The sequence below is a fragment of the Salvia miltiorrhiza genome, chromosome 7, assembly GCF_028751815.1.
Source record: "Salvia miltiorrhiza cultivar Shanhuang (shh) chromosome 7, IMPLAD_Smil_shh, whole genome shotgun sequence".
Classification (NCBI taxonomy): domain Eukaryota; kingdom Viridiplantae; phylum Streptophyta; class Magnoliopsida; order Lamiales; family Lamiaceae; genus Salvia; species Salvia miltiorrhiza.
The window spans coordinates 43,000,002-43,062,975 of record NC_080393.1 but is presented as its reverse complement, the minus strand read 5'-3'; the positions used below and the strand labels follow the sequence as shown (position 1 = coordinate 43,062,975).

The following is a 62,974-nucleotide window of genomic DNA, read 5'->3' as shown; positions in this document are numbered from 1 at the left end:
GTGGCTCAAACGTGTACTCTTAATGCCTAATCACCTAAACGACGTCGTTTAATGGTGGGGGTGTAAATGGCGCTAAGAATATGAAAGGTCACCACCAACCTCTCTGCAAACACACTCGCATAACACAATACCAGAGTTTGAATCGCAAGCAAAGCAAAGTTCATCCGCTGCGTTTCTTGTTCATCGGCGACGACGTGCGAACTGTTAATCGGCGACGAAGTAATGGCAGAAAGGTTAGTGATTACTTTTCTTCTTGAATCTCCTGAAAATATTTCTGAACTTGTTTCCTTGATGCTTGGAGTCGATGAACAAGAAGATGAATAGGGTTAAACTTGTAATGGAAGAATAATTTTGGGATTTTTGATTATTGATTTCGTATTTTACAATTTTAATCATTGCATGTTGAGTTTGAGTGAAATGGAAACTGAGTCCAAGGGTTTGTTTTTGTTCTTGCAGTTTCGATCTATTTATACACCATGGCAGCTTCTTTAGTTGGGTAGGAAACCATCAACTATATGTTGGTGGTAAGACACTACTCAGAGATGGACTAGATGCCGATAGGTTTGGTTATTTTGACCTTGAGGAGGAGGTGCAAAAATTAGGCTATGGTGTTTGGGCTGCCATGATGTTTCGAACTCCACTGACAGAGGATTATTCAATCATACGTGATGACAGTGATGTGATGCGAATGTTATCACATTTGTCCCCAAATCAGAGAACATTATCCGTGTATGTCGATCATGGTGTAGATATCGCCGAAGATGCCCCTGTTTTGGTAATGAGATTGAGCAACATCGTGAGATAATTGTTGGGGGTGAAGAAAGCTCTGAAGATGATGATTACCAACCAAGTAACCAAGATGAAACAGATGATGACTCTGAGGATATAGAGTTAGCATCTGAGGATGAAAATTGCTAACAAAATTGCTAAAGGGAGTGAAAATTGCTAAAGGGAGTGAAAATTGCTAACAAAATCAACCTAATAACTAACCTGATGATGGTACCGACAACAATAATAACGCCGAAACGGATTTGTCGTCGTCCTCGATGTCAAAATCACGGCAGGAACCTTGCACATACACATCTTATCTTGATTTCTCTCAAAATCATATTTTGAGGTCGAGCTGCCGGAAGATCGATTGAGCCCCATGCTAGAGCTGCGGATTCTTCAGTTAAAGCAAACGCCCAAGATATTTTCTTCAATCCTTGCAAGATTTGGAAGGAATTCTGCAGATTGTGTAATGAGGGTTTACGGGTGACAACCCTAATTTTAATTAAAGAAGAACAAGGAAAAAACGACGTCGTTTATGTACTTTAGATACTGCGTCGTTTTGTTAAGAATCCGGCGATTCCACGTCATTTAATTCTGGTTCCACGTGTACTCGAAATTGGCCGGAAAACCCGACATGGGATAATTAGGAAAAATTGAAAGTTGATGATTTTCTGTGGGAAGTTCAAAGATTGAGGGAAAAAACGGAAAATGACTATAGTTTAAGGATTTAGAGAGAATTAACCCTTCTTAAAATGGAAATGTTTATTAATTGATTAGTCCAATTAAGTAATTTAGTTAAAAGTTCTAATTAGAACCCATTTAGAGAGAGAGAGCAGGGGGACGAATTCAGAAAGGGAAAGAGAGAGGAGCAGAGGGCGGTGACCGGCGGCGACGCCGGCGCTGCCGTGACTTCCAGCGGCCCCCGTGAACAGAGCAGAGAGAGGGAATAGATCGAGCAAATGAGAGAGAGTTAGAGGGAGAACAGAGAGGATCGCCTCTCTCGTCGCCTCCACCTCCGCCGCCCTCGTGTCGCACCCGGCCTCCATACTCGCCGCCTCCACCCTCGCCGCTTCCACTGTTGCCCCCTCTCCCCCTTCTTCCTCCATCTGTTTCTCGTCGACAACACACACACATACACAAAATCACACTGCTCATCCTAAATTTGGAGTCGCGCCACCGCCTGGTTTCTGTAACTCCGGCGATGATTGCCGTCTATGCGAGTCACGCCGATCTTCTACCCAGTCTGAATCCGCCGCCGTCTCCAGAGTTCGTCCGCCTCTGTAGGTGTGCGTACAGAGCGAATTTCTTTGTTTTTTTTTCCAATTTTTTTTTCCAAATCCCCTAATTTCTTGTATTCACTCAGAAAATAGAGAATAGAATGGAACAAATGCAGATCCCCTACAATTGTTCTAGAATTTCTTATGTTGGCTTTAATTAGCTTTTGTTGGTTGCACAGATTTGGTTGCACAAATTTCATTTTCAGATTTGCAATTTTTTCCATGTTTACACTAGGTTTATGGTTGAAGAAATAGATGGAAGAAAATAATTATCTCATTAAACTTGGTGGACCACACTCAATTAGCTCATAACAATAAGTTTCTTAATCTCCGTGCCCAAAAAAAGTGGTCACTTTTATTGGGACGGATGGAGTAGAATCTTTCTTACTGATATAAAGTAAAATAATTAACATGAAATATTTTGAATAAAACCAAATTTTTTCGAATAGACTACATAAAAATTCCGAACATCTAAATAAAATCTTTGTTACTAATATAAAGTAAAATAATTAATATGAAACATTTCGAATAAATATACAAAAATAACGAAGTAAATCATTTTTTTAATGAATGTCATTTGAAAGATATGTTAATTTTATGAAATTAATTCCGTAAAAAAATAAATAGAAGAATTATAAATTAAGTCAGAAAATTAATTCATTTAATACTCTTTAATTCAAATTTCAAAAGTGAAGTAGTTTAATGAAAAAAATATTATATTGTGAAAATCATAATATGAAACATATCTTTCAAATACCATAATCAATTTCTGTCGAATAAAAACAAAAATAAATAAATAAACACAATAACAAACCAAATAAAATAAATGAAAACGAGAAAACAGAAACAAACACTACAACTCGTTAAACACATAAAATAAAATCATAAAAAAAAAAATCAGTTCGAAACATACAACGAGTTCAAGTAAAATCAATAAATATATCAAAAACAGAAAAAATTAAAAAATATAGTATATAATTCGAAAAAAGGACAAATGATTAAGAAATAAATAATATAAAATTAATGATGGAGATCTTCACAATTAAATCCAAAAAACAATGAGATTTCGTCAACCTAAAACTATGAGAGACGGTTAATTAAATACAAAACAAAATTACACAAATAGCCTTAATGAAAAAACGGATGATATTAAAAGGAATTGATATTGACCGTAAGATCTAATAAATCTAATGGATCATATTCATTCTTCATTCTCAAATTATTTGTCATTCTCTAGGATCTTCTCCCAATATATATATATATATATATATATATATATATATATATAGAAGGGTTCAACAGAGAAGCTAAATGTTGTGGAGAATAGAGAATTCGTAAAATAAAAACGAACAGATCTATAATTTTAATGAACAGATCAATGTACCGCATGAACAACAATTTGCCCCGGGTTCGAATCCTGCTGGTGGCGAGTTTTTCTATATTTTTACTAAATACGTCTGTTCATTACTTATATTGATTTGTTCGTAAAATATATAGATTTGTTCGTTCTCTCGAAAAAGATAATTCTCTGTTGAACTCAACCCTATATATATATATATATATATATATATATATATATAAAAGGGGTCTGATGTGGTGTATGAAAGAGTGAGGCGTATAGTTAGTTGGAGGATATTATTGTCGGTGCTATTTTATCTTTGATGGTCTGCAATGTTTGATTTATGCTTAAATTACTCTATTTTCAAGGGTTTGTTTGTGCGTGTTTTAAGATAATCTTCTGGAAATTGGTGCGTTTTATGGTGTATTCTATGCTTAGCAGGAGATTTAGGCTTTCGAAATGGAAGAATGCAATTTTGAAGAATTTTGGATGAATTTGGCGTTTTCTAGGTGTTCTGGTATCCAGAGCAGAGAAATCACCATTCCTCTGGAGTCAAAGAAATCAATCTCCAGTGCAACGAAGTCAACTCACCAGAGCAGAGAAACCAATCGCCAGAGAAGTCGATAGTCAGAGCAGAGGGGAGAGAAGCCAGTGCAGCGGAGTCGAGAAGCCAGAGAAATCAAATCCAGAGAAATCACGAAACCAGTGCAGAGGAATCGAAGTTCCAGTACAGCGAAATCAAGAGACCAGAGCAGAGGATTCACCCATTCCTCTGCAGAGAAGCGCCAGCATCAGAGAAGTGAAAATCCAGAGAAATCACCATTTCTCTGGTGATCCCCATTCCGCTGGCGACTCATTTCTCTGGCGAGGTCAGAGAAATCATCCATTCCTCTGGCGCGACCCGTTCCTCTGGCGAGAGCTGCGAATTCGGCAAGAGTGGGAGTATTTTCCGGAGCGCGCATCCAGCTGGAGAGTTGCCTTATTTTACACGATTCTATTACCTTTAGAATTCTACTTTGCATGGCAACTTCCATGGTGATCAAAGGAAATCTGAAATCTATAAATAGGTCCTCTTTTGACCTATCTGGGGGGACCGAAAAACCCTAGCATTCATATTTCAGTTTATAGGTTTAAAATATTTTAGCTTTCTGGTTTTCAAGGCTTGGATCAAGATTGAAGATTCAAGTCGCTACTTCAGTTTTCATTCGGTTTTTATACAATTTGTTTTTACAATTGCGTTCAATTTAATTATGTTTATGTTTGATTTTATTATGTCTGACTAGTTTCCTTTAGCTGGTTCTAGGGTTTGTAAATAGTTGATTGAATTTATGTGATTTATTTATTAATACCTTTGTGCTATTCGGTTTGAGACCTAGCGGAGATAACTGTTTAGCGGATTCAGGAATGTATGATATGATTTTAACCTTGAGACCTAGCGGAGATAGGTGGATCATAGGGAGCTATTCTTAGGAGCTTTTGGGAGTTAGTAGATTTTCTTGAGACCTAACGGAGATAGATCATAATTTACTAATCTACGATCGTTGCTGCTCTAGCGAGAGTAATTGATTAATTAAGTGATCTCTCATCATAACTGGATTAAACTGGTACATAGGATTAATAGATTTATTGCGTAGATTTAGTTAATGAATTTACTACCCTAGGATCAGTTGTCTTTTAATATTTGATTCTTCTACGTGTTTTGATTTATTGTTATTTGCGTTTTAGTTCAAGTAAATCAATCTCTACTTTCGTTTACCTGCATACTGTTAGTGTCTGTTTAGGAAATAGATAGAGTAATTTCGTTTTACAGTCTCTGTGGATACGATACTTGGTTACCAATTTGTGCTACAATTACACCGTGTTAGTTGCGGTAATTTGTTGCTAATAATTTAGTGATCAGTGTTAATAATTAAATTAAAAATAAAAAGTTAAATGAAATAAAATTAAAAATTAATAATATTCATTAACGTAATTATAATGTCATTTAAATTACAAAAAATACATTTCAAATTGACTTTTTAGTTAATAGAAAATAACCTCAAAAAACTAAGAGGAATAAAACTTTGAAAGACGAAATAACTTTCAATATTAATTTCAAAATATAAATCTCTAAGATCCACATATCATGACATGCATAAATTAATCAAAACATCGATGCAACTCTAAAGTTTGCATGTCAATCAGAGTGTAAACGACAACGGTAGAGATAAAATCTTAATATTTTTTTTATAATCTATACTAATAAAAATAGAGCTTAAGGCACAACTTGTGGATTGCCTATTTTACCCCTGTTATATACTCTCTCCGTCCCCAAAATAAGTTCCTCTTTGGGGACTGGCACGGGTTTTGAGGAAAAGTGGTAAAGTGAATTAATAGTGGAGAAAAATATGTTATAATTAGTATTGGGAGTGGTGAAAAGGTGAAAAAGTATTATAATTAGTATTGAGATTGGTGAAAAAGTGAAAAGTAAAAATAAATAAAGTATTATTAGTGGTGGGGTAGTTGTCCAAAAATGAAAAAAAAAGAGTAAATTATTTGCGTGATGTCCCAAAAAGAAAAAAGAATTTATTATTATATTTATAAAATATAAATCTATTTTGATATACATTTATTTGTCACCAAAATCTATATATAAAGAATTATCTATAACTATTGATCAGATTTATAAATAAATATATTCATCCAATAAATTATCGAATAAAAGTAATTAATTAATAGATTTTTTAAAATAATAAATTATCAATTAAAATAATATTAATTACACGTACAACGTAGGTTATTTTTGCTAGTATATTTATAAAATTACGATATTATCTCTACTCCTTTTAAAAATTTCAAGGGGCCAAGTGACACCCCCTGCCCACCCTATCTCCGCCCCTGATGGTATGGGATGGGTTTTTAAGTACAAGATATGGTGGCATTCATTATGATATAAGCATGTTCTATTTATAGTCAAAGAAACGGTATAAGGAGAAATTAATTTGCTCATAAATACAATAACATCCAATACAAAGCATTTACTTAAAAACATCACCATATATAGAGAGTTACCTAATCCATTAATTAAGAAAGCATTTGCAATTTATAGTAAAATCGAGAAACTAAGCTTATTAGAAGAAAGCAAAGCAATTAATAGCAGTAATTAACATGAGAGGAAGTATTGATCATATTAATATTGATATAAATGAATGAGAAAAAGAAGTCAATACCCGAACCAAGCAACCCTTGCTATGTGGTGAGGTCACTAGCTAGTGATAATGAGCCTTAACAAGTAGCAAGGATTTGTATCTCAAATCCATCTGGTGCGCTCTTGACTCCTATTTTCCTACTCACTCTAACCCTAATTTTACTGCAATAATGGTTTCCATCAATCCCACCAACCAAAACAAAACCATAAACAAAAAGAAGCTAATCCAGTGAATTAATATATCCGATTGCAGTTGTTAGTGTCAGTCAGCCGTGGGCTTGGGGGCGGGGGCGTCGGTGAAAGAATTGCTGCTGCCGAGAACGGCGCTGATCTGCTGCACGATGTTGCAGAGATGGTGGTTGATTGCGGTGACGCTTGAGAGATTGAGCTTCGCATTAGGCATGGTGCTTGCCAGAACTTGCAGGCAGACTGTGAGGAGGCATCCCGACTCCGAAGACGTCTCTTTGGTTGATTCGATTGGGACGACGACGAACCCCATGGGTAGGACAGGGATGCACGACGGATCCTCGCCGTTCATCACCATCTGAATCGCATCAACGTCCACCGTCGAGTACACTACTAAGCTCCCCGAATCATCCGAGCAACTCTCTTGCAGCACCAGCTCCACACTCTGTGATGAGTTGCTAGCAACCTATATATAAATATTGTTACAGCATAGCTAATTTGAAGAAATATATATACTATATAAAACCGTATTGGAACCCTACATTGATGCGAAGAAGAGAAATGCAGTTTCCTGGATTCGAGCCATTGGCAATGTGAGCTACTTCATTCAATGAATTCCCGTTGGAGAGGACGTCCAGCTGTGAAATGAAAATTAATTATGTATAGGAAGAAGAAATGAAGTTTGTTGTGGAAATTAAATAAATGCAACTACCTGAGCTCTCAAACGTTCGTCTCTCAAGAAATCGAAGACATGCTTGTGTTGAAAGGGCAGCCAAGTAGTGGACACGGCGCTAAGAATCAAGCCGTTAGGCTGGCCGGGCTCGGTGACTCTCCTCGTCGTGATTCGAACAGTATCATCAGCAGATTCGGAGAGGGCTGTCCAAGATTGCCCATAAGAAGTGCTTATGTTGAGACAGAATGTCCGAATCATCCTCTGCGCAAGATTCATCACACTTTTTCGTGCTTCAGGCGATGGGATCACTGTCAGTGTCATCAACAACATTAGCAATCATCTTCAAATGATGACCTGTGATTGAATCTCCAAGTACAGTAGTTACTTACCTCCAAGATCAGATATGTTTCTGGCCATGAGGCTTGCAAGCCTCTCGCACTGTCGCTGCAAAACAGCAAGCCAGCGTTGCGCGCCAAAGGCCACGCCGCTGCTGACTAGGCTGCTGAAGACCGTGCTGATCGGCCCATCCTCAACCTCGGCATGCTCAACCCACGTTACCTACACAAACGTATATGCTAATTAATTAATGTATGTATAATAGTATTAAATATTAGTAATTGTGTGAATGAATAGGCCTAGGCAACTACCCTTGAATATCCATTAGGCATGTCTTGAATGATGCATCCAGAAGGGCGCCTTTTGTAGTAAGGAAATGAAGGAGAGTAGTCGTTGTGGAAGCCGTCGATTGGGAAATCGACGATGGCCCACGTCCCCTCCTCCGCGTTGTGTTGGCAGTAGCGGAGGAAATGAGCCTCTCGTGTGGGGACTAAGGGAGACAGAACTTGTAGCTCAGCATACATCTGCATTCATGAATTACAATCACAATTCTAATTCTAATTCTAATAATTAAGTCTTTGTCTGTGAAGTGTGAATCAATGCTTACCAAGTGAATAGAACCAGTTGCATGGCCAGGCACGTCTGAGTGCACTACCTGAAGTGTTTTTGCTCTGGAAATTATGGAAGGGAAAAGCTCCATCCATTTATTCTACCACCAAACATAAAAGTATATTATTAATTAATTTGTTAAAGGAAGAAAACAGTGTGTATGACTTACTGCATCAAGGAAGGCATCAACAAGGGTGATGCTGTTGATGATGACAACGGCGGTATCTCTGGTTGCTTCAGTCCTGAGCTGATGAGGATTCTGTTTGAGGCAAGAAAACATCCTAGCATACTCCTCGAGATTGAGGACATGCTTGCCCGTATCAGCTGCGCGAACCCAAAGGGGCTCGCCAGTCTGCCACATCTTGAGCAGCTCGTTCATGGAGGACATGGCCAGCTCCATGGCAAGAGATTTCTCCTCCTCCAATATCAGGGTGTTGCCTGGGAAGTGGGAAGCTTCGGGCATGAACGGCAGAGGTATCATGTCGGAAGGGCAGTTGCTCATATGCTCCTCGTCAAGCTTTCTTGGTGGATAAACCCCCATATCCAGTTCTAATGAATGAGGCTGCTGCTGCTGCTGCTGCTGCATTAGATCGGAGCTTGCACCCATTCCTCGCCCATTGTATTGCGACATCATGCAGCATACACGCTCAAACTGCATTGCATACATTACTTCCTTCAATTTAATTTCTTGTTGAGATCCTTGCTTTCTTGGATATTATCATATACTAACTAATGAATTACTTTATAACAATAACATTATAATAATTTTATCAAAAATAAAAATACAGCATTATAATTATTAATATTATATTATAATAATACCAAAATAATTAATAAATGTTTAAAAGAGAAACACATCTATGTATCAAATAAATATAAGCATTGTGTAGGTAGGTAGGGTACCTCCTCTTTGAGACGTGCATTTTCGATCCGTAGCTGCTGCTCGTCGTAGCCCATCTCGCCGAGCACAGCGGGACCTCCACAGTTGGGGCACACTATATTCCTCAAGGTGGCTTGCAACCGGTAATTCTCCGTTTTCAGGCTCTCATTCTCTGCCCTAAGCACCACATTCTCCTGCCTGTCTTGTTGTGCCTAATCATAATTATTTGGATAAGCAATTTAGGATTTAATTTAATGGGGGGACTGATTTGTCCAACACAAAAACCCTAAACCAGACGCATTAAAGTGTTGTTCCCTCCCGCCATGCAGCAGTTGGGGGTTGACTGAGGGCATTAATGGCGTTGCCAGGCTTTGAAAGTAACCCTAACTTAATGTATTCATGGCGGAGGGATGGTGCTAGCTAACATACGCCACCACCAGAGTTGTTAGGCCTTTCGTTTTGACCTTTTGCAGTAAATTAAACGCAGCAGCCCCCATCATGCCTACTCTGCTACGCTACTGTTATATAATATTTGGTGACTTTTCACAGCTGGCAAAAAAGAAACAAGTTTCTAGGGTTCTTCCCCATGACTATGAAAGCAAAATCTCTCTCTTTCTCTCTCTAGATGCTGGCTCACCTTCATCTGAGTGCGGCGGTTTTGGAACCAGAACTTGACTTGCCTCGGTTTGAGGCCGAGTTCCTGGCTGAGTTTGAGGCGTTGTTTGTCGTCGGGATGCGGGCATTCCTTGAATAATCTGGATCATGTCGAAATTAATAAATCAGTTAATTATTCACAAAGAAAATTGAAAATGTAATTGGATTTGTAGAGAGAGAGAGAGAGAGGCGCACGATTCCATCTCTTGGATCTGGCGGGCAGTGTGGCGGTGGTAGCGTTTGATCTTGGCGGGCGGCTGCTGCTCCGCCTCCTGCTCATTGCCCGACGCTCCTTCGATGTGCTCGCTGCCGGAGCCGCTTTCCACTAATTCCTCTTTGCTCTTCGCCATCCCGGTTTCTTCTTTCTGCTTTCAAAAATCAATCAAATCAACCATCTTCAATTGCCAAAAACCAAAGGATTTTATTGAAAACGCGTCAAGGTCTTTTGAATTTCTTACTGGAAGAATCGGAGAGAAGATGTTGAAAGGGCTGATGTTAGCCATGAAATTGAAGTTGGGGTTTTGGATGGAGGAGTTGTAGAGAGATGAATTATCTGATGAAATAGGGTTTCCTCCCACTGTTGACGACGACAGAACTTGACAATCTCCATACATTCTTCTTCCTTTTTTTCCTCTTTAATGATCTCAATCTTCTCCTAGAATTTGCGTTTTCCACAAACAATGCCTACCTCACTTAGACAAAAATAAAATGAAGCAGAAACGGAAAATGGCAATAAAAGTGAGATAATTCGTCCAAATTAATGCTCTCAATCTCCTCCGGGAATTTGCTTTTTGCACATAAAAAATGGCTATGGCTATGGCTATGGCTATGGCCAACCTAGTTAGAAAAAAGAAACAAAGGAAAATGGCAATCAAAGTGAAATGACAAAACAATTTAAAGCAAACGCCTTAAACAAAAAAACATGCAGAAAAAAGAAGAATTCCTCTCCTTCATATCGGAGTGAAGAAGAAAGAGGGAGTGATGAAGGAGGTTTCAAATATGCATAGGAAAATTTAATAGATGAGAATTAAAGGGAAATTAAATGAGTGAGTTGAAAAAATGAAAGCGAATAAGAAAGGGCGGTAGACAAAGCTAGAAACGAGTGAGAGTAAATACCAAACGAGTCGTGTCGGTTGTGCGCTTTAAAGCTGGCTGCTGCTTCTTCACCTTCTTCGCAATCTTCTTCTATATATGTTTCTTCACCAAACACACATCATTTGTCGTTTCTCTCTCTTTCTTCCTATCTCTCTCAACAGCGTTGCAGAGCAGCTGTTTAATGCGATTCTCTCTCTCTCTATAAGATTAGAGTGTAACAGTAATTGTAAATGGGGGTGATACGATAAGGGATTGGGGTGGCGGGGTAAATGCTAGCTTTAACTGCGAGATATGATGAAAGAAAACCGACGAAACGCCGGTTCATGAACGACACGTGGCCCCTTTCTGATTGGTTGCAAAACGCGTTACATGTGAGACTGAGCCCCCACACGCACAAGTCAAACCTTTTTCGAAATTGTTAGGGTAAATTTTTCTGCTCTACGTAGACATATATGATCCACTCAAGGGGATTCACTATTTCTTGTTTTAGATAAAGTCCGACTCGATCTTGACCTATTTAAATTGTAACTAGTTGAAATTCATTGAGATTTTAAATTATGATTTAAATTATTTATATTATATTTATATAATATAATTATGTTTTAATTAATTTAACTTGATGTAATAGAGTTTACATTTCCCTAAAAAAAAATAGAATTTATATTATATTATTAAAATGAGATTTTATTAAAATAAAATAGAGCTCCGGCCTGACAATTGCCCCGAAGAAATCCACACCTTCCCCGAACCGTGAAAAGACACAACGAGACCCAAGAAAAGAAAAACAATGAAATGCACATCAGCTGCTTGATATAAAACCTGAGCAAACCACCAAAAACTCAAAGCTCGAGCAATAACAGGAAGGAGAAAGCGCCGACTGCCAAACAAGCCCACAGCCTTCGCATCTCGACGCCGACTCGCTAGGGCAGAAAGCTCTCTCCAGCCGCAGAGCCACCATCAAGGGCCAACCTTCTAGATCCCAGCTTCTAGCGTACCAGAGAGCTGAAAAAGAATCCGGGAGACGCCCCAACACCAACCACCTTGATCCAAACCTATCATCCCAAGAAGAAGGTGAAAACCACTCTACCGATGCTCAGCGTACTTTGACCACTAGCAACAAGGACAAAAACCCCCCACTTGTTCGACCAAAGGCAGCAACCGAAGATAATCTGATACCATCACATGCCAACTGCACAACATCGTGCCAATCAGAGTCCAGAGATAGGGGCTCGCCTCGATATTGTTGATCCGGCTAAAATCCTTCGCCACACACTGAAGAGTCCGCTTCTGGCAGATTGAAAGTGATGAGGAGTAAAATATGCATTATCCCAACATGGAAGATTCAGCGCTGACCTTGGAATGGCCGGAATAAGTCAACTCGGGGGTTCTGCGAGTTGACCGCACAATAAAACTTGTAGGAACGTGACCATAATAATTCTACGCTAGCTGAGTGCAGCGCTGCGGTTGGGGATGGGCTGAAATCAAACTGGCAGGGCTGACAGCGGCTGAGCCGAAGAGTAACATCTACTACGAGGAAGGAAGAGCATGAGGCAGGGTTGTCTTTGAGCATTCTTAGGGTCTTTTCTCACTTAGTGTAGGTCAGGGCTGCGATCCCAACTTTACCATTATACCCCTTTGTACATCTCTATAAATAGAACCATTGTACCATAATGTAACTTACGTGATTTCTAATACAATAGTTTTTACTTCTCTCATCGATTGCTCTCAACTTTGCTCAACACACATCAGGTAAACTCTCATCAAAACAACCCACCGAAAGTGAACTCATCAGAAAGAGTCTCTGAAGCTACCGACTCCCAGGTGGAAATGTGAGCACCGCCCCAATAATAGTAGTCGAAACCATAACCTGGGAATAGAACGTCTTTGCCGAATCCGCCGTGAAGTCATGAGTAAAGGCGTGACCGCAAGACCTCCAAGCTCAGCATAGGAGCAGAGCGATCCAACATAACACGCGAACCTATAGATGCAATAAAAGCTGAGATTACTACCCTATCTATTGCAAATCACAGCCACTGCACACACATTCCAGAGTGCAGGAAAAAGGTTGGAATGAGCAACGCCTGAAGAAAACCCACGAAGTCTGTCCCCTCGGAGCCCAGCCTCTAGCGCACTAGAAGGTTGACAAAAGACTCTAGGAGTCACTCCAAAGCCCATCATAAAGATCACCCCAACGGGAAGTGTAATACCCCGAACCTTTTTTAATTTATTTATAATTTAATTACAATATATTAGAGATGTTTATGTTTAAATTAAATATTTTATGACGTTATTAAAACTAACGGATTTGATTTTTTTAAATGTTGTACAGGTTGTCCGACTTAGAGAGAGGCTCCGCCCCTAGCAAAATTTAAATTTACGTATGAATAAATCTTAAAGAATAAGATTAATAAGATAAAATCATGAAAACTCTAGAATATGTTAGATATTAATTAGTAAAAATTTTTAGAAGTATAAGTAAATGGAATATTCTAGAATTTATTAAATATTAAAATATTAAGGATTTTTGTAATAAATAATATAATATTAATGAATAAACTTGAATATTCTAGAATTGCTATTGATAAGAAATATCTAAGATATTTTGTATAAAGTATTAATAAAGATGTAATTATCTAGATGTTTCTAGTGCTAGTTTTGTATATATATATATATATATATATATATATATATATATATATATATATATAGATGAGTCTTATTTTTCCTACACTCATATCTCTCCAATCTCTCATTCTCTCTCATTCCTTGCATATCACCACTCTTCACTCATTCTCTCATTTAATTTCCAACAGCTAATTAAGGTAATTTCTTCTAATCCATTTCTTGTTTTTTTTCAACTAGTGTATTACCCGTCGAAATTCGACGGGTAAATACTTTATCTTGTAATTTATATATTTTACGCTATTTTTATGATAAAATATCAAATATTTTTATATAAATTATTTATATAATTAATTAAATTAGCGATACATTTTAAATTATACTCTCTCCGTCTATGAAAGAACTTTTTAAGAGGGAGTGGCACGGATTTTAAGAAAAAATATTGTTGAATGTATTGAGAGTGAGTGTATTGGGAGTGGTGAAAAGTGTTATGGAGTAATTAATATTGAGAGTTGTGAAAAGTGAAAAGTAAGAGTAATTATAAGTGGTGGGGTATAGTCCAAAAATAGGTAGGAAGTTTTTTTGTGCACGTCCCAAAAAGAAAAGATATGAAGTTATTTCATGAACGGAAGGAGTTTTTTTTTTTTGCTCAGGCAAGGAATTTTTTTTATTGCATCATGGTACCAGAATGATTCCAAAGTTCTACCCCCCGCCCGGTGAGCGCTAAGGTGAAAGAGTCGTGGAAACTCTTCCACCAAAGTTCTACCCCCCGCCCAACAATGATTCCAAAGACTCAGTTGATTACCCTCCCCAATTCTCAAAGCAAGGTTCTCCCTAAGCCATTTGCCCTTCTCCCCCGACTTAACTCCAGGACCCGCTTCCACCACCCCACACCCAAGCCTCTATTACCCCCGACCCAGAAACCTTCTCCATCCCAACTCAACTCCCCTTGGCTTGCCCTAATCACCCTAACCCACAGCAGATTTTTCCCATTTAAAAACCTCCAAATCCATTTAATATATACTCTCTCGTGGACGGAGGGAGTATATATTAATCTCAACAACTTTTAACAATTAAATATCAATTTTTTTGAGATAATAAAAATACTCTTTTATACTCCTATAAGCTTTCATATGAAATTTTATAAAAAGTTGACGGGTAAGAGAAAAAAAGTAGAAAAATATATAAATTTGATATAGGTACGATGAAGGATTTATTTGTTGCCTTTTTTTAGAGGGATTTGTTTCATTTGGTGTTACAAGATTTATTAATTTTATTTAATATTTTTAATTTTCCTTTTGATCATAATTTTATCTGGAGTTTGAAAGACCATAATCGAACTTGTAAGATCATAACTAATTATGAAAATCATCTCGCCTTGATGTTTAAAAGTTCATAACTAAGTTATCGAACATCAAATAAATCATTTGGAGTTTTAAAAGCAACCAAGTTGTGGGCATCATCTCGTCTCAAACTTGACAGATCACCTCTAACTTATGAGCATCATCTTATCCGAAACTTGAAAGAACATCATCTCGTTTGGAGTTTTGAGCATCGCATCATCAAATATGAAATTATATTCAACCATAACTTCAATTGTCAACTCTCTAACAAATAGAACTCTAATCAGTTTAGATATTTCATTTATATATGTAATTTTATTAGTTCAAACCTCTATTAGTAAGTGATTTTACTATCCATTCTCGACTCATATAGTAATATATGCCAATTTGTCGAACTAGTTTAAATTTTATAAAAATCTACACAATCAAATAACTTGTAACAACTATGGTATATTAATAATATGAATAAGAAAATATAAATAATCAAATTCAAAATATATATTTGCGATGAAACTCATTTAGAATTTACAAATTCATACCCGTAATAATTAGAGAATTAATAAAAAATTGTTGTTACTATACATTTTGATTTTATAAAATAGCTAAATAATCAAATATACTTTGTTAGATTAGTTGATTATACATCTCAACTAAAATTCGAACAACACAAAATATATATTAATTATTAATGTATAAAGAACAAAGAATTAAAATAATAAAAGAAAATTCAAATAGAAATATCAACTAACATGATACTCTATGTTGTACAGGTGCGAGGGGCGGGTGCGGGAGCGATACGATTCGGGTGTGGGGATACAAATTTTCAAAACATATAGGATCGATGCGATTCGTGAAGGATACGTATGTCATATTTATATATTTTATTATATATGACCAATCAAATTGAAAAAAAGAAAAGAACATTAATAAATTAAATGTTGCATTGCAAATTATAAGTCAAATATTAAGAAATAAAATACATATAATAGCTTAAATTGCAAGATAAAGCATTTCAATATGCCACTTGTATTCTTATAATTATTTAATTTATTAGTTTACTACTAATTATGATAGAACTTAGAAAATAAAATCTAGTAGGATTATAATTTCTTGAAATTGAATTCTTCTTTGTTGAGGGATCGAAGAGACACATGGGCAATAAATTGAAAAAATTGTAAAAGAGCCTAAAAATAATGAAATTATTCAAAATAACCCTCAATGCACCCTAAATGCATCAAATTCGTGAGGTGGGCGCACCCGATTCGCGAATCCGATTTAAAAAAAATAATAATAAAAAAATTGGGGGGATTCGCCATGTGGTGAAACCCACACGAATCGCAAATTTATCCATGATAAAGTTTAATAGAAGATCAATATAGGAATAACAAATGCCTAATATAGGAATGATGAATGTCATTTTATTTAGGTTATGAATAGTTAAAGTTTAATATGTTTTTCATGTGGGATAGAGGTTTTATAATAGCTAAGAATGGACAATGGAGAAGATGCCACGTAAAATTGAGGATGAATGTAGTGCATTCAATATATTTAATTTTTTTATATAATTAATAAATTTAATATATAGATTAGTTTATTTTTCAAATTAGTTACTTAATCTATTACTATGTTTTAATTATTAAGAAAAAGCATTCATGATATATTTCTTCAACGATAAATGTAAATCCATTAAAGTGAAAATACATATAATTGAAAAATCGGAATGAAGGAAAATATATACTTCATTGGTTGGTTGGAAAGTCTGAAACTCTGAATGAAGAAAATACAACAAATATAATATTGAAAATACTCTTTTAATTGCAAATGTCTGAATGAGTGAGCATAGACAATATGAAATGTTAGTGAAATTGATTGAAGAATTCTAGAAATTAAAGGTAGAAAAACAATATAGAATTAGAAAATTTATTGTTATAATCAATATTTTTTTGCCACAAACTATATTTTGGAACTTCTTATTATTGGTTGATTAATATTAATCAACAATCAATATATACATATTAATCACAATTCAAGATTTATATATTGTACAACATGCCATTAATCTACATCTCTCAAATCTATTTGAAAATGATACATCAAACCAACATTTGGAGACATTATTCTCTTTAGATGGAGTTTTATACTTCTTTTTACAATGTAAGCAATTTGTGATGGTTTCCTTGCTAAGACTAAGATCTAGAGCTTCTGCTTCAATAAGAATCCTTGATCTCTTATTTATGATAATTTTTTCTCTTGAAACTTTCAGAATCATCTTAATTTGCTAACACACAATACAATATATATTATAGTATTCGCAGTTGCTGAATAGAAAAAGAGAATGAAGATGCATAAAGAACTAATATTGTGGATGAAATTGGTTGCAGAATTCTATAATTTATAGGTGAAAAGTAGTATAAAAAAGGAAAATTTATTAATGTAATTAATATTGCCACAAATTATGCTTCGTAACATGCCAATTAATTAGCTGATTGATAAATATTAATGAATAATTAGAATAATATCAATTAAAGAAATATCATTTCCAAAAAGTGAACTAAAAAAACTAAAAGAACACTAATGAATGTTTTGAAAAACGACAATTTGGCCTTACTATTATATTTTATTGTGAAACTTTGAACATGATGCATTTGATTTGCTTTGGTTGAAGCTTAAATAGAGCCAATATTATAGTATAAAATATGAAAAATATAAATGACTTATGTTATTAGAGTATAAATAAATAATATTATAGATCTGTATAAAAAAGCAATAATATATTAAAGCATAAATCCTTGAACATGATGCATTTTAAATTAGAATATAACTAATATCGTATAAAATATGAAAAGTAATTGATGCCATTATATAAGGAAGGTTTTAATTAATGAGCATAAATTTTATCCTTCCAAATGCAAGATGCGTAATAACTAATTGATGTTAATGATGGGAAATTAATGATGAATCAAATAATATATGTATATTTAATTATTATTGAAAATGAGTAAAATGTGGAAATTAGAAAAAAGAGAATGGAGATTATTGAGAGCGCCACGTAGGATAGAGAATGAATGTGGGCTCTCCAAAATGTATCCTATTTAATAATAGATAGATTTTGATAGTTGAATTTGAAAGGGTTTTGCACTTCTCTTCCATTCTTGTTCTTCTTAATCGATGGCTAAAGGTCTTGAGTAGATATTGGTGGGATGGAGTCTGTTGTGTGTGAGTGAGGAAGAGGGATTACCGGAACAGTAGTTCCGGCGGCGTGGTGGCTGCCGGCATGTGTTTTGCTGTGTTTTATTTTTCCCCTGTTTTTGACAGCAGCAGGATCGTACCTTGCAGACCGTTTTTCATCTGTTTTTTTTCATCAAATCCCATCAATATAGGTACCATTAGAAAGCTATCATCATTGGCTTTCCAACGGTACCTTCAGATCGTCAATCCGACACCGGACGAGGGAGTTATGAGCCAATCAAGCAGGGTGTCGGGTCTGTGCGCGAAGGTTTCCGCGCGAGTTTGAGTCGACCTTCCGGCGTCAAATCGATGCTGTGAGGGAGAATAAATTTAGGGGTTTTGTAGCTCATGTCGTAGACGTTCTAATCATAGGTTTTGTTCTTGAGATCTAAGGTCTCATCGGCCGGAATAGACGTCGAGATGTAGTTCCATATGTGTTGAATATGAGTTTTACTATGTTATGCTTATTTTAATTTTTATTTGGGATTTTGAATTAGATTTTTGATGATTGTTTCACCTTGAACACATAAATAGATAATCAAGACATTTGCTTTTAATATTATTAGCCAAGAATTGAAATAAGTTATAAGGATTTATGGTGATCTAAACTTAGTATATTATATAATTAAATTATATGATTATAATGAAGTTAGATTAGTATAATTTATACTAGTAATTGAAACTATGAATTTATAATTTGTAGATTCATAAAATTTTCAAATATGGTCTTCAGCTTCAAGTGTATTGTAGAATTTTCAAGAATATATATATATATATATATATATTCAAGAGAGATTAAAAATATTTTATAAAGAAATGAGAGCTTATTCAAGAATAAGTGCTTGTAATGCAACTAAGTTTAAAGTGTTTCAAGTGCTAGGAGCGGCGCATCCAAGGCTCGAGGAGGACAACCGAAGCAAGCTTGAAGAGGTTTGAATGCAATCACTTAAGGTGGGGTTTACTTTTATCTGTAAGCGTAGTTGTTACATGGTTATAATCATTGTTGTGTTGTGCGTCATTCATATGAACTAATGGGACCCACAAGGGGTCGGATCCACAAGGGATGAAAGAGCTGAACGGCCCACAAGGGGTCAGGTTCACAAGGGACCGAGACTAGTCTCACAAGATGTCAGCTAAGTGAAAAATTATAAGAGTTCAACATGTTATGATTCATTACACAATTGGTTATAACTGCTTGCAGTGTTTACCCCACTGAGTGTGCTTGCACACTCATACCCTATTATTTATGATTCTTTTCAGGTTAAGGAGTTGACGGCAAGACAACAGACATGGAACTCCACATTCTCCCGTTCTATTATATGATGAAGTATTATATGTTACTGTTTTTGGTAAATATATCTTGCTACTAACCAACTTAGCCTCTTCCAATTTTGGTGGGTCGAGACTTTATATATATTGGTTTATGATCATGCATTTTGACGACGGCTGTGACCGAATATATATATTTTGTTTACCGTATGTGTAGTTACGAGCTGTGCCTCGAACATGTTAATTATAGTATTAAACTTGATGGTTATATTTTGTATGTACTCCACCTTTTTATATATATAAATATGATGCTTAAATAAAGTTATTATTGAATGTCGTTTATATAATTTACAGCTTCCGTTGCATATTTTTTTATATTGGAAAAGAGAAATAAAATTTTGATAATTTTTCTATTACACATATAGTATATTTTAATAACTCATTGGTTAAGTATTATTACTTTTAATAGTAATATTTATTAGATTACTATATAATCAAAAAAGGAAATTCTTTTGTTTATTTTTCTTTATAGCCTATACTTAAATTAATATTAGAGAAATGAAATAAATGAATATTTTTGGTAGCATCGCCTATCCGCAAGGGATGGGGGCGTTACAGGAAGAGAGGAACAGAAGCCTCCACCAAAGGAACACAGTCATTAGCGCGCCATACTGAAGAAGCTATGTGTTGCCATATCCAACGCCACAATATGTTTGATCTCATCCACAACATACGACCACCATCCCTCTTGGCGAGCGCCGTTGGCCATAATATCTGCCGGTCGGTTACCTTCTCTATAGATATGAGAGATTCTGAGCTGAAAATCTTTGAGAAGAAAAAGAGTTTGTTTCCAAGACACCATAAAATTCCAAGGAACATCGCAAGATCAAGTGTCCACGAGACCAACCACATAGATTGAGTGAGCTTCAATCCACAGATGCAACCATCCTCGAGCATGCGTAATCTCAACCACAATGATCACCGCTAACAGTTCCACCTCAAAAGCAAAGCTAGTGTCGCCTTTAATACGAAAACATTCGCTGACCCAACACCACATATTAGGGGTGAGCAGCGGGTCGGACCCGGATCGACTCGGACCGACCCACCGAGTTTGTTGGACCGAAATTTTCAAAAAATTGGACCGACCCGGACCGATTTATACGTGTGGACCGATCCAGACCCAGGACCGAACCCGAGCAACGGGTTCGGTTCGGTCCGGGTCAGACCCACCAATAATATAATCAAACCAATTCAAGACTCCCAATTGTCGTCCCAACTCCCAATTAGTTAACCCAATTCACAAAAATTACACATATACAGTACTCTTTCATTATATACATATATACACATAAGAGATTGATATACACAAGATTTTAGGAGATATATATATATTAATATTTCACGCACGCAATATCAGTTTTTGCAAAGTTTGATTTTGAATTTTTAGACTTGACTTAGGGTTAGAAGAAATTTGATTTGAAATTTTATTAATATTGTTATAAATACTAAATATATAAATTTATAAATAATTAATTGATAAATAAATGGGTCGGTCCAGGTTCGGCGGGTTCGAGCGGGTTTCGACCCGGACCGACCCGACGAAATTTCGGTCCTAGAAATTTGACCCGGACCGGACCATACATGTGTCTTGGGTCGGTCAGGTCCGGACCGAACCCGTCGGTCCAGGGCGGGTTCGGCGGGTTCGGGTTGGGTCTGCTCACCCCTACCACTTATCATGAAAAACCGCCCCAGCTAGAATTTTCCCTAGAGCACCAGGGGTAGAGCCATCAGTATTAACTTAGATTTATTGGTTAATAGGAAGCCACCAATGAACATTGATCACAGTCGGCGGAGGGGCAGCGTGGCTGGTGACTCCAATCCCACGCGCGACCACATAATCATTCCAAGTGTTCTGACTCACTCCAAGATTAGCAAAATTGGGATCAATCTCTTTAAGGGCCTCTTTGACAAACACAAGAACAATTGTTGGCGCAAAAACCGCCTTATAAAACAACACCTTGTTGCGGCAGTCCCAAACTTTCCCAATCAACAAGACAATCCCAGCCTTCCAAAGATTCAAATTTAGGAGCTAAAATCAGAATTCCACGCTATCACCAAAAAGTTATAAATGTCGAGACAATCACAATAAATAGACTTGTTAAACCAATGTGATGCCCGGGGACGAAGTGCGGAGTGATCGCCGATGCAAAAGAGGCACGGACTTGGAGCGGCTCCGATTAAGACTTCCAAGCGGACGCAGGGATGAACCGAAACACACCTGAACGAGAGGGATTCCGAGAATATGTTGGAATAGGACAACATATTCGAGGAGAGCTTAAAGGATTTGATTAGGCTACTTATATCAACAAGATGCATCTTCTTTTCTGGTGCTCACGTGGAAGAAACTCCAAGGTTAAGCGTATTTGGCTTGGAACAATTTTAGGATGGGTGACCCCCTGGAAAGTTTCTCAGGGAGCGTGCGAGTGAGGACAAAACACTCTAGAAAAGACTCTGTTGGTCTCTGGGGACAACCGTCAACTATGGAGCTGGGCTGTTACAGGTGGTATCAGAGCCGAACCTCTCCCAGTACGGTGTGGTTCGGGGATGAACCAGGCAGAAGCTGGTGGGCCTGTGACGCTCGGGGACGCAGTGTGGAGTGATTGCCGGTGCAAAAGAGGCACGGACAAGGAGCGGCTCCGATTAAGACTTCCAAGCGGAGGGGCGCAGGGATGAACCGAAACACACCCGAACGAGATGGATTTCGAGAATATGTTGGAATGGGACAACATATTCGAGGAGAGCTTAAAGGATTTGATTCGGCTACTTATATCAACAAGATGCATCTTCTTTTCAGGTGCCCACGTGAAAGAAACTCCAAGGTTAAGCGTGCTTGGCTTGGAGCAATTTCAGGATGGGTGACCCCCTGGGAAGTGTCTTTAGGAGCGTGCGAGTGAGGACAAAATACGCTAGAAAAGACTCTGTTGGTCTGTGGGGACAGCTGTCAACTCTGAAGCCGGGCTGTTACAACCAAGCCAAAAAATCCACCCAGATAGGCTTGACCGTGGGGCAACTCCAAAATATGTGAGATATAGATTTAGCCGAGTGGCAACAAAGATTGCAAAAAATTGGAGTAATCAGACCCTAGCCAATCAAACAATCCATGGTGGGAAAGCGGTCGTGCAGGACCCTCGAGCAGAGTAGATAGCGACGCTCTGGAATGAATTTCTCTCAAAGCCAAGAACCCCAATTGACTTTAGGAAAATGGTGGTAGGAATTAGCGAAAGCAAGCGCAACAGTAACATCACCTTTGACCGAGGGCTTCCAAAAATGCGTGTCACCCTCATTACCAATCGGTAGAAGCAAAATATTACACACAATGTCCAGGTAGTGATGAACAAAATCATTAAAGAAGTGTCTAACCCCGTCAAAGAAATAATCCTTCACCGACTGGCTAAGATAATCATGCATGTAGTGGGGCACTTTAAGTTTATCCACGAGTTTATAGCCAAGCCAATCATCCCTCCAAAGGTAATTGGCATTACCCTGACCAATATAAGCATAAGAATCCTTAACTAGACCATCAATCTTATGCTTAATGCTAAGTCAAACCGGAGAGTTCGCGATTGATCTCTTAACATATCCAAAATTGTTTAGGTATCGAGCCCGCAGAATCTTGACCTTTAATGAATTTCCAAGAAAGCTTCATGAGATAGGATTTATTCATCAGATCAAAAGGTCGAAGCCCCAAGCCCCCTTCATCGCGAAGTGCACAAACCCGACGTGCTAGCTAACAGTGCATGAGGGCTTCTTGTCAATCTGCCCAGTCCAAATGAAATTCTTGCATTTTCTATCCAGATCATGGAGAAGAGATTTTGGCCATCTATACACCATTAAAGAGTGGATGACAGAGCTTTGAATCACCAATTTCACCAAATAGATACGGTACGCCATCGATAATTGAAGGCCTTTCTAACGGGAAAATTTACTAATAATGTAATTATGAATAGGAAGAAAATAACCAGCTCCGGGCTGTCCTACGAAAATAGGGGCCCCCAAATAAGTGACCGGCGTATGGCCAAGAGCAAAGCCGAGAGCACGATTAGTAGCACGACGCATGAGAGTAGACACCCCATCAACAAAGTATATGTTCGACTTCTCATGACTACAAGCCTGCCCCGAGATCGAGCCATAATAGTCGAAAATATCTTTGATTTTATGAGCATTCCTGATAGAAACACGAGAAAAGATGATTATATCATCAGCATAGAGCAAATGAGTAGGATAGTCTAAAGCACGACTATAACTCATGGGTACCAAATGCCGGGAGCGCACACAATTCAAAAAAAGAAGGCTCAAAACATCTTCAGGAATACCAGTAAGCGCCAAGTTCTGCTTATCCGTCATAACATGATCCACAATAGCCTCAATCTCGGCAAGGTCAACGACCGGCACACCATCATCCATAAAAAGATTAGAGAAAAAATCAATAATGTGCCACTCGATCACCCTATGATCATAGATGATTTCGCTCCTAATCTTGATGTATGAAATGGTGTAAGATCAGTTCCTGAATTTGAGCATGCTGTGAAATAAGGAAGTATTACGATCCCCATCCTGAGGCCAGCTGGACCTGCTTTTCTGCTGCAAAAGGCTACTATTTCAAGTCAAAATAACATTAAGATTAGCCAGAATAGACACCTCCTCATCAAAAAGAGCATCTGTATAGCCGGTATCCGTAATGCGGCTTTGGATATTCGAAAGCTTATTATGAAGGTTAGCAATAGCAGAATCAAAATTGCCAAAAACCTCCTTATTCCAAGTGCAAATGACGCTGCGAAGCCGCTTCAGTTTGAATGAGTTTCCACAGGCTCAGACCAGGACGTGGCCACCATATCTTTAAAAGTAGGGTGGAGCACCCACATGTTGAAGAAATTAAACGAACGGCGGCCAGTAGGAGCACTAGTACTGCACTGAAGCACAATATGAGAGTGGTCAGAAGTGACGCAGGGTAGAACCAGAGTGGTGACCGAAGACTTTAAAGAAGAGAACTTCTCCGAAAAATGAGATTGGTCAAGAACCAAATCCACATGATGAGGCAGAAAATGCGTGCCCGACCAAGTATAACGCAGCCCAGATATAGGAGACTCAATGAAATTAGAGTCGTCAATAAAACTACAAAAATCCTGGTAGGAGCCTCTAGGCGGCGACACAGTGCTCAACTTCTCATGGGCATCTTTGATAACATTAAAATCATTAACGAACACGGTACTAGCAGAGGAGAATCTGAGGAGGTCCCTCCAAATGATGCACCTGGTAAAATGATCATTGCGCTGTGAATAACAGCCTCTGTAAACACATAAGACTGCCACTTGCAGTCCTCAATCATCGTCTAATCAGAAGAGAAAATAATCTGAGTAGCAACCGAAGGATGGGCAAACAACCAGATATTAGTGCAACGTCGCATTCTGCAATTTTGATGCCTCAGAGTCAAGCTAAGAGAAGTCCAAAAACTCTGACGAACTCTGTGAAAAGCGGACTTTAGTTCAATAATAGACGAAATGAATGACAATGTTCCCTGAGAATTCGTTTAGATTCGTCCTTCAACGCACAGACGTTCTAAACGAGGATATTCATAAAACATTAGTGTTGTGAAGTGGATTGGCGTCCCCCAATTCCATTTCACCCATCGTTTATGCACGATATTATTCATGACCTGAATACTCTCCTTGTCACTTATATCCACCACATAATCACGGGGAATTTGTGTAACACCCTAAAATCTCATAACTAAAATAATATATTTCTTTAAATCCTCAAGTTAACGGAAAGATAATTGACCAAAAATTCGACTTTGATTTAACTGATCTAAACACCAAATACTTCTACATCAAGTTCATCATTCACCAATAAAGTTAAACCAATCACCAAAGACCTTCATGAAACAAAAGCAAGCTTAACCTTAAAACAACTCAAAGAAATTTAACGAATTTAAAGTCCAACATTTGCAGCGGAACCAAAAGTACGAAAATAACTTCACCACACCCATTCCGCCACGCCGCTCCAAAATCACTGTCCTGAAAATAATTTAAAGAAAGGGGGTGAGCACAAAAACGTACTCAGTGGTGGGAAACAATAAGAGATTATGATTTATCCAAACGTGTATTAAATTGTGGAAAACGATACTCATTCGCAACCTGCCTCACCATCACAACATAAATAACACACCTTACCTCACCTGCAAATAATCCAGCCATACAGGCATGGAACCATTCTCAACATCGCCACATAGGCAAATAATCCAGCCACACAGGCTTGGAACCATTCACAACATTGCCACACAGGCATGGAACCATTCACAACATTGCCACACAGGCAAATAATCCAGCCACCCAGGCATGGAACCATTCACAACATTGCCACACAGGCAAACAATCCAGCCACACAGGCATGGAACCATTCACGACATTGCCACACAGGCAAAAATTCCAGCCACACAGGCATGGAATAATAATAATCGACTGGCTCAACTGTGCACAGGACCCTGTCATACTCGTTGTCCCCAAATCAGTGACTCGTTGTCACGCTGCCATAAGTACCAATGCGCATACTCACCGTATGCAATCAAAATCGTATCTCAACCACAATATACACGTTGGATTTATAGAAGAAAATATTTCATAAACAATTTTAATTCACGTGGCAATTGAAACATATTTATTGAGTTAGAAGAAAATTCACCCACCTCAATATCAAACACAGCAGAAGAAACTCAATTAATTCTTGGACGAGGATCCTAATTGCGCCGCACCTAATTCAACCAATACATTAACACTATAAGAGCCTAAGTTTCAACCTTAAATACACGTTCTTAAAACAAGCTAATAATTTTGAGGCTATAATATATAATCTGACGCCTCAAAATTTAAACTCAAACAGTAAGCATTATTAGTCACCGACTTAGAAATATCAATTTATAAATCATCCGATTTAACTTTTGATATAAATTAAAAACTAACCATTTTATCTAGTTAATCGCCCAATCATTTGTACATAACCTTTTTCAAACATCAAGATGTTTAGTAACACCTACTATAAGTGAACCCTCAAAACCATATTCTCGTATGAATAATGTATATGTTGTTAAATATATAAAAATAATCATCCTAGAATATCAGCTGTAAAGCTTGAGATTTTACAAAATAATAATAATAATAATAATAATAATTAAAGCAAGCAATTTACTCCAATAGTCAATATATTAAAAGAGAACATTAGTCACTGACTATTTATTAAACATACTAATTCTTCCAGATTAGCCTATACGTAAATATCAAATCTAACTAATTAGTTAATAATCTAATAAGTCAACTTATTTCCAAAACTGAAGTACACAAACTTAAAATCAAATTAATTCCATATACCCCAATAGCTATTTTCGAAAAAGATTGAAAATAATTACAATAATTCAATACCCCCACTTTGGCTTAAGATATATATACATTTTAGCAATATTGAAAACGCAGCCATCATTAGGCATAATTCAAGTTTTATACACTCGGGATTGGGTACAATTAATAAAAATTTCATTCTTTTACAACTGATCCAATAACTCAGTTGAAAATAAATGGAATTCAGAATAAGCTTGAAACTTACCTGATCTCTGACTCCTATTGAATTATTCAAGAAACTCTGAATACGTTTTGACGAGGAAGAAAAACTTGTAAACGAATCAAACTTCAACTTCGCTAGGAAACTTGAGAGAACGAGAAAGTATTTGAAATTTTTGTGAATGCCCTAGAGCAGTTCTGAACGTGTTGGTAAATATATATATTTACGTGATTTACGGGTATGCAGTTATAACCCTAATAGAATTTTACATCTTCTCTAATTCTTTAATAAAATAACGCTAATAACATTAATTATTAGAGATACAACATAAAATAAAATACTGCGAATTTAAATTTGAGATTTAACAATTTTATTCTCTTAGCCCAGCTTCTCAATAAACCCAAATTAAAGGAAAATTATTACGTTCTATTTACTACAAAAATTCTAAAACTCAATATATATATATATATATATATATATATATATATATATATATTTGACTTTTAACTAGGGCGCAACTACGGATTTCCTCAAGTCCAAGATTATAAAATAAAGCATGACAAAAATCATATTTTAAATCACCAAAATAAATAATAAAACTCAAGTAAAAAGCGGGGCATTAAAACCCTACCCACTTAACAAAAATTTCGTCCTCGAAATTTGTCTTACCAGGAGCTATAAGGGTCGGATATTTAGCTAGGATTTCATCTTTACGCTCCCAAGTTGCTTCCTCGGGACCATGGCGACTCCATTATATTTTACTAGTGTCACTCGTCGGTTCCTTAGCTCGTGGATTTTTCGCTCTAAAATCGTAACAGGTTCATCCTCGTAGCTCAAATCTTTATGAAGCGATATCCCACCAAATGAACCACATGACTTAGGTCATGCATATATTTCCTTAGCATCGACACGTAAAAGACGTTGTGCACAAATGTAAGCTCGGGTGTTAACACTAAACGATAAGCGACATCTCCAATCCTTTCAAGAATTTCAAAAGGTCCAATGAAACGCGGCTTCAACTTTCCTTTCTTACTAAATCTCAAAACTCCCTTCATTGGTGCTACTTTCAAAAACACATTGTCACTAACCTCAAAATGTAAATCCTTTATTCTCTTGTTAGCATATGACTTTAGTCGATCCTGAGCAACTTTTGATTTTATCTCGAATTTTCTTAACCACTTCCACCGTCCTTTCCACCATCTCGGGACCCAAGATTTTATTCTCTCCAACTTCGTCCCAATAAATGGGCGATCTATACTTTATTCCATAAAGTGCTGTATACGGAGCTATACCAATGCTAGAATGGTAACTATTGTTATAAGCAAATTCTATCAATGGCAGGTGTGACTCCCAACTTCCCCCAATATCTAAGACACAAGTCCTTAACATATCCTCCAAAGTTTGAATCGTTCTCTCGGACTGTCCATCTGTTTGTGGATGATATGCTGTTGAAAATTTCAATTTTGTACCCAAAACATGATGAAGGTTGTGCCAAAATTTTGAGGTGAATCGTGGGTCTCTATCAGATACAATGGATACTGGTGCCCCGTGAAGTCGTACAATCTCCTAAACATATAGCTGAGCAAACTTATCCCTCGACGAGGTCATCCGTACTGGCACGAAATGTGCTGATTTCGTCAAACGATCAACAATCACCCAAACTGCATCATTACCTCTCAAAGTCTTAGGGAGTTTAACCACAAAATCCATAGTGATGTGTTCCCACTTCCACTCTGGTATTTCCAATGGTTTCAACAAACCAGAGGGTCTTTGATGCTCGGCTTTCACCTGTTGACAAGCCAAACACCGTTCCACATACTTGGCTATTGATCTTTTCATTCCATACCACCAAAAAAAAAATTCTTTAAGTCCTGGTACATCTTGGTACTACTGGGATGTGCAGTGTATGCGGTTTTGTGTGCTTCATCCATTATCTCATCTCTCAACTCCTCATTCCCAGGTACACAAATTCTTTTATCCAACACAAGAGTCCCGTCTTGCAAGATTGAAAAACCCTTCGGATCGTCAGACACTTCTCTAGCTCTCATCTTTTGCAAAAACGGATCATCCATCTGTGCTTCCTGGATTCTATCTCGCAGCGTTGGACGCACTACCAAAGCTGAGATAATTGCATCCGCCTCATCAGGGGAAGTCACCACTTCAAGGCTCAACCGCTCGAACTCTTTTACTAACTCTTCTTGTTGAGTCAATCTTCTTGCGGGGTTAGAATTCTTCTTTCTGTTGAGCGCGTCGGCCACCACATTTGCCTTTCTGGGATGGTACATAATCTTGCAATCATAATCATTTACTAACTCCAACCATCTTCGTTGTCTCATATTCAGCTCTTTCTGCGTGAAAAAAAAGTATTTAAGGCTCTTGTGGTCCGTGTAAATCTCACACCTACCTCCATAAAGGTAATTGTTTAGCCCTATTTTGTGATGAATCTCTGGGTGTTTACGTGTTATATTGACTTTTATTTTGGTCTCTTTCACTTAAGAGTTGAATGATTTGAGCTTTTGTGCTAATTTTGTTGTCTCAGGATTTTGTGCTCACATTGATTGATATGTGAACAAAATTAAAGTCAGAATTTAGTTGAATGGTCTGATGAAGAATCAAAGTTCGTCTCGATACGAGTTCGTAGGCGAAAACGGATCTAAAATCCGACTTGAAACGAGGGAGAACGGACCAAAACAAAAACGCCGCGCGCACGGAGCCCGCCTAGCCTCGCCGCTCGCCTACTTTGGATTTACGAAAGGGGTAGTAGGCGGCCGCCTACTTCTCTAGGCCACCGCCTACTTCTAGGCCACCGCCTTCTCTAGGCGGCCGCCTACTGCGTGATCTGGCAGTTACGAATTTTTTAGTTTAAAACCCATCTCTAGGGTTTCACTTTATATTCTCGTCTCCAGCAGCCTCCATAGGCGATTTTCACCTCTTTCTTAAGGTTTTTAGAGTTCCACAACACTTACTTTCAATCTTGGATTCATTGGATTGCTTTGGATGTCAATTAACACTTCATCGGATTGGTTTTCCTTGGATTGCTATGTTTTGTAAGAACTCCCTTTGATTCTCTTTGTTTATGAATCCCTTGGTTATTTAAGTCTTTGTTTCTTGTCTTTAATGAATATGATGATTGAAGATTATTGTTGTTGATTCTATATTCTCTTGGTTTTATGAATCTTTTGGTTAATTGAGTTTTGTGTTTTATGTATTTGATGAATGTGAAGATTGAAGTTCATTGTTGTTGATTCTAGATTCTCTTGGTTTTCTAAATCCTTTGGTTTATTTGAATCTTTATTTTGTGTTTTGATTAATATGATGATTGGAGATAATTGTTGTTGAGTTTAGATAATCTACGTGATTCGTAGTTTGTTGCGATTGTTTACCCTTTTCCTTTCTTGTTGATGAATATTTAGAGATTTCTTTTATGGAGATTAAGATTTTCTTGCATTCGAATCTTATGCTTGATTGAGTTTCTTGCCTAGGTAGTTATTAATCTTAGATGTTTACGAGTTTATGATCGTTTGGTTTAGTGTTTGAGTTTGAAACTCTAGTTGATTTCGTTAATGTTCAAATGCCATGTTCTAATTAGTTTGTCCATGTGTGTTTGCTTAACATTCATTTGATTAAATGTTAATATGTTATTTCGCCTAGATAATCGTTGTTTATGGTGTTGAATTGATGATTGCTTTCTAGATTGCTAGTTTAGAACCCTAGCTTTGTTTGCCTTCTTGCATTCTTATTGGCTTTCTATCTTTTGCCTAGTTAACTTTATATGCTTTATTTTAATTACGCATTAGTTAATCGGAGAGAAAGTGTCAGACCCAAACTTCTGATTAGAGTGTTTAGGTTTATTTCATGTTTTCTGTGCGTAGCATGATCAAAGCCCTGTTTAGCCTTCCTTGAGAGACGACTTGGGTTAGCTTATTACACTAGGACGACCTCGTACGATTGCGAGTCAATCCATTAGGTGTTTTGGGTTGAGTCAAATTTTGGCGCCGTTGCCGGGGAAGGCTTTAGGCATTTGATTGTGTTGCATTGTTTTCCGTGTTTATTTTTGTTTATTTCTTTTGACTCGGTTATTTTCTCCCTCCGGTGCGTTTGATTTGTTTGTTCGTGTTGTGTATGCAAGGACGTAGAAGCTTGAAGAGAAAGCTTGCACCTTACTACGACAACATTCATCGACCTCGGGAGGTTCTTTCAAGCCTGGAGAAGGAGTCCGAGTCCAGTTCGAGAAGTTTTGTAGGAATCACAGTTTCAAGAGAAAAACTGTGAAGAGAGAATTGCTTCCGATCCCATCCTGGAAGCCGTGGAGGAGACGCCTTCAGTGCATTCTGAAGAAGAAAAAGAAGAAGCTCGGCCTAATCCTGACCAAGAAGCAATGGCGGAGCAGAATGTCCAGTACATGGGAGATTTTTCCAGGCCAGTTATTGGGACCACTAGCACTTCTGCGATAGTGCTTCCCACGGCGGTCCGGAATTATAATCTGAAGCCCAATGATTCAAACCTGTTGCCGCTCTTTTATGGGATGCCCAGTGAGGACGCCTTGCAGTTCATCCGTGATTTCTGCACCCAAGTGCAGACCTTCCCACTGCTGGAACTCACCGAGGATCAGTTGAGACTCAAGTGCTTACCCTACGCACTCAAGGACCGGGCGAGAACGTGGTTGTTGTCCCTACCGCCGAACTCCATCACTACATGGGGAGAGGCGTGTGAGAAGTTCATGCTCAAGTACTACCCTAATCACAAGACTCAAGAGATTAGGAGCCAAATAATGAACTTCATGCAAGGAGCTGACGAGCCTCTCCACGAGGCTTGGGAGAGATTCCAAGAGCTCCTCCGCCAGTGCCCGCAGCACCAGCTTGCACCCGTCATGTTGATGCAGTTCTTCTATGACGGATTGATCCAGACGGCACAGTTTATGGTGGACAGTACAGCAGGGGGCAACATTGCCCGGAAGACAGCTGATGAGCTCAAAGGGATTTTCGAAACACTTGCCGCGAGTTCTCAACAGAAATCAGTTAGAGGAAGGAGGGTTGAAGCCAATGCAGTAGCTCCCAACAATGAGCTTCAGAAGCAAGTAGCGGACCTGATGAGGCAAGTACAACACCTCACGATGAACCAGGTGAAGGCTCCACTAGTTCATACGCCACCAGCAGAAGGATGTGGCATATGTGGCGATTTTGGTCATGGAACCAACGCGTGCCATCGCATGGGGGAATGCACACCTGAAGGAGAAGCAGAGGTCTATGCTGCTCAGAGCTATCTGGGGAGGCCTCAATTTGAACAGAGGCCCGTGTTTAATCAAGGGCAACAAAATTCCAACTCGGGTTGGAGAGCTCAGCAGCAGAACTACACTCAAGCTTATCAGCAACAGCAGCCCCCGCAGTATCAGCAGTATCAACAGTTTCCTATACAACAAGGGAATTTTCAGCAGCAGCAGCAGCAGAAATACCAGAATGCTCCCCAACAGTTTCAGAAGCAAGCTCAACCACAGAAGCCGTCTCTCGAGGACACCATGCAGTCTTTCATGGAGATGACCAAACAGAACATGGAGTCTCAGAGTGCTACCATCAAGCGTCTCGAGACTACAGTTGGGCAACTTACAGGAGCCCTAAATCAGCTGCAGCAAGAACAGCCGACCGGAAAGTTCCCAAACCAGGACAAACAGCCGCATCAAGCTCATGCCGTTGAGGTAGTCAAGGACAAGGCCCCAATAACCATGGGGAGATGGAGAAGCAAAACTGTGCAGGCAATCAAGGCTACCCAATGCCCCAGTGAGCCACTGCCACCCGTCACTGTTGCACTAGACCAACCACCACCCAAGCAAGGAGATCCAGGTAGCTTTATTTTTGATATTAGCTTAGGTGGGGTTGAAAAGGTTTTGGGAATGCTTGATTTGGGCGCGGCAGTCAATTTGATGCCGCTTGATAGTTTTGAGAGGTTGGGAAATAAAGAGCTGAAATGCACGAACATTAAGATAGAGCTAGCTGACGGCTCCATTAGCAGCCCACGAGGCCTTGTTGAGGATGTTGAGGTGGTCGTGAGGGGGATTAGTGTTTTCACTGATTTTGTTGTACTTGATGAGGAAAAAGGGATTAGAGGCGAGAATGGGCATCTCGTGCTACTTGGCCGACCCTTTATGGCTACCACCCGTACTCGCATCGATGTGGGTACGGGAACTGTAAGTATGGTAGGGGCGGGTAGAGCGGTAACATTCTCTGTTTTTGATCAAAAACCTACTACCCCCACTCGCTTAATTCAAACCTGCTCTTATGTTGAAGCATTTGATGCTTTGGATGAGAACTATATTGTGCAGGAATTCCTTAATCAGCTGCAGGAGGAGGACGAGATCGTCGAGGAATTCCTTGCTAACCTGCAGGATGAGGCTGACATTGAGCAGGAATCTCTGGATAAGCTGCACGAGGAATATGACATAGAGCAAGGCTTCCTGTCTGCCTTGCCACTGGAAGAGAAGCTCGATGAGGTTGTGTCACTCAATCTCCTTGGATGGGTGGATAGAGGAGCATCTCATGATATGAGCATGGAACGCTCATTTGGAGGACCCGCAGCTGCAATTCAAAAAGATGTGTTTACAAGGGCGCTAAGGCAGCTGGAGCTCCAATCGGATTTTGGTTAAGGGACCTTCTTAGTCGGGCTGGCGACTTAAAAACTAGCGCTGCATGGGAGGCAACCCATGTTTTCTTGCTTTTTCTGGTTTCATTTTTCTGTCGTTTTGTTTGTGTTGTGTTTTGTTGCATCTGTTGTTTGGTGCAGGTTGTTGCGTTGGAGACTGCTTGTTCTTTGGATGAGAGAGAGGCAAACATCGTGGGACACTACAGACTCACCACTGGATCGGTATTTAGGGAAGTTTCCTCCTTCACCCCTCTTTTTGTTTGCACTGAGGACAGTGCCAGAGTTTAAGTGTGGGGGGGGGGTGTTTGTTGGTAGTTGTGATCCTATGGGTGCCTTTTTGTTGTGTTTTTGGGCTTTCTTGTGTGGGGCAAATGGTCTCCTTTATCTTGATTGTTGTTTGGCTTCAAGTAATAATGCACACTTTGATGATTTGTTCACAAGTAAATTTCATGCTTTGTGTTGGCTTGGTTGCTATCTTTGTCTCTCAGGCTATGCATATTCCTCTCTTGATGTAAGTTGTTTAATGTTTTGGATGCAACACCCTTATGAGCTATTCTTGACGTGATTTGTCCGGTAGATGCTAGAGGGAGTGTTTTCATTGTGATAGCCTACGATCTTATCCCTTGAGTTTGAATGTTGGTTTGTTGTGAAGTTTTCTATAGCTCTGGGTCTCTGCTCCTCTGACGGTAGTGTTATGAGCATGGAAAACCACGTGAGAACATTTTGGATTACCTCCAAAAGTGTTGATCTCACGAAAGTTGGCCCATCTATTGAGAATGGAATAACATCACCTTTAAAAGAAAGATGTATAAATTTTTTTTTAGTTTGATTGTTTATCATCTTCAAGGAAAATGGGATTTGATTATAAAGGCAATCACATTAGGGAATTCACCTCTAGCGGAGAATTGGGTCTGATCGGATTGAATTGTATCATGTGGTTGTTGCTTCTTAAAATCTTAACAATGAACATCTCGTGAGGAATGTGAATGGCTAAGAGACTTAGATTGGTTGGAGATGTGAATGGTGAGGAAGTTTTCTTGTGAACTATCTTTTGGTGTCGTGACTTTGCTTGAGGACAAGCAAAGGATCAAGTGTGGGGGGGTTGTTTAGCCCTATTTTGTGATGAATCTCTGGGTGTTTACGTGTTATATTGACTTTTATTTTGGTCTCTTTCACTTAAGAGTTGAATGATTTGAGCTTTTGTGCTAATTTTGTTGTCTCAGGATTTTGTGCTCACATTGATTGATATTTGAACAAAATTAAAGTCAGAATTTAGTTGAATGGTCTGATGAAGAATCAAAGTTCGTCTCGATACGAGTTCGTAGGCGAAAACGGATCTAAAATCCGACTTGAAACGAGGGAGAACGGACCAAAACAAAAACGCCGCGCGCACGGCGCCCGCCTAGCCTCGCCGCTCGCCTACTTTGGATTTACGAAAGGGGTAGTAGGCGGCCGCCTACTTCTCTAGGCCACCGCCTACTTCTAGGCCACCGCCTTCTCTAGGCCACCGCCTACTTCTAGGCCACCACCTTCTCTAGGCGGCCGCCTACTGCGTGATCTGGCAGTTACGAATTTTTTAGTTTAAAACCCATCTCTAGGGTTTCACTTTATATTCTCGTCTCCAGCAGCCTCCATAGGCGATTTTCACCTCTTTCTTAAGGTTTTTAGAGTTCCACAACACTTACTTTCAATCTTGGATTCATTGGATTGCTTTGGATGTCAATTAACACTTCATCGGATTGGTTTTCCTTGGATTGCTATGTTTTGTAAGAACTCCCTTTGATTCTCTTTGTTTATGAATCCCTTGGTTATTTAAGTCTTTGTTTCTTGTCTTTAATGAATATGATGATTGAAGATTATTGTTGTTGATTCTATATTCTCTTGGTTTTATGAATCTTTTGGTTAATTGAGTTTTGTGTTTTATGTATTTGATGAATGTGAAGATTGAAGTTCATTGTTGTTGATTCTAGATTCTCTTGGTTTTCTAAATCCTTTGGTTTATTTGAATCTTTATTTTGTGTTTTGATTAATATGATGATTGGAGATAATTGTTGTTGAGTTTAGATAATCTACGTGATTCGTAGTTTGTTGCGATTGTTTACCCTTTTCCTTTCTTGTTGATGAATATTTAGAGATTTCTTTTATGGAGATTAAGATTTTCTTGCATTCGAATCTTATGCTTGATTGAGTTTCTTGCCTAGGTAGTTATTAATCTTAGATGTTTACGAGTTTATGATCGTTTGGTTTAGTGTTTGAGTTTGAAACTCTAGTTGATTTCGTTAATGTTCAAATGCCATGTTCTAATTAGTTTGTCCATGTGTGTTTGCTTAACATTCATTTGATTAAATGTTAATATGTTATTTCGCCTAGATAATCGTTGTTTATGGTGTTGAATTGATGATTGCTTTCTAGATTGCTAGTTTAGAACCCTAGCTTTGTTTGCCTTCTTGCATTCTTATTGGCTTTCTATCTTTTGCCTAGTTAACTTTATATGCTTTATTTTAATTACGCATTAGTTAATCGGAGAGAAAGTGTCAGACCCAAACTTCTGATTAGAGTGTTTAGGTTTATTTCATGTTTTCTGTGCGTAGCATGATCAAAGCCCTGTTTAGCCTTCCTTGAGAGACGACTTGGGTTAGCTTATTACACTAGGACGACCTCGTACGATTGCGAGTCAATCCATTAGGTGTTTTGGGTTGAGTCAGTAATGCCTCCAAATCTTCAAAGCATGAACTACCGCCGCCAATTCCAAATCATGAGTTGGGTAGTTAAGTTCATGTAACTTCAATTGTCTAGATGCGTAGGCCACGACCTTCCCTTCTTGCATTAACACACAACCAAGCCCTTGTTTCGATGCATCGCTATAGATCACATATCCCTTGGAGCCGTCAGGGATAGTCAAAACTGGTGCAGTTATCAATTTCTCCTTTAGTATTTGGAAACTCCTTTCACATTTCTCGGTCCACACAAAAGTTACCCCCTTCCGCGTCAGTTGAGTAACTGGCCCCGTGATTTTGGAGAATCCCTCAATAAACCTTCTATAGTATCCCGCCAGTCCAAGAAAACTTCGTATCTCGGCTGCATTCGTCGGTACTTTCCAATTGTTCGCCGCTTCAACCTTCAATTGATGATATCCAGAACGTAGATCTATCTTTGAAAAAACTCCTGCACCTTTTAATTGATCGAAGAGATCCTCAATTCTCGGCAATGGATACTTGTTCTTTATGGTGAGTTGATTTAGGTCTCGATAGTCTATGCACATTCTCATACTGCCGTCCTTCTTCTTCACGAACAAAATCGGTGCTCCCCATGGTGACACACTCGGTCTAATATGCCCTCTATCCAACAGCTCCTGTAACTGTGCCTTTAGTTCCTCCAATTCTTTAGGTGCCATTCGGTATGGGGCTTTAGAAACTGGTGCTGCTCCTGGTACGAGATCAATGGTAAACTCCACTTGTCGGTTTGGCGGTAGTCCTGGTATTTCTTCAGGGAACACATCAGGAAATTCACGAACTATCTCGACATCCTCCATCGTTGCCTCCATTGGTGTTGACCCCATCAAGTTTACTAGAAATCCTTGAGCATCAGGCTTTCTCAACATCCCCATTGCTTTCATGGCAGAAATGACCTTTGGTAACTTACCAACAGTTGCCCCATAGAATGTAAACTCCTTCTCCTCTGGTCTTTGAAATACCACTTCTCTCTGATGACACCTTATAGTGGCATAATTGCTACTTAACCAATCCATCCCTAATATTATATCAAAATCACGCATCTCTAGAACATGACAGTCGGCCGCTAACCTTTTTCCCCCCAAAATCAGTTCAACGTTTCTTGCCATCCTATCAGTTCTTAGAGTTTCTCATGAAGGGAGTCTAACATCAAGTACTAAGTTCTCTACTTCCACAAGCACATTGGTTTTCTCACATAGCTCAGCAGATATAAAAGAATGTGATGCACCAGAATAAAAAAGTGCTAAGACAGGTAACCCAGTGGTGTTAATCAAGCCAATAAAGGAGACATAAGCTACCAGAGTATAACATCTTACAAAAATTTACCATATATAGATTCCTAATACTATCTCTTGCTAATAGTTAACTATTCACAATTGTTCATCCAATAACACAATTTAAGACGAAGATATCGTCAAAACTTAATATACGCATCCACTTGTTCTAACCATAAATGAGAAAGAATTCGTCTAAAGCTAAACTATGCTATTCATCATCACTACTAATATCTATAATCTCTATGTTGGGATCCTCTTCGGGGTCCTCCTCTTCCTCGGGGTCCTCTTCTTCTATTAGCCCCGCTTCCTCTTCCCCTATGGGCTCTACTTCCTGTTCTGGTACCTCCTCAGGTGCTCCTACGTTTTGTGGGGGTGGTACGGGTTCTTCATCATCGTTTATATGGATTATGCCACGACAAAGTTGATGGCACCTTCGAATCAGCGTAGACATAAATTCTTCGAAATTTATTTGCCTTCGTCCATCGGGTAGAATCCACGCTCGGTCCACCTTTGCTTTCCAAGTTATGGCCCAAACCTCGTTAGGCACCATTTGTTCTATATGGTCGGCAGCAGCATATTCAGATATTGGTGGCCCATGGACTCCAATTTGCCGTCACAAATCTCTCCATACCACCATATTTTCCATGAGTCCTATCGTGGTATACAACTCATGCGACCAGAATTTATGTATTGCATAGGCGTGAAGGTATTCCGCAGGTATTCCTCCGTTGTTTGCCATTCTAACCTACACACGTAGAGCCTAAGATTCGATCACCTAGGTTTTTCCTACTTTCGAGGACAAAACGAGAAAATAATTCACATTTATGTCATGTTTTACAAGATTTTATCATTCAAAAATTTTACAACTCACATTCAATGCCACATATAAATTCCACCACATATCACCATATTCAAAAATAGTTCATTATTTAAATACTCACCAAAATAAACAAAATAAAATAAATACCTCAAACAGGAGGGCGCGTCGGAAGTGGGTGATGGTGGTTTTCTCAATCACGAACCAATTTAAGTTTGCAAGTCTACAGAATCGTAGACCTGCTCTGATACCACTAAATGTAACACCCTAAAATCTCATAACTAAAATAATATATTTCTTTAAATCCTCAAGTTAACGGAAAGATAATTGACCAAAAATTCGACTTTGATTTAACTGATCTAAACACCAAATACTTCTACATCAAGTTCATCATTCACCAATAAAGTTAAACCAATCACCAAAGACCTTCATGAAACAAAAGCAAGCTTAACCTTAAAACAACTCAAAGAAATTTAACGAATTTAAAGTCCAACATTTGCAGCGGAACCAAAAGTACGAAAATAACTTCACCACACCCATTCCGCCACACCGCTCCAAAATCACTGTCCTGAAAATAATTTAAAGAAAGGGGGTGAGCACAAAAACATACTCAGTGGTGGGAAACAATAAGAGATTATGATTTATCCAAACGTGTATTAAATTGTGGAAAACGATACTCATTCGCAACCTGCCTCACCATCACAACATAAATAACACACCTTACCTCACCTGCAAATAATCCAGCCACACAGGCATGGAACAATTCTCAACATCGCCACATAGGCAAATAATCCAGCCACACAGGCTTGGAACCATTCACAACATTGCCACACAGGCATGGAACCATTCACAACATTGCCACACAGGCAAATAATCCAGCCACCCAGACATGGAACCATTCACAACATTGCCACACAGGCAAACAATCCAGCCACACAGGCATGGAACCATTCACAACATTGCCACACAGGCAAAAATTCCAGCCACACAGGCATGGAATAATAATAATCGACTGGCTCAACTGTGCACAGGACCCTGTCATACTCGTCGTCCCCAAATCAGTGACTCGTTGTCACGCTGCCATAAGTACCAATGCGCATACTCACCGTATGCAATCAAAATCGTATCTCAACCACAATATACACGTTGGATTTATAGAAGAAAATATTTTATAAACAATTTTAATTCACGTGGCAATTGAAACATATTTATTGAGTTAGAAGAAAATTCACCCACCTCAATATCAAACACAGCAGAAGAAACTCAATTAATTCTTGGACGAGGATCCTAATTGCGCCGCACCTAATTCAACCAATACATTAACACTATAAGAGCCTAAGTTTCAACCTTAAATATACGTTCTTAAAACAAGCTAATAATTTTGAGGCTATAATATATAATCTGACGCCTCAAAATTTGAACTCAAACAGTAAGCATTATTAGTCACCGACTTAGAAATATCAATTTATAAATCATCCGATTTAACTTTTGATATAAATTAAAAACTAACCATTTTATCTAGTTAATCGCCCAATCATTTGTACATAACCTTTTTCAAACATCAAGATGTTTAGTAACACCTACTATAAGTGAACCCTCAAAACCATATTCTCGTATGAATAATGTATATGTTGTTAAATATATAAAAATAATCATCCTAGAATATCAGCTGTAAAGCTTGAGATTTTACAAAATAATAATAATAATAATAATAATTAAAGCAAGCAATTTACTCCAATAGTCAATATATTAAAAAAGAACATTAGTCACTGACTATTTATTAAACATACTAATTCTTCCAGATTAGCCTATACGTAAATATCAAATCTAACTAATTAGTTAATAATCTAATAAGTCAACTTATTTCCAAAACTGAAGTACACAAACTTAAAATCAAATTAATTCCATATACCCCAATAGCTATTTTCGAAAAAGATTGAAAATAATTACAATAATTCAATACCCCCACTTTGGCTTAAGATATATATACATTTTAGCAATATTGAAAACGCAGCCATCATTAGGCATAATTCAAGTTTTATACACTCGGGATTGGGTACAATTAATAAAAATTTCATTCTTTTACAACTGATCCAATAACTCAGTTGAAAATAAATGGAATTCAGAATAAGCTTGAAACTTACCCGATCTCTGACTCCTATTGAATTATTCAAGAAACTCTGAATACGTTTTGACGAGGAAGAAAAACTTGTAAACGAATCAAACTTCAACTTCGCTAGGAAACTTGAGAGAACGAGAAAGTGTTTGAAATTTTTGTGAATGCCCTAGAGCAGTTCTGAACGTGTTGGTAAATATATATATTTACGTGATTTACGGGTATGCAGTTATAACCTTAATAGAATTTTACATCTTCTCTAATTCTTTAATAAAATAACGCTAATAACATTAATTATTAGAGATACAACATAAAATAAAATACTGCGAATTTAAATTTGAGATTTAACAATTTTATTCTCTTAGCCCAGCTTCTCAATAAACCCAAATTAAAGGAAAATTATTACGTTCTATTTACTACAAAAATTCTAAAACTCAATATATATATATATATATATATATATATATTTGACTTTTAACTAGGGCGCAACTACGGATTTCCTCAAGTCCAAGATTATAAAATAAAGCATGACAAAAATCATATTTTAAATCACCAAAATAAATAATAAAACTCAAGTAAAAAGCGGGGCGTTACAATTTGCCCAGATTCCACAGCCTTCGGAATTAATGCTATCTTTAGAGTTCGTGATCGTCACCCAGCCTTCCATGTCTTTCTTAGGAGGTCGGCCACACCCACGTTTAACTGTGGGGTGCACCTCAATAGGGCATCAGAGCCTTCATGATGGACAGAATCTACTCCAAATGTTGCGCCTTTATGGCATTTTCTAAGGCTACAATATGCACCTCTTTGCTATTGGATGCCTCTTTAACGTCTACTCCAACAGATCTTCGGCTTCAGCAATGTCATCCTCCACAACAATATCCACTTCCATCTCCAAAGCGGTTATCACAAGGATGGCGTCCAACATGTCAGGTCCATATATATCCTTAGATAACCCTAACTGCTCCACATAACCCGCCAAAGGTTTAAACCGATTCTGTATAGATGTTAGATCTTTCTATTGCTGCTCAACGTTAGTGTAAATAGAAAGTGGATGGACTGTTGCCTCGGGTGATTTTGACGTCGCGGCTTGGTTAGACTCATTTGTATAGCTTGAATCGGGAACATCAACAGGGATCCATTGTTTTCATTCTTTGGTATGATCTTTAAATACTCTGGCTTCATGATTGGTTTATCTGTCAAAACCCCCTTAAGCTCAGTCGGGTTCTCAGCAACAGCTTGGCTTATCTTGTGAATGGCCAGTGATCATACATTTAGAACAATAAAGTAGTGAACTTTCATAAGTGTTGTGCCCAAAAATAACAGCCATAAAAGAGAACAATGAAAAATAGAGATTGATATTGATTTCAAGCGTGAGGTTTTGCGTAGAAAAACTATGGTTGACGATGCCTTTACATTAGGGTTTTTCCTCTATTTATAGATAATAACCAAGAATTATACTAGGAATAAAACTCTATCTAGATTAGGAATAGAACTATAGATTTTCATGTTTATCTTTCTCCTTCCATCTTGATCTTCTTGAAACCTCTATGATCTTGGACTTGATTGACGACATTTGTTGGATTCTTCATAAAGTATAATTATGTATTGAAGGATTGGGCTTCGAACTGGATGATTCGAGGATTAGCGAGCTCGGTGGGCTTATATGGGCTCCTCATAATTGGGCTACTCTTTACTGTTCGCAGTGGTTTTTTGGGTGGAAGTAGAACAGGGCTATCCATTGTGGACCTCTTTCGTATTTGGATATTCCCTTGTGGTATTGCAGGGATGTATATTTTTACCCTCATCAGCTTCTTCTCCTGGTCTAGTCAAAACATGTCCGATAAATGTTTTGATTAGGTTGGACAATCCAGATATTTTTTCAAGCAGGGCTGCGGTTGAGTCTTTGAATTTTCTCCTTAAGTTTTGTTTTCTTGGGGTAGTCCTGCTAACGGAATTGCTCATTTTTTCATAGCAGTGCCGACTTTTCTTCTCCCTAAGTTTAGCACGGGCTTTAATAATTAATGATTACCTTTGAAATTTGGGGGCGAATTAAATCTGCAGGCGTGACGTAAATTAGGTCATGTCGCTTGCGCATAAGAAGATTAACCGTCCCCCACGCGCTTATTTTCTTACTCGCTTCTCCTGCTTCTTACACCGCTAGTTTTCCCGCAAGTTATTTTTTACTCCCCTTTTAATTGAATTTTTACTTTTCACCTTCGTCTTCATCGATTTCTTAATCGTTCCATCTTCTTCTCCTCTATTTTACATTCTTCATTTCTCTTATCAGTTTTTCTTACCTTCTTGCCCTAATTTTCCTCCTGTTCCTTGGATATACCTCCTCGAGCAGATATCAGGATGGATTGTGGGGATCTTCCTCCTTCTACCGTTAATGAAACAGATCTGTCTAATCTTTGGGCCCAACTTCATCTCCATTATTCTGGTTTCACACTTTATTCTCAATCGCGGGCTTTCGAGAAACCCGACGACGATGACCTTCCTCCTTCCTCCATCCCTTGTTGGGAAGCTCAAGTTTGACGCGGATTGCGCCTTCCGCCGCCTCGATTCTTGATAGAGGTGTGCAACTTTTTCAACATCCCATTTTTTCAGCTTTTCGCTTCTGCTCTTCGTCGGGCCTTAACTTTTCACATTATTCTATGCTTTTATGGGGTTGAGAACACTGCTCGTGTGTTTTATGAAACTAAATTATTATAAAAGTCTGGCATGTTTTACTACTTTTCCTTTTTCTTCGACTATGATATCCGCTTTTTGGATTATTTTCGGGGGCGTGACTGAGATTTCTAGTCCCAATTATTCTTCGTCGAAATGTACTCATGAGATTGGATCAAGGATTTTGGTATCCGACGTACCCGCTGGCAAAAAATGAAGGAGGATCCTGTTGTTCTTAGCTCCCAGCCTTCCGATCTTGTGAGGCAGCTTATTTGTTTACTTTCTACTAATTCGAACAGGAACCCATTTTCTCTGGATCGGATGACTCACGATGATTATGCTCTGGCTAAAGGAATATTAAACTGAATTAATACTCGATTTGCCCCGAAGATCGTTTCTTGGATTATTATTAATTTATAATACAACGATTAATCCCTAACATGCCCCTATGAATTTAAGTGCTGCATGTTGGAGTTTAGAAATACCTGAAGAATTCAGAAGAATTCGTCAAACTCGCAGCTGAACAGACCAGTCAGCTTCAAGCCTTCGTTTGAAGCCTCAAACGTCCTCAAATCGTATTTGGCCCAGAAATACGACTTCCTTCGTTTGAAGCCTCAATACTCAATCTTATCACACCACTACTCCCACTATTTCCCTTGTCTTTCTTGCCCCTTGGACCCTTCTTCTTCCCGTCATTCGACGAAGAAGATGGCTCTCCTTTGGCAATAACAAGTGCTTGCACATCTCTTTCCCACAACTTCCTTAGCCGTAACTAGAGCATTCAACAACTCAAAAGAAGTGTTATCTTTCTTGCTCATAACAGCATTGAAGCGGAAGTTCTTAATTAAAAGACTTGGGAAGAGAGTTCAGGATAATATCGACTTTTGCCTCACCGTCGATACTCCCACTGAGCAAGTCAAGTCCGTCAAAAATTGCATGACATGCTCGTGCACTGAGCTGTGCTCACTCATAAAAATAACAAGATTACTCTCATCAAATTTAAATGAGCAGCTCAGTCCGACTCTCCGAACACTTTCTTGGGATTCAGCATGATGCTCATAGCACCGTCCATGCCCTGATGTTGGAGCTACAAGGTTTGTGACATTATACTCATAATATAGCATATAGCCACATTATTCGTCACATGCCACCTTTTATGCAGTTCCTTTTTCCCATCAGTTGTCTCATTGTTCGGACCATAAGAATGTGGAGTAGTAAGCAACACAAAAATTGTGTTAGTTTGTGATAAAGATAAAAATTCAAAACTGTGTTTCTATTTTATATATGTGGACCGGTTAAAAGACTTTGTGCAAGAATAAATAAACAGTAGGAGACATAGACATATCTGAAAGTAACGAACATAAAGCACATAATTCGTAACAATAATATTGTAACCATTTGATAAAAATAATATTAATGAAACCTCCAACTGTCCAAGAAATCTCACGAGTAAGCCACGATAGGGTGGACGTTTACACATGAACTCCTCAACCAGACTATTTACCTAGTCGTTTAATTTCCATCCATGTCAACTTGACCTTTTGACAAAGGAAATTAATAGTTGGACTTTAACTAGACCATATCATATTCAAGAAGGGACTCCGATGGGGAGTTGTACATTGTACTTGAAATGATATCTAAGCAGCGACCACAATTTAACCTTGAGTATTAAATTCTTGAAATTGGCATACTCACTAGGACCATACCGCTTCCAATTTAACCTCTTGGTTATCTTATTTAAAATCCATCCTCTAAAGTACTTATGAAAATCATACGAGTAAGCCACGATAGGGTGGACGTTTACCGCATAACTCCCACTACTTAAATGGATTTAAATATTTTTAATAGAAATCTCAACTTAACAAACTTGTGAAATCAAATATGTAGTAAGCCACGATAGGGTGAACGTTTACTTATATTCTCAATCACTTTGTCTTAAGACCGCATGTGGAGGTCTACATAATTTTAAGAATAAAAATTATTTAGTAATAACCACAATCTAACTTTGAAATTAAATTCTCGAATTTGACATACTCACTAGGACCATGCCGCATTCAATTTAATTTCTTAGTTATCTTATTTAAAATCCATCCTCTAAAGTACTTATGAAAATCATATGAGTAAGCCACGATAGGGTAGACGTTTACCACATAACTCCCACTACTTAAATGGATTTAAATATTTTTAATAGAAATCTCAACTTAATTAACTTGTGAAATCAAATATGAAGTAAGCCACGATAGGGTGAACGTTTACTCATATTCTCAATCACTTTGTCTTGAGACCGTTTGTGGAAATTTAAATAATTTTTAATCATCTATAAAATTATTAATACAACTTAGTCTTTTTACTTTCAAAAGGTTTGATCATGCTCAAACACATAATCCTAAACATGCTCTTCTAGAACGCAACATGTAAAACATGCTCGCACAATTCTAAAACATGCTTAAGAAAACGATAAACCTAGCATGCTTGTCTAAGCGCAGTTAATAAACACATATTAACAAGCAAAGACAAAAACAGCATGCAAAGAGCATAAAGGATTAACACCACGACATGCAAAGAATAGAATTAAAAAAAATAAAGTTCTTCGTGACCCATTCGTGGAACCCCATATTTCTAATCTATTACAAAGAACAGAAAAGAAAGCCCAAAAACGTAAACTTGGCCCGTCTTTGGAAAGTAGGGTTTGGGCCCCATAGGGTTTGGAAAAAATGCGCCACCTAGGGTTTGGAAACCCTAGGCAGCGCCGCCAGCATCCCTCAACAGCAGCTCCCGGTGCGCATCCCCGGCGCGAGCGGCAATCTCCCAGCATGGCAGCCCCAGCACGAGCAGCAGCCCTCTGCGCGAGCAGCAGCCCGGCGCAGCAGCCCTCGCCTGGCTCGGCCTCCTCGGCGTGCAGCACCACCCGCAGCAACCAGCGCACGGCAGCAGCACCAGCAGGTCCGGCGCACGGCAGCAGCAGCGGCAGCGTGTCGCCCGCTGGGCGCGCAGCGCGCAGAGCGCGCCGGCACGGCCCCGGGCGCGCACCGCCCCCGCCGGCTGCGTCCACGCTCGCCTTTTGACCTCGCACAGCAGCAGCCTCCCGCGCACGCCACGGTGTTCAGCAACAAAGAGCAGCAGCGGTGGCACGGTAGCGCGCGACCGGGCGCGCAGCGCTCAGCGCGCAAGCGTGTGCGCGCGCGCGACCCTCGGCGTGCGCAGCCACCACCACTCCTTTGTCCAGCCGTCCCGTCCACCGTTCTTTCGTTGTTGATTCGTCGTCGTCTTCGTCTCGTTTCTCAGTTTTACAGATTTACAACGGAAAAATAAATACAATTTGAAATCCTAATCTAACCACGGATTTTCTCGCGGTGTAAAACGATTACAACGTCAAAACGACGTATCCCACGAATCAACAGACCACAAAGAACAACAGCAGTAAAAACAACGCACATTATTAATCGCACATAAATTAAAAATAGAGCCAAGAAATTAATCCTGGGCTCTGATACCAATTGAAGGAATATTAAACTGAATTAACGTTCCGCTTTGCCCGATGATCGTTTCTTGGTTATTATTAATTTATCATACAATGATTAATCCCTAACATGCTCCTATGAATTTAAGTGTTGCACGTTGGAGTTTAGAAATACCTGAAGAATTCAGAAGAATTCGTCAAACTCGCAGCTGAACAGACCAGTCAGCTTCAAGCCTTCGATTAAAGGCTCAAACTTCCTCAAATCGTATTTCTCCCAGAAATACGACTTCTTCTTCTTCGAGAGAGCTTTCCGTGGCCGCCTGTTTCGCTTGAATCGGAGTTCTGTGGAGGAAGTTATGGCCGTTCTCCCGAAACTGCCAGAACTTGATTTCCTGCGAAAAATCTGACTCCAGCTCTGATCTTCTGAACTGTATCCCGCTCAGCTTTCACCGTTGGATGGACAACGTTCTATGAAAGTCCCAAGAGAGAAATAAAGCTCCACACGTTTCCCTGCGCCCCACAGCTCTCCAAAACCCTAATATTTTATCAGTGTGTTTTCCTAAGAGCTGACAACTGTATTTATAATAAAATAAATACGTAGGAGGCGCAGATTAGGTGTAGGAGGCGTGTTCTCTCTCTTCTTGGGCTAGGAGACTTTGGGCCAGTCCAGGGACTAGATACAAAGAATAAAGATGGGCCTCAAATAAATTAATTATCTATGGTCAGCCCAGAAAATAATTAATTTATAAATATTAGTTCATTCCACTAGAGAACCAATATTGACTTGCCCCTTTATTGCCGGTGTTGAGTCGGGGCTTGTATTTAGACTTATTAAATCCTCGTATTTAAAATATCCGACATCCATTAATTAATTATAGCTCTGACAGCCTTAATTAATTAATCTCTTTGTAATCCTTAAGCAGTACCACTCAAAACTTATTATTGCGCCTGAACTTAATCAACCTGCAGGGTTTAACGCAATAAATATTATTGAGCTCCTTAAGGGGATGTCATTATCCCAAGTTTACCAACCCAGAAGAGAGAGAAGTTTCAGCGGCCGAAGGCCAAAGCCCTATTGTGGGCAAAGGAAAAGAGAAGGTGGAAGAATCAGAGTCAGACGACGAGGAGAACCAGCTGGACAGGATCGAGTCCAGGATCGTGGAGACCCAACTTGCGCTGGCAGCAACCCAAAAGGCCCTTCTGGCCTTCTTCAAGCACCAAGGGTTCAGGTACCCACCTGCACCTGCCCCCTAAATTATCACCCTCCCTAGGTAGTTTTTTTTTAGTTGTTGTGTCTTTTGTTTGTTTCTTTCTTGTGTGTTTTGTTTGTTTTGTTAAGGTTGTCTGGCCAAAGCTGAGGGAAGGGTAACCTTCTGCCTGCACCGGTGTTTTGCCCAAAAGGCAACACACTTGGTGCAGGCACCCAAAGCATTGGCCATTTGTGTTTCCGATGTTTTTTCTATTTTCGTTTGAGTCTGTTGTTTTCCTTGACCCCCTCCACACACCTACTTTGCTCAAGGCAAAGTGTGTGTGTGTGGGGGGGGGGGCAAGGCTTCTGTTGTTTCTGTACTAGGTAATCCTTGTTCTCGCACCCTTTGCCTCAAGGCAAAGTGTGTGAGTGGGAGGGAAGACCCAGTTTCTTTTTAGTTTTTTTTATAAAGTCTTGGTGTCAGCATGCTATATGATCAAGGTTATTCAAGTTTTGATGGTTTTTAAGTTCGATTATGTAAGTAGCATTTTCCAAGCTTTGTGCCGTATGTAGTTGAGGATGATAGATAGGGATTTGGGCATACCATGTGAGGATTTGAGCTTTGATAAATGTTGTTTTATGCTCATAATAGTTTTTTCTTTCATTGTGTGAATATTAACATCTTGATTTGGGTAATGCTAGAACTTGCCTTGATTCTTAGTCGAACCCTGTGTACATAGCCTAGGTGTATTTAATGATTTAGGCAATTATTTCTTTAGCCCACAGAACCAAACTGACCAACCCTACATCTATCACTTGCAAACCCCTTTTGAGCTTAATAATTCACTTGAATTCACTTATAAATTTGCCCAGAATTGAGCCGTCCCGGTCAAACTGAACTTAAGGGCAAAAGAGGGGAAGATGGCGTAGTGAACCTTATGGGCAAGACTAGTGCAAAAATTGCAAAAATGAGAAATCTGATCCCAAAATAGAGAAAAAGTCCGTACATAAAAAAAAAAATTAGAGAAAGAAAAAAGAAAAATAATGGGAAGAATGTGCTTAGGCCCGGAAGAATAGGCAAGGAATAAAAAAATCTGGGAGATCTATTGCCCAGAATGAAGTTCAGAATGACCTTAGCCTCAAGCCAAAAATTCTCACCTTATGCCTTAAGCCACGTTACAATCCTTAAAAGACCTAATGAGATGCACCTAGGGCTTTTGACTAAGGGGGGAGACAATAGAAGATAGGCAAGCTTATGGTAAGAACCCAACAAGATGTCCAGAGTGAAAACACTAGCCTAAACACTTGAGAGAAAGAGCGAAATGAGAGGAACATCCTCGTGCCCAGAACCTGATCTTGACTCAACTGATGGCACTTTGTTTGTTCGATCCTACTGCTGTTTGTTCTTGATTGATCCTCATTTACTGTTTGACTGAGAAAGTATAGCATGCTTTGATGTTTACATTTTTGTGTGTTGTTTGCTGTTTTGTGCGTGTATGTTTGTGGGCAAAATCATACGTGCACGCTTGAGGACAATCATGTTTAAAGTGTGTGCGTGTGATGAGCCCAAGTTAGTGCTCTGTTTTTGTGTTTGTTTTAGGTCTAGATAGAGTTTTTTTTCCTTTAGTTTGTGTTGTTTGGTCGCCTGGGAGGGCGTAGTTCTGTGGCAGGACCAGCTTGTGGGCAAGAGGTGCTCCAGGGGTTGAAACTGCTGTCATCTTTCGTGAAAGAGGTATGCGCCGGGAGCAAAGGGGATTCGGAGGCAAAACCATCCCTTATGCCCATAAGTACTGCACGAGAGCTGACAGGCAAGAGGAGAAAAGCAAGGTAAGAAGTCAGAAGCACAACAGACGGGCGAAGCAGGACTACAACGTAGGAGCTTGATATGGGCCGAAGGCGGCAGCATCCAAAAGAGACCGATGAGGCTAAACCTCCGCCTTATCCGGAAGAAAACAAATCTTCAAGATACTAGGTCAGAAAATGGATAGCATCTCCATGCCTTGCATGGATCCGGCCGCAACACCATGGGCTGGGCCTTCTGTTGCCCTAATCGCACCTATAAAAACCCGAAGAGCTTTTGAAGCCAAGGGTGCTGAAAAACCGAGCTGTTGTGCAGTTTATTTTCATCATGAAGTTCAAGATTGCCAAGGCTGTGGGCATAGTTCTAGGTTGATTAGCACATGTTTTGCACGCCACTTTTGGCCGTAAGTACTCGTTATTTGCTTTAAATATTTTCATATTGCCTTTAATCATGTATTTTGCCTTTGTTATTTACTTTATGTCTGGCTAGTTTTATATTCTGATTTGGGCAAGATGATCTAAGCATGAACACTTAACTCGAGAGGTCTAATCTGGGCACAACCATTATACGAGCATATTCCCGATACACTAGGTTTGATTCCAATAAGGTTGTAACAACTTGGTTAATTAATTGATCACTAGTTAACTAGGGAGTTCTGGCTACAAGTAATAATTTGGGCACAAGGCGAAACACCATCGACCTCCAAAATAGTACAACGAGTGTTGGAGCCGTGACTGCGGTGAAATATCTGCGTAAGAGTCAAGTGGGTCTATCTAAATCTTAAAGCATTCTGGGCAAAGCACAACTAGCGATAGGCCATCGCAGAGAGCGTGGATGTTGCCCGGGATAGTTGATTTCCATTAACTAAACCTTCTAAGGGATCATAAACTGAAAGGATAGATTGGGCAAGGGGTTTTTTGCGTGCGTGACGAGTGACAATAGGGGCGCAACAATTCTTATGCCTATAACCACTGGTATGCGAGTATAGTAATGTATCTTTGCACCAATGATCGAGTGTCTAGTTCATGTTTAGTGATTCGAACCCAAGTCAGAATTATTTTGTTATTTGATTTATCTACCTTTGTTATTTCAGTTCAGGTTGGAAACCCCGTTCTGCCCATAAGCACGTTGTGGTCAGAACCCTGCAGAATACAAAACCTTTTTAGTGACACCCTTGCAGGAGGAGTTACTGCTCAGTTCCCTGTGGATTCGACTCTGGACTTACCACTAGCTAGTCTAGTTGTGGGCACAGGATATTTTATTTGCGCGAAGCTCAAACGATGGCTTCGTCAGCAGGCGTGAAAAATTTTCTTCAAAATTATTTTAGGCACAACGTTGCAAATATTTTTTCATATTCTCTCTTGGAAATATAATCTATATATACCCCGTTGCCTTGAATTGTTTTCTTCAACAACTAACATCTTTCCATAGACTCCTCTGCGAGAACACTTTCCAAAAATTGTAGAAAAGTTTTGTTCCGACAAATGAGAAATCAATGACAACGAAGTCATGAAGTGGGAGAATGACGCTCACACACTTCGTCTTCATAGGACCCTTCCACTGGATCTCAACGTTTCTCCGACGTCAAGCTTGTTTCTACTCTCATTTATATCCAGCGACAAGAGTGTCTTCCATCTTAATGCGAGGCGCCAAGAAGCTTCTCAGCTTCAGGAGGTCATCAAGCTCATCTCACATATCTTGCTCACCTCCATGGCATGCAACAACAACAAGCTCTCTCTCGTTGTCTGCCGGCATCCCCAGCCGCACATGATCTTCTCATCCAAGACCTCGTGCCGACAAATCAACAGTGTTAGTCCTCACGACTGTCACTGATTTGATTTTCGCCTCCCACACCCATCCTAACCTAGTCCCCTCTCTCTCCTTCTATAAGCCATTATCCTCCCTCTAAGGCCCGTATGCCTAGCCACCTTACATGAATATCTCCAAAGAGCTGTGCATACCTACCTTTTCCCCACCCTCCCTCTCCTCACAAACACTCCTCTTCTCCGCATCCACGCTTCTCTTCTCCTCATCTACGCTCATCTTCTCCATCTCCCCAGCCTCCTTCTCTTCTCCGTCTCCCTCATCATCTCCCTTCCCACTAGCGTCTTCCTCTTCTGCATCTCTGTACTCACCCTTTTCTCAAATCCTCTCACGAGCTTTTGAGACTAGGAGTTGGGTACCTTCTGATCATAACATTCATCATCAGCCCTCTTTTTGATGTTGCCAAAAAGGGAGAAAGTAGAAGTCAGAGAAAAACCTTCTCAAAGTTGGTTCTCTACATCTTCTCGAAAGACTGAAGATGGTAAAGCAAAAGGATCACCAGAAGTTCAAGGATGACGAACTAGTAAGACCTCAAGTCAATGTAAAACAAATGCAGAAGAAATAAGTTTAGGAGCACAAAAATGAAGACAAAGGCCGATATGAAAACAAAGATGAAGATCAAAGAAGTTCAGACTTGCAAACTGCTGGAGTCCCACATACACTTGTGTTTATGTGTTTTTCCTTTATCTGTCTTGTATGTTTTGCTCTGTACCTTGTACCTTAGCTGACTTCTCATCAGTTATCTTTAATAAAATGAAATGAACTTCTTTTGATCTCAACCTGAAGATAATTTCTTTTTGTCCAGGCTCTGATGATATACTTCAGTTCTGTCTTTGTTTAGTTCGTTTGAACTGCTGTGTTTTTCTTTCAAGAATGCAAGTTTATAGGTTATCTTGTTAAGGGGGAATAGTATTCACTGAAGCCGGAGGATTGAAGACTAAACACTGAAGTTGCCGACTGATGTAACGATTAAGGCAAAGTCAAATACTGATATTTGACTAACCAGTCCAAGAATCAGTTACGACTGACTATTTAATGTGAGCCACGTGGATTCAGCGTACTGATACTAAAGTCAAGTGTCAGTTAAACACTCTTCCTCGGACTGAACCTCTAAAGTTTAAAGGAAGCCACACACTCTAGAAGTACAGCCGCATTAAATGCAGAGATCTCAGGATCGTCGTTTCTCTGCAGAGGCCCTTCGTTTTTTATGATTACCTTTTCTGAGATGTCATATCTCCTGCTCCTTAGTAGCCGTTCTCACCAAACAAAGGAACCTCGAAGGTTGAAGCCTCAGCCTAAGTTCAAAATACTCTATAACGGAAGAATTCTTGAAGACCATTTCAGCCAACGGATCTATTCAAGACGTCTCCTATAAATAGAGCTCGGGGATCACTTCAATCTTCACCGATTCAACTACATAAGCTGGAACGCTGCCGAATTCGTTACTCAGCATTTAAAGCCATTCCAAAGTTTGAATCGAAGAAGAGAATCACAAAGTCAAATATTGTATATACATTCGTTACTGATTACATACATTCTCTTAGAACTTAGGCAGATATTGTATATCCAAAGCCTAAGTATAACTGATTACAGAGAAGTTGTTCTTTGTAATCTAGTTGGCAAGTTTTCGAACCTCTTTTCAATCAACCGAATTGAGAGTTTGAGTTGTAAGGAGTTCAGACCAGTGCTCTGTCTCCGAAGAGATCTTAGTACCCAGTGTGTGCTAAGAGTGAGAAATCCAACCAGGTGTGTTGGTACTGAAGATAGGATCTTCAGTTGTCCAGGTTTGTTGTGCACCCATAAGCACACGCCCAGGTTTGCTGTGCACCCGTAAGCACATGTCCAGTGAAGTTGTCGGTCTGATCAACTGACCGTGGACGTAGGAAGTGTTTTCCGAACCACGTAAAAATCTCTGTGATGTTTACAGCTTTCAGTTTTTACATTCTTAATTGTGCACAAATCTTTTCCAACTGAATACTGATTAACTGCTAAGAAAAACTTAATTTATGACAATGTGCTTAATCTCACAAGCTATTTCGAAATAAAAGTTTTCCGCTGCGTGTGTTATTAGTCTAACTGATTTATCTTCGGATAATCAGTAAGATTCATAACATCTCTTTGTTCAACAAACTCGACTGAAGCTTTACGCGTATCAGCTAAAGTCTCTGACCTAACTGATAACTCTTTACTGAAGAGTATTCAGTATCAGTCGTCAACTTTGTTTTGATAAAACTATTTTAACTAAAAAGGTTGAGTTAGTTTGTGTTTCAAGTTTCATCTTCAAAAATAGTCTATAGGTGTATTCCCCCCCCCCCTCCATACACCTATTCGAGACCCTCCGGACCTAATAGCATTGTCAATATCATATATTAATCATCACTTCATCAATCCATTCTCAAGATCAAGATTTCACAAATTTACACAAACTAACTCATTTGAAAATCCACAATTTATTTTAAATCCATTCCTTGCTTATAGAAATAGACTCAATAGGATCTCAATTGCATAAATATCACCTCAATTTAAGAAAGGAAAAATAAAAAAAATCCCTAAAAATTTCAAAAATTTAGAAAATAAAAGGGGTGATGTTTTCTTGTTATTTTCATCCATATACACCGATATATAACATAATTAAGCTTAGATCTAAGTAGATCTAGTACTTACTCAATGATTTAAAGAAAGATATAAATTTTTTCCTTTGAACTTCAAGCTTGAAACTCCTCCAAAAGTGTTCTTGATTCAAGTATTTATAGATTAAAGCTTGATTTTAGGGAAGATTATGGTGTAGAAATTATCTTTAGAGCTTGGAGATTTCTCAACAATGGTGGTAGAAAGAGAAAAGAGAGAGAGGGTGAAATAGGGGGGGGGGGGGGGGGGGGGGAGGGGGGGGGGGGAAGAGAGAGAGATGTTTTGTTAAATGCTCATTCTTACTCACTAAGTCATTAGAGCAATTAATGCTCAACTTGGCCAACAAGCCACTTGCTCACAAATCTCATTTTAGCTTCTTTGATACTACACAATGCAAGTTGACCCCACTTGCAAAAGAAATAGTGTGAGTGGTAAAAGTGTGTAGTAAAAGTTTGATTAAGGAAATTACCAACTAATTAATAATCATAAATCAATAACATATAATTGTGCTGTCAAAATAATTTTACCGCTTAGGCACACAAAAACTCATCTCGCATCAATCTCAGAAAAATAACTCCAAGGAATTCCGTTAGAAAAAATTATAGTATCAATCATATCATTACTACTCTCCGATTAAAAATTAATCTTGTTCGTTACAAATTTAAAATTAAACTCGTGTGCCATCTTGCTCTAGAAAATCATAAATCACTCAAATACAATTACACATGTATATCAAGTAATTCACATAATAGTCAATCAAATAATCTCACTCAAAACGTAACATCACAATCAGTCAAAATCTCACGTCAATTTACTCGTCTCTTGAATCTGACTCTATCTGTCTAGTGATTCTTTACTTACTCACCCCGACTCTATTTCTAGTCAGGTATCATCATAATTCTTAATACTACAAATCATCTCAAAAATAATCATGCTTCCTTAATCGGAAACAGAAATTATATCATCTCCTCAATTCAATCAACATCTCTATCGAAACTCATTCTCTCAAAGTAATTCACTCGATAGCTCCATCATCAGAGTTCTAAAACACTCGCATCTCAATCTACTGAGAAACTTCATCTCGGTATTAAGCTAATGCTAATATCTCAGTGCTCATAATAGCATCTTGATACTATTAATAATAAGGTAAAAATACGAGGTGTTACATGTCTTAATTTTGGATTCAAGTTTTAAAGCTAAAATTCACAACTAGAAATAATCTTGGTTGTGAATTCAAGTTTTAAAATTAGAATTTAAAACTTAAAATAATTTTGGTTGTGAATTCACGTTTTAAAGCTAGAATTCACAACTAGAAATAGTTTTGGTTGTCAGTTCAAGTTCAAAAACTCGAATTCTCAACTAAAAAATTAGTGGATAATTTTTAAAAAAAATTTATCTGAATGGTAAAATAATATAAGTATGGTTAGTTTTTAAGTTTTTTATTTTAGTGAATAATATTTTTTCCTATTTCAATTTGGATATTTTTAAAGTCAACTCATGAATAAGATATAGAATTTAACACCACAAATTTATATTCTAATTTATTGAAGGCAGATTAAATGCGCTAAGAGCATCCACAACAGTGAGCCCCTTTAAAGGGGCTCTTAGGCGGTCCCCATCATTTAAGGGCCACTTTCCCACAGTGGGGTTTTCTACTTCCGAGCTCTTAAATTTTAATTTTAATTTTATCGTAATTTTAAATGTATTTTTAAATTAAATTAAACATTAAATTTAACAATTTAAAATTCATTTAAATTAAAATTCAACATCACGTTAATTAAAAAAAATGCAATAATTAAAAAAATTACAATAATTTTATAAGATTACATTCTTCAAACTACTGTTGGATAGGACCAAATCGTGCCCAATGTGCTCGATTAACTCGTCTTGGAGGCGGTCATGTAGTCTTCTATCGATGCTGGAGTCCCGAGCCAAATAAGTACGAAATTCCGCGAAGCTCCGATATTAGCCCAAGGTTGAGAATCTCAACTTGACGCCTTATTGTCCTCCTCAATCTCCCAATACGTCGTATGCTCTCTTTGATCCTCGATTATCATGTTATACAAAATAATGCTCGCTAACATGACATCACTCATTTGCTCCTTCTTCCATAGATGAATCGAATCTTTGATAATAGCCCAATGAGCATGAAGAACACCATAAGCTTGTTCTATATATGTCATTCCGTGCAACTTTTTTGCATCAATTTGAACATTTTCTTCTTCTCGCCCGTCAGAAATGGAGGACTCTTGACGAAGACTGGTCAATCTGTGTAGATTTCGTCACTTACGTAGTAGCCCGTAGTAAAGTGAGTATCGTTGTCTTTCCAATATGCAGATACTCATTGTAAGAATCTATGACACTTCCTTGCGTTAGTTGCCAATTTTCCACCATACATTTCTAGATCGGTGTGAAGTTGGCTCAGAATAGCGTCTCCCTATTGTTGGAAGTATGGATCAAACTCCACTGCATTTACGATGCGCAAGAATAAGGATCAGCACATACAGAAATGACGTCGGAAAAATGCTCCGTCAAAAACAAGATTGAGAGTGAAGTAATCCCGATATAGTCGTTCACCACCGACTACACCATCGTGGTGAACGTATACTTTCTTCTTGGCCATTTTTTTGGAAGTGGATCGAACCAAATTGTACTTGCCACCTCCATAAATTTTTTGGCTATTTGCATGAAAAAAAAAGACTAGGATCAACAGTAGGATTCGAAAGGGGCCGGAACCTCATCGTCGGAGGAAGAATTCAAAGAAGAATTGAAAAAGGAAGACCTTTTATTAAAGAAGAGAAGATAAATGAAGATAGATATGAATGAAATATGGTGTAATTTGGGGAAGAAATAAGGAGTATTTATAGAAAAAATAAATAATTAAAGAAAATATAAAAAGGAGTAATATCATTGAGTCAAATGGTTCTTTGAAATTAAAGAAGAAAAAAAATTCTTCCGTCAAACTAGACGTTTCGTAGATTTTTTTTTTTAAATTGTGATTGGTGTGTGGTATACACACACTTTCTCTCTCCTCCTCCACACCTAGCTTGCCTTCAAGAAACGAGGTGCCCCCTCCCCTGAATAGCGGTACAGGGCTCGCACCCGCTTCGTATGCCATGCTGCGAATGCTTTAAGAGTTGAACTATTTTAATTTTGATTAATGAATAAATTAATTTACGAAATTTCTCCTAGTGGTATATTTAAATTTCGTTTCTGAATTTTCTTTTATTTATATGATTATTTGCATCGAACCAACCACAAGTTTATTTATTTTAGTAAATGATGGGGTTTCAATTTGGAGTGTAAAGGAATGAGAGGAACCACATCGAAGTATCAAACTAATTTCTCTTACACGCTTATAGAAATAAAAAATAATAAGATAATGAAAATTGGATAGAAACTTTATAATGTGTAACTGTATTGTCTTTCAGATTTAATAGTAAGTCAATACGCATATGGTATGCAATGGTGCATCTGAACAATGTGGTAACAAAATACAATGTTCCTCTATATAACTGTAGCCTAACAGCATAATTAAACTTGAGGTTATTGCCATAAAATACATGAAGTTTGTAAATTTTCTGGTTTATATCATCACTTTTTTTTTTTGGCCAAAAAATACATGAATTTATACTTTATTTGTAATTATCCCATTATTTATAATTTTGTCCAAATTAAATTTGAGGTGGAAGTTAAATTGCCAATGTGGCAGCCAAAATTGCCAAATCACACATACACCCCCCCCTCTCTCTCTCTCTCACACACACTCAGACACACACAAACACACGCACACTTCCCCAACCCCCCTTCCCCCACAGACCATCCCCCTCCCCCCACTCAGTAGCACACCTCCTCCCCCCCCCGCTCTCCGGCCAACAAAACGATGTCGTCCAGCGCCGACTCCCCGTCCCCCGCCGCCGTAGATACAATGCCGTTACTCGCCGACCAGATCTTCCGCGCCCGCCGCCGCCCCCGCTTCCTCCGCCGACCACCCAGCCTCCGCGGCGCCGCTAACTTCCTTCGCGCCAGCAGCCGGAGCCGCGCCATGCGCGAGCCCTCTGTCCGCGTCCGAGAAGCAGCCACCGATCAAATCGAGGAGCGGCAGAGTGATTGGGCTTACTCTAAGCCGATAGTGATTTTAGACCTCGTTTGGAACATCGCCTTCGTAATCGTCTCGATTTCGGTGCTGATTATGAGCCGGAACGAGACGCCCTCGATGCCGTTAAGGCTCTGGACTGTGGGTTTGTGTGTGTGTCTGATAGAGAGAGAGAGACAGGGGGTTAAGGGCGGCGGCGGCGATGTCGCCGGAGAAGGAAGAAGGGGTGGGGGTTTGTGTGTGTCTGAGTGAGAGAGAGAGAGACAGGGGGTTAAGGGCGGCGGCGGCGATGATGCTGCGGTCGCCGGAGAAGGAAGAAGGGGTGGGGGTTTGTGTGTGTCTGAGTGAGAGAGAGAGAGAGGGGGTGTATGTGTGATTTGGCAATTTTGGCTGCCACATTGGCAATTTAACTGCCACCTCAGATTTAATTTGGCCAAAATTATAAATGATGGGATAATTACAAATAAAGTATAAATTCATGTATTTTTTGGCCAAAAAAAAAGTGATGATATAAACCAGAAAATTTACAAACTTCATGTATTTTATGGCAATAACCCCATTAAACTTTATAGATTTGGCCTTTTCTAGATCAAGTTTTTATTTCACGAATAATAAATGTTACGCGCTTATGTGAAACCAATATTGTTGGTGGGCAAAAAAGAAGAAGAAATTTAATGTACTTTGGTAGGATATTAATTTCAGGTATGCTGTATATTCTTCAATTATTGTATTAAAAGTGGGCATTGATTTCGCAATTCATGCTTTTAAACTTACAATCCCTTTCTACTTGCGTTACCACCATATTTATTATCAAGCAGTGTGCAGAATTTATAAAGTAATAACTTTAACGGAAATATCATAAATGATAATAACGGCGATTCAAAGCATTGGCAATATTTGTGTTGTTTTGTTTGTAGTTGTGTGTATATATAGAAAACATAGTGTAATTTTAAGAATCTTGCAATTTATTATTACATATATAATATATTATTATAGGAGTAGGATCCATAGAGAATTATATTTTTCGAGACAATGAAGAATAACGAATAAAGCTATAAATTTTACGAACAGATCAGCATAACTAATGAACAGATGTATTCAGTAAATACAGTAAATATAGTGAAAATCTCGCCCCTCTCAGGATTCGAACCCATGCCAAAATCTTATTCATACGATACATTGATTTATTCATTGAAATCATAGACTTAATCATTATTTTTTCACGCATTCTATATTCTCAAAATATTTAGCATTCTCCATTATCTTCTCCCTATTATTATATAGGATAAATCTTTTCATACTTACTATGTATACATATAATTGTATATTTTAATAAAGTATCATTAACTAAAATGCGTTTTAACATTTATAGCCTTGACCGAATATTATGAAAAAAAAATATATCAAATTCAAATATTAAAATAAATCTCTTTTCTTAATTGTTAAAGATTATTTCCCTATATACATTAAACTAATTATACTATGTTTGACTAATTAATTACAACCTAATATGTATTGATTTATATAAAGCTTTAATTTATATTGACTTGGTTTTATATCATTTATCAATTTTATATAAAACTTTAGGAAACAAATTCGTTCTCCTATATATTGACTTATTTAAAGATGCATTGTTATTAAATTTATATGTTGTTAATATCATTTCAAGATTTAATTTTAGTAAATAAATATTACATTACTAACTATTAATTTATATTGATTGATGAAGAGGAAAATATGTAAAAGGGGAACCCGACAATGTCGGGTTAGTCAGCGCTGGAACATGAGGCGTGAGAAAGGGCTCATATAATATTTTTGGGAAAAAAACGTGAAGGATAAAAGCATCAAGGTCCTTCGGAAGGGATTTAGGCACTACGCGTGCCAGGGCTAAAGAAAAGAAGAAATGAGCAACGCTGGGTATTAAGCAGAGCAGACGTGGTGCTTGAAACGAAAACTTAACCTGCCCCCTTTTTTTCATTTGACCAAATCTTGAATTCACATCTTTTTAATACATGCAAATTTCTAAGTCTGAATTATGCTTCTTTGTTTTCTTGCAGTTGGTGGCCGCAAGAACTTGATGATGGCGATCTTCAAAAGACCATTGCATTGTTCCATCGATGTATTCAAGATTGGTGAAGTCTTATCAACCAACTTCACGGTGGATTTTGCCCCAAACGAGATGCTTTGGGTATATGCAAAGTTCTGAATCTATTGTCATTTTTTTTTCAGTCTTGACATCTCCACCAACCGGACTAAAGACCATCTTTGGACAGTTCATCAAAATATGGTAGCAGCCAACCTTATTTGAGTGATGTTTACTTGGAGTGATGTTTACTTTGCACTTCAGGTGGCTCAATTGGCTTTTAATCAGATTTCGGGTGCGCTCGGATCTGGGCCATTGTGAGTACACCCTTTAAAGATTGCTGGTTACATCTTCTATTTGCTTGCATCTGAGTAGGCCAGGCGACTCGATCCTCTGACAAGTCTTGGCTGCGCTCGAACTTGTGATTGCTCGAGTCTGGTTTTGTTAGGTGCGGAGGGTCTCGAATAGGTGTAGGGGGGAATACACCTATAGGCTATTTTTTACTTTTAAAATAGTCAAAACGAAATGTCAAACACAAACTCAAACAACCTATTTACTGAAAAGAGTTTTGACCAAAACAGGGTTGACGACTGATACTGAATACTCTTCAGTAAAGAGTTATCAGTTAAGTCAAAGACCTTAACTGATACATGTAAGGTTTCAGTCGAGTTTGATAAACAGAGATGTTATAAATCTTACTGACTATCAGAAGATAGATCAGTTGGACTGATAACACACGCAGCGAAAAACTTTTATTTCTTAATAGCCTGTGAGTTAAGCACGTTGTCAGTCTTTAGGTTTCTCTTTGCGATTAATCAGTTTTTAGTTTACGAAGAGAAGAACACAAGTAATAATATAAATACTGAAAGCTATAAATAACACAGAGATTTTTACGTGGTTCGAAAAATACTTCCTACATCCACGGTCGGTTGATCAGACCAACAACTTCACTGGGCAAGTGCTTGCGGGTGCACTGCAAACCTGAACGTGTGCTTACGGGTGCACACAACCGAAACAACCGAAGATCCAATCTTCAGTACCAACACACCTTGTTGGATTTCTCACTCCTAGCACACACTGGGCACTAGGACCTCACGGAGATAGAACACCTTTCTAAACTCCTTTACAACATAAACACTCAATTCAGTAGGTTGAATGAAGGTTTGAAAACTTGCCAATTAAACTTCAAAGAACAAGTTCTTTGCAGTTAGTTTGACCTAGGCTTTGGATAAACAAGGTTTGCCTAAGGTCTAAGAGAATGTATGTAATCAGCAGTGACTGATTTTTGACTTTTGGATTCTCATCTTCGATTCAAACTTTGGAGAGTCTGGGCTTTAGCTGAGTAACAATTTTGGCAGCGTTTCAGCTTATGTTGTTGAATCGGTGAAGATTGAAGTGATCCTCGAGCGCTATTTATAGGAGAAGTCTTGAATAGATCCGGTGGCGGAGAAGGTCTTCAAGATTTCTTCCGTTAGAGAGTAATTTGAACTTGGGCTGAGGCTTCAATCTTCGAGGTTCCTTGTTTGGTGAGAACGGCTATGTTGAAGAGCAGGAGATGCGACATCTCTGAAAAGGTAATCACCAAAGAGGAATGACCTCTGCAGAGAAAGGACGATCCTGAGATCTCTGCATTTAATGCGGCTGTACTTCTGGAGTACGTGACTTCCTTTGAATGCTGGAGGTTCAGTCCGAGGAAGAATGTTTAACTGATACTTGACTTTAGTATCAGTCCGCTGATTCCACGTGGCTCGCATTAAGTAATCTATCAAAACTGATTCTTCGACTGATGCTTCAGTCGGCAACTTCAGTCTTCAGTCATGATTTTGAATTGCACGTCGAAGTTGATTTGATTTGGAGAAGAACGTCCTCAGAATTTTGTAAGAACGCCTTGAAGCTTTCGATCTTGAAGATTTGAATGCTTGATCACTTGAAGATTTGAAGGTTTGATCACTTGAAGATTTGAAGATCTTGAATTCTTGAACTCTTGAAGCTTTGAAGATCTTGAATTCTTGAACTCTTGAAGATTTGAAGAATGCTTGAATGCTTGAAGAATACTTGAATCCTCTACTTCTTCCACTTGCGACACTAGAGAGAATTCTTGTGCTCTTCAACCTTTCCCTCCTCCAAGATGTCATTTAAGAGCACCCAACACTTCTATTTATAGACTTTAGAAATGGGCCTCATGGGCTTTATAGGCTTTGGGCCTCCATGTATGGACCTTATGGCTTTTGAGTGCTAATAGGCCCATTATATTAAATATTAATTATATATCTATTTAAATTAGGAATAAAATCCTATTTAATAAAATAGAAAATATAATTGAATATTTAATTCATGAATATACACGTGGCACGATTTAATTCGACGATAAATTTAATTGTCTACAGTCACCAATGAGAGAATTCGGGTCGAAGATTCCACACCTACTTGGCCACTTAGACCCATATTGTCAGGGCTGCAAGTGACTCCAACTGAGCAAGGTTCAACTGCACAAGGAACAGGGCTAGTTAACGTTACCATGACTGAACATATGCTATCTTTTCTGAGCTATACCTACATGAGACACGTGTT

At 38.5% G+C, this 62,974-nt stretch overlaps 1 protein-coding gene and 1 long non-coding RNA gene across 5 annotated transcripts; one reads left to right on the top strand and one right to left on the bottom strand.

Moving 5' to 3' along the window:
* Positions 1-6,535: 6,535 nt before the first annotated feature.
* On the bottom strand, positions 6,536-11,221 carry LOC130996241 (homeobox-leucine zipper protein HDG5). 4 transcript variants are annotated; one of them, XM_057921749.1, is made up of 12 exons: positions 11,029-11,221; positions 10,371-10,567; positions 10,108-10,280; positions 9,896-10,013; positions 9,282-9,470; positions 8,548-9,030; positions 8,377-8,478; positions 8,081-8,293; positions 7,823-7,991; positions 7,473-7,741; positions 7,303-7,398; positions 6,536-7,226 (listed from the first exon to the last, which is right to left on the bottom strand). In XM_057921749.1, the coding sequence occupies exons 2-12, from the start codon at positions 10,524-10,526 to the stop codon at positions 6,837-6,839; spliced, it is 2,358 nt and encodes a 785-aa protein (XP_057777732.1). In that variant the 5' UTR covers positions 10,527-10,567; positions 11,029-11,221; the 3' UTR covers positions 6,536-6,836. The 4 variants fall into 4 exon arrangements, with proteins under 4 accessions (XP_057777732.1, XP_057777734.1, XP_057777731.1 ...); XM_057921751.1 differs by having other exon boundaries at positions 10,108-10,277; positions 11,029-11,218; XM_057921748.1 differs by having other exon boundaries at positions 10,371-11,217.
* Positions 11,222-13,729: 2,508 nt separating this feature from the next.
* On the top strand, positions 13,730-19,794 carry LOC130996246 (uncharacterized). Its single transcript, XR_009092459.1, has 3 exons — positions 13,730-13,829; positions 19,075-19,151; positions 19,461-19,794. It is a non-coding gene; the product is annotated as an uncharacterized LOC130996246 (long non-coding RNA).
* The last annotated feature ends 43,180 nt before the right edge of the window (positions 19,795-62,974 follow it).

Coding starts and splice junctions, on each gene's coding strand:
- LOC130996241 (XM_057921749.1), bottom strand. CDS start 10,526: ATGTATGGAGATTGTCAAGTTCTGTCGTCGTCAACAGTGGGAGGAAAC. Junction 9,471..9,895: donor ACCGCCGCACTCAGATGAAG/GTGAGCCAGCAT, acceptor AATTATGATTAG/GCACAACAAGACAGGCAGGA. Junction 7,742..7,822: donor AAACATATCTGATCTTGGAG/GTAAGTAACTAC, acceptor TGACACTGACAG/TGATCCCATCGCCTGAAGCA.